This window comes from Lagenorhynchus albirostris, chromosome 15 (assembly GCF_949774975.1).
Source record: "Lagenorhynchus albirostris chromosome 15, mLagAlb1.1, whole genome shotgun sequence".
Taxonomy (NCBI): domain Eukaryota; kingdom Metazoa; phylum Chordata; class Mammalia; order Artiodactyla; family Delphinidae; genus Lagenorhynchus; species Lagenorhynchus albirostris.
In genome coordinates this window covers 28,584,062-28,655,359 of record NC_083109.1, presented here as the reverse complement: position 1 = coordinate 28,655,359, position 71,298 = coordinate 28,584,062, and the positions used below count along the sequence as shown (strand labels likewise).

The window sequence follows — 71,298 nt, the reverse complement described above, 5'->3', positions numbered from 1 at the left end:
TTCATTGCTGCGCGCAGGCTTTCTGTAGTTGCAGTGAGTGGGGGCTACTCTTCGTTGTGGTGCATGGGCTTCTCACTGCGGTGGCTTCTTTTGTTGCGGAGCATGGGCTCTAGGCACGTGAGCTTCAGTAGTTGTAGCATGCGGCCTCAGTAATTGTGGCTTGTATGTTCTAGAGAGCAGGCTCAGTAGTTGCGGCATGTGGGCTTAGTCGCTCTGCGGCATGTGGGATCTTCCCGGACCAGGGATTGAATCTGTGTCCCCTGCATTGGCAGGAGGATTCTTAACCACTGCGCCACCAGGGAACCCCCCTATAATCTTTAAAAGTGGTTCTTTGCTGGCTTCAGGTAGTTTCTACACATGCATGTTATGATGGTTAATTTTATGTGTCAACTTGACTGACTAAGGGATGCCCAGAAAATTGGTAAAACATTATTTCTGTGTGTGTCTGTGAGGGTGTTTTTGGAAGAAATTAACATTTGAATCAGTAGATAGACTGAGTAAAGAAGAGCACTCTCACCAATGTGGGTGGGCATCATCCAACTCCTTGAGGGGCTGAATAGACCAAAAGGCAGAGGAAGGGCACATTTTCTCTTTGCTTTAGCTGAGAGCATCTTCTCCTGCCCTCAGAAATTGGTGTTCCTGTTTCTCAGGCCTTTGGACTCAGACTGAATTACCTCACCAGCTTTCCTATTTCTCTAGCTTGTTGACAAGAGTGTGGGACTACTTGGCCTCCATAATTTCATGAGCCAATTCTTATAATAGATCTCACAAATATATCTATATATTCTACTGGTTCTGTTTCTCTGGAAAACCCTGACTAATACAGATTTTGGTACCAAGAGTGGTTCTAGAGGAACAGAATTTTAAGGACCAGTTTTCTGAATTGGTCCTGAGGTTTCTGGAATTGATTCTCTAATATGATTAGATTTATATATACTAATGACTCTATCTCATAGTAAAGAGAGCACTGATGGTCCATGGTGTGACCTGCATATAGAGATACGCAAAGTATCTACACTGGATACTCCTAATCAACCACTTACAAGAAGCAAAAAGCTGGGTGACTCTCAATATGATACTTTCAAATGTTTTTGTAAAACTAAGAATATAATAACGCTGATTGGTTGCTTCTAATGTTACTGGTCAAGGTGGTGAAGGAAAAGGATGAGCTCAGGGATTCAAATTCTCACCTCAAGCATTGCATAAAGGACCTAAGAGCATCTATGTGTGCCCTGAAGGAGAGCCTTATCTCCTGTAGCCAATGGACTGAAATTCCTGAAAATCAAATGCAGAACATCGTCCTATGGTTGGATGAATTACAATGCAAGTTGAACTAAGCCTCATCTGGTAACTGCTATTAATATAAGGGCATTGATTGGGAAAGAATGGGATCCTATAACTTGGGTTGGGGAGTGTGGGAAGACCCTGATGAAAGGGGGGACATTAAACCCCTAAATTCTAATGAGTTTTCTTTGCCAGTGGAAGTGGCCTCCCCACCACCCCCTTGGTATAGGCCTTTCCACCTTTGGCTGAGGGGATTAACCTCGTACTGCCTAAGAAAACTATAATGGCCTCCCCGGAGGCAGTTTTCATGTAAGACGATGCTGATTCTCCTCAGGACCCACGCCCAGCACCCCTCTTTGCTTCCAGACCTATAACTAGAGTCCAGTTCAAGCAGGCCCCCAAAGGTGAGGTACAAAGTGCGACCCACTGAGGAGCTGAGCCACACTCCAAAAGAGCTAGTTGAATTCTCCAATTTATACAGACAAAAGTCCTGGGAACATGTGTAGGAATGGGATAATGGTGGAAGGAATGTAAAGTTCGATCAGGCCAAATCTACTGACATGGGCTCACTTAGCAGAGATTCTGCACTTAACATTGCAGTTTGGGGAGGTAGGAAGAGCTCTAACAAGTTGCTTGTTTGGTCCATGAAACATGGACCAAAAGGTGGTGGGTAAATTGGAAATGCCAGACCGTTTTTGATTTAATGTAGAGGGAGGGGTTCAGAGGCCTAGGGAAATTGGAATGTTAGAGTGGATTTGTCATTAATACCCACTCTCTCACACTGGGAGAGTCCAGGAGACATACCTTTCACCAATACTTTGAGAAATAAATTTGTAAGAGGAGTCCCAGCATCCTTGAAGAGTTTCATGATCACTCTCCTCTGTAGGCTAGACCTTATGGTGGGAACTGAAGCCAACCAATTGGAAAACCTAGATGCAATGGAAACAATTGGATCCTGGAGTGGCAGGGCCCAAGTGGTGATACTCGACCTCCAAAGACAAGGTGGGCGTGGTTACCACAGTGGACCGCAGAATCAAAGAATCAGAATAGTGTGACTCGAGTAGACCTAGCCAATACCAGGCTAGTTAATGGTGGTGTTCCTGGAAGTGAAATAGGTAGGGAACCTACTAAATTCTTGCTCTATCTGTATAAACAGAAGAGTTCTAGGTCAAGTGAACAAAATTCAAACATGAATCATAAAAACGGAGTGGTGGCCCCTCAGTTAATACCCAGATTTGAGTCAGTTTACAGACCCAGTATCCCTCGAATGAAGAGGAGGCCGGGCACCTTGAGGAAGGATCCCAGTACACTACTGAAAATTTTTACTGTTAATCTTTCTTCCTGCCTTCCCCAAAGAGGCCTACAGCATTTTACCAGGGTAACTGTTTATTAGGGAAAAGGAAATAATTAGGCCTTTTGGGGACTACTGGACACTGGCTCTAAAAAGACAACAATTCCAGGAGACCCAAAATATTACAGCAGTCCACCAGTCAGAGTAGGGGGTTTATGAAGTTCAGATGATCCATGGAGTTTTAGATCAGAGCCATCTCTTGGCGGGTCCCCGAAGCCGTCTTGTGTTTACTTCCCCAGTGCTAGAATGCAGAATTGGAACTGACATACTTAGGAGCTTGGAGAACCCCCACATGGGTTCCCTGACCTGTGGAGTGAGGGCTGTTATGGTGGGAAAGGCCAAGTGGAAGCCACTGGAACTGCCTCTACTTAGGAAAATAGTGAATCAAAAGCAATACCACCTCCCTGGAGGGATTGCAGAGATTAGTACCACCATCAAGGACTTGAAGGATGCAGGGGTGGTGACTCCCACCGTGCCCTCCTTCAACTCTCCTATTCGGCTTGTGCAGAAGAGAGATGCTTCTTGGAGCATGACAGTGGATTATCATCAGCTTAACCAAGTGGTGACTCCAATTGCAGCTGCTGTACCAGATGTGGTTTCACTTCTTGAGCAAATTAACACACCCCCTGGTGCCTGGCAGCCAGCTATTGATTTGGCAAAGGTTTTTCTTCATACGTGCCTAGAAGGTCCACTAGAAGCAGTTTGTTTTCGGCTAGCACGGCTTGCAATACAACTTCACTGTCCTGCCGCAGGGGTACATTAACTCTTCAGCCCTATGTCATAGTTTAGTTTGCAGGGATCTTGATTGCCTTTCTCTTCCACAAGATATCACACTGATCCATTACACTGATGACATTATACCAACAGGGCCTAGTGAGCCGGAAGTAGCAACTACTCTAGATTTAATGGTAAGACATCTGTGTGTCAGAGGGTAGGAAGTAAATTTGACAAAAATTTAGGGCCTTCGACCTCAGTGAAATTTCTAGGGGTCCAGTGGTGTGGGGCATGTCAAGTTATCTCTTCTAAGGTGAAGGATAAGTTGCTGCATCTGGCTCCTCTTACTGCCAAGAAAGAGGCACAATGCCTACCTGGCCTCTTTGGATTTTGGTGGCAACATATTTCTCTTTGGGGGCTGTTAACTCCATCTCATTTACTGAGTGACCTGAAAAGCTGCTAGTTTTGAATGAGGCCGAGAACAAGAGAACACTCTGCTACGGGTCCAGGCTGTCGTGCAACCTGCCCTGCCATTCGGGCCATGTGGTCCAGTAGATTCAGTTACAGAAATGAGGACTCCACTTGTCATATTTCCTCCCTATTTTATTAAGAATATGTTTGTGTGTATATGTACATGTATTAAGCAAATACCTTTTTTTCTCTTTTCTTATTACCTGATCATTTGACGTAAGATGTATTGACTTTACATAGTATTTAAGTATTGTCAGTTTTATATCACAGTAATATTTAAGTTATGGGATATCAGGAGAAGAGTAAAAATCACACAAGAACTTTATTTCCTCTTCTGCGGAAGGGATTAATGCATTTTTGGTTCTATACAGGGTGATTTTATGTTGGACAGAATTACACCTTTTATTGTCTTTATTTGGGGATTAACTGTATGTGTGCCAAATTGACAAGGGGTTAACCTATGATGGTCACAACCTCAGGTAGTTTCCACACATGCATGTTGTGATGGTTAATTTTTTGTATAAACTTGACTTGGCTGAGGGATGCCCAGAGAGCTGTTAAAACATTATTTTTTGGTGTGTCTGTTTCTGGAAGAGGTTAACATTTGAATTGATGAACTAAGTAAAGAAGACGGCCCTCACAATGCAGGTGGGCCACATCCAATCCCCTAAGGACTCGACTAGGACAAAAGAGTGAAAGACGGGTGAATTTGCTCTTTGCTTAAGCCGAGATTCCCTCATCTTCTGCCCTCAGACATCAGACATTAGCGCCCCTGGTTTTCTTCTTGGCTTTTTTTTTTCCCTAGCTTTTGGACTTGGGTTGAGATTTGCACTATCAGCTCCCCTGCTTCTCAGGTATTCAGACTGACTGAATCACTCCTTGGCTCTCCTGGTTCCATAGCTCATAGACAGCAGATCGTGAGACTTCTCGGCCTCCATAACCACATGAAACAATTGATATACAGATCTCCTCTCATCTTACGTATACAGTTGACCTTTGAACAACACAATAGTTAGGGGTGCCAATCCTTCACACAGTTGAAAATTTGTGTATAAGTGGAACTGTGCATTTCAAACCCATGTTGTTCAGGGGTCAACTGTATCTCTCTCTATATATATCCTATTGTTTCTGTTTCTCCGGAAAACCCTGGCCAATACAAATGTGCTCATCGGTTCTCAGAAGACTTGAGGGCTCCTCTGCAGATCTCCAGAGCTGGCTCTTTCTCTTCCTTTCTTTCCTCTCAGTCCTTCCCACTTCCTCTTTCTCTTTCTGTACAGCCCTTTCCTCAGTGACACTCTGCCCTGTGAACTGTAGCCGCCTTGGCCTCCTAGCTTCATCTTCTCCCTCAAGGAGACCACCGGGCTCCACCTAGATCCGCTTTCCTTCATGGTGGTCTGAAAGCTCTCTCCAGATAGTAGGCTGGGGGCTCCCCTCTTTTGTTTTCTATCCCTCAGTGATCACTGCCTTTGTTGTCTGATGTCCAAGGTCTTGAAAACTGTTGTTTCTTATATTTTGCCCAGGTTTTGGTTTCAGGTGAGAGGACAAACTCCACTCCTTACTCCATCTTGGCCAGAAAGAAAGTCAATGAATGAGCCCAGATCACTTCTCAAGGAATCAGTATAGCTCCAAGTGTTTCTACTGGGCAAGTAAGATGGAGAAATTCTTTAAATTTAAAAAACAACAACAACAACAAAGCAATGGATAGAGCAAACAACACATTCCACAGGCTAAATTTGACCCCTGGGCGCCATTTTGAGACTCATAACCTAGTTGTTTCTAGGTTTTTTACTTCTTCTTTTAACTAATTTAAGCCTCAAAATAGTCTTCACGTTTTACAGATGTAAGAAATTAAGACTCAGAGAGGTTAGGCCACCTGCCCAACGTGAGGAGTTGGAAGAAGCAGCATTTGAACCCAGGTCCTCTCTGACTTCAAAGCCAGTGCCATTTCTTATGTGAAATTCCTACCCTTTTGTCCCTTTCTGCACTATTACATTTTGCGGTGTTTTCTGTGTATTTCCCGTATGCTTCTTCCCTTCCCCCTCCGACTTTGAAACTCCTGTACTTTCATCCCTACCCCTTCGTGTTCAGCAGAGGGCCTGACCTATGGGAGATGATGAGGAAATTTTTGTGGAACAAATGACTTTTCTCCTTCTGTTTGCTTTCTTAATGTTTCATGTCTTCTCTAGTCCACATCTGTCTATTCAGTGAGAGGTATGTTACCAGCAGCTCAGGTGGGATTCAAATCAGGCGGCTGTTAACCGTGAGATGAGGCCTCCGCTACCACAGGGGTGAGGAGCGTGGAGTGATGCCAAGATGGAGTCGGTTCATTAGAGGGGAAAAGGGCTGGTTGATGTCATGTAAACACAATCTTTGAGGGATTAAAAAAAATTTTCAAGTCCTAGAATATTGGAGGGGGGCTATTCAAGTTCAATAGTCATCAAAAAAAATTCAAATTAGGGCTTCCCTGGTGGCGCAGTGGTTGAGAGTCCACCTGCCGATGCAGGGGACACGGGTTCGTGCCCCGGTCCGAGAAGATCCCACATGCTGCTGAGCGGCTGGGCCCGTGAGCCATGGCCGCTGAGCCTGCGCGTCCGGGGCCTGTGCTCCGCAACGGGAGAGGCCACAGCAGTGACAGGCCCACGTACCGCACACACACACAAAAATTCAAATTAACAAAGAAAATATTAGCATAATTAAAAAAACAACACAGGTACTGATGAAAGTATAAGGAAAAGATGCTCTCATACGCTGCTGCTGACATTATAACTCAGGATTATTTTTCAGGAAGGCCATTTAGCAAAGTTTATCAGAAGTCTTAAATATGTTCATCCCATTTGACTAAGCAATTTCACAACTAGAACATTCTATCCTAAGGAGATAATCGGACAGGTGCACCATGATTTATCCAGGAGAATGCTCATTGCAGCACTATTTATATTATAAAGTTGAAAACTGGGGACTTGATATATGCATCCATTCAAACAACAACCCCACAACCTTTAAAAACAAATACGCAGAAGAATGACTTTAAAACGTTTATGAACAATTTCTGAGTTAAGAAAACTCAATTATGAAAGTATACACATATTAATCATAATTAATTCTTCCCATGTGCTTTACTTATTTATTTAACCCGTTTAGTCCTTACAATAATCTTCTGAGGCAGGTGCTGTCCTTGTGGATGGTAGAAGCTGGAGCATGGAGAGGCTGACTGACTTCCCCTCAGGCTGGCGGCCAGTGAAGGTGTCCAACCCCTGACACCAGATCTCAGAGTCAATTCCCAAAATGTGATCCTTGCGCCAGGAGCTTCGTATCACCTGGAACTTGTTAGGAACGCTAATTCCCAGGCCTTCTGATTAGAAGTTCTGGGGGTGGGGCCCAGAAATGTGTGTCTGAGCAAAGCCTTTCAGGTTCTACCCTATTCCACTTTTCCTTGCAGTTTGGATTTTAAAAATGTATGTGTATGGATAAAAAAATGATGAATTAGTCCCTAAAATATCAACAACGTCATATCTAGATGGTGGCATTCTGGGTGATCTGATTTTCTTCTTTGTGGGTTTTTTGTTGTTGTTGTTATTTCCAGAAGTTTCACAATGAACATTTGTGACCAGGCAAAAGACGTGTTCTTTTTTTTTTTTAGCGCTACGCGGGCCTTTCACTGCTGTGGCCTCTTCCGTTGCGGAGCACAGGCTCCGGACGCGCAGGCTCAGCGGCCATGGCTCACGGGCCCAGCCGCTCTGCGGCATGTGGGGATCTTCCCAGACCGGGGCACGAACCCGTGTCCCCTGCATCGGCAGGCGGACTCTCAACTACTGCACCACCAGGGAAGCCCAAAAGACGTGTTCTTATAAAAAAGAAAAAATGTCCCCAGGGAGAAGGAACTCTTCTTTAAAGCTCAGTGAGTGGGTATATATTTGCAGGGTAGGGGGAGATACAGAAGGAAATAGTTTTCCAAAATCATGTAGAAATTCAAGCAGTGCATCCTGAGTACGTATGAATCACCAGGGGGTCTTGTTAAAATGCAGACTCTGATTCAGCAGATCAAGGTGGCTGAAGTTCTGGATTTCCAAACAGCTCCCAGATGGTGCAGATCCAGGGACCACAATTTGAGAAACTTTGAGATGTAAGCTCTCAACTCCTAGAATTCAAGCTCCGGAAGCCTTTTCTGGGTCGATGATATATTCCCAGTGTTCTGAGAACAGAAAAAAGAATAGTTACCAAATAAATGCATAGAGAAATCGCAAGCCCAAGCGTCCTGCTGGGGACCCAGGAAACTGGGTTTTGACCATGGTTCTGTACCTGCTGCCGGCACCCTCCTGGGCAAGTGGTGGCCTCCTAGTGTTCAGTGGTCAGGGCGACAGCCCTGGGCTTCCTTCTCTATGACCTGATGTGTAAATCCCACTCAGCCTGGCCCAGGGCTGCCTGAGATTTCAGCCGCACTCAAAACAGACAGTCCCAGGAACTTAGCTACTCACGGCCAGGAGTAGTTCTGAGAAACCAAGGAAAGCAGTTAGAAATGAAGAAATCTTTAAGCTGAAGTTTCCTTAGAAACATTAACTCATCCACAGAGGCTGTGTGCTGCATTTGGATTACAGGTTAGGCTCATAAGCCTGAGATAAATTACATACTCTTTGTATTATTCAACACTGTACTGTATAATAATAAATTACACAGTTATAGGCCTTAGCCTAAGCTATAACAAATTATACCACAGCATATAATTACCCTGCACTGCACCATATAATAATAGACAGCTACGAACCTAAGTTGTGATTCCAGAAAGAGATATGAGAATGAACGGGGCCTGTTGATCCATTCCTCTGATCAAAGCCTGTCAGACAAGCCTGGGGCTGAAGGAGAAAGGGGTCGATCTTTTCTTCCCTCTCTCCTTCCCTCCCTTCCTCCCTTCCTTCCCTCTTTCTTTCCACATATGTGGATGCCTCCTTGATTCTGAGTACACACTTGACCTTGGAAACCTGGGCTAATTGGAACTAATGCTTGTCCCCAAAGTTTCCCAGGTTGTCAGGGGTGGTGGTGGGGGGAGGTGAGGAACCACGTGTAAACTGAAAATGCAACCCCGTGTGATAACAGCCATTTACTACTCATAGTAAAATAACAAAGCAGCAAGGTATTTAATGTATTAGCCTAGGTGTTGACTCCTCACAGCCCTGCAAGGTGGGCATCAGCATCTATTGAGAGGTGAAATGAACAAGGCTGATGTGACTTGTTCAAGGTTACACACCTGGGAATGGCAGAATGAGGTTTCTAGCCCAGGGCTATCCACTGGTTATACTCTGAGGGTGCTCTTCAGTGGAGTCAGCTTAGAAAGCAAAGATCAAGCATCATAAACATGACACTTGACATGTCCTTAGGAGACAACAGATTGGAGCCCAACACATCATCCCCCACTGGGTCCAGCATGGTCGGGTTATTCCCACAGCCCCAGAGAGGGTGCTCTTCCTTCCCAGGAGTTCACGGGCCTGGTGTAATGTGAGGTTGTAATGCTGTGAGCACATCATATGTGGTAAACTTGTTTTATTCTCTCAACCACCTTATGAAGTTGGTGCTCTTCTTACACTCATTTTATAGATGAGGAGCCTGAGGCACAGAGGGGTCAGCAAGTTGCTCAAGGTTAGTAAGTGGCAGAGCTGGAGTCTGAGTTTAGGCAAGTCTGGTCTGCCAGATTCCTCATTCTATACTGCTAGTTTAAAAAGAAACAAAATACACTTATCTTTAAAGTCTAAAACTTATCCTCAGATAGTTGTAGGATGGGAGACTCTGGGAGACTAAGGCCCAGAGAGCAGTTTCCTGTTTGTATCTCCCATCCACTCGGGACATACATGAGCCCACTGAGCCACTGGTGCCTTACTTAATTATTCATCTTTTCTTTTGTCTTAAGACCATATTAAACACAAATGAGCAGTGATTCCATTGGAATCAAGGTGTGAAAGAAGCCAAAAGGGACAGAGAACTGAAGTGCTGTTGTCAGGGAAGCTTCTGGGAGGAGGCGGTAAAGGGCCAATAGGAGTTTAAATGGCGTTCAAGGGAGGGAGAGGCATTCGAGGCAGGGAGAAGAGTAGAGGTAAAGAATGACAGGTGAGAAGAGATCGTCTTTGGGGAATATCAGATCCTAGGTGGTTGTGTAAGCTGGGCAGGAGGTGAGGTGGGGTGAGAGCCTAGGCCCTTGGATACACAATTAAGGTACCAGGACTTTATCCTGTAGGTGGCGATGATCAGTGTATGGACTTGAGGTTCTGTGGGGACATCCCAGCTTCGCACTGTAGCCTAAGAGGGGGAAACTGAGCCCTGCCAGGACTAACCTCGGCCTGCCCCACTCCATCCTCCAGGACTCTCACATGCTGATAGAGTGCTTAAAAGGAACGTTCTTCTTGTCGTGTCAGGCAAGTGGAAGAGACTCAGTTATGTGGGTCTCCCTGGAAAAGCATCTACTGGGGGATGAAGATAGGATGGCCAGATAAAATACAGGATGCCCACGCCCTGTATTTAAATTTAAATTTCAGATAAACAACAAATAAGTTTTTAGTAAAAGTGTGTGCCTAAATTGGTTCAAGATGGCGGAGTAGAAAAACATGCTCTCACTCCCTCTTTTGAGAACACCAGAATCACAACTAACTGCTGAACAACCATCAACAGGAAGACACTGGAACTCACCAAAAATGATACCCCACTTGCAAAGACAAAGGAGAAGCCACAATGAGTCAGTAGGAGGGGCACAATCACAGTAAAATCAAATCCCATAACTGCTGGGTGGGTAACTCACAAGCTGGAGAACACTTATACCACAGAAGGCCACCCACTGGAGTGAAGGTTCTGAGCCACACCTCAGGCTTCCCAGCCTGGGGGCCTGGCAACGGGAGGAGGAATTCCTAGTGACTCAGACTTTGAAGGCTAGTGGGATTTGATTGCAGGACTTCAGCAGGACTGGGGGAAACAGAGACTCCACTATTGGAGGGCACACACAAAGTAGTGTGTGCATCGGGACCCAGGGGAAGGAGCAGTGATCCCATAGGAGACTGAACCAGGCCTACCTGCTAGTGTTGGAGGGTCTCCTGCAGAGGCGGGGGGCAGCTCTGGCTCACCACGGGGACAGAGACATTGGCAGCAGAAGTTTTGGGAAGTACTCCTTGGCCTGAGCCGTCCCAGAGGCTGCCATTAGCCCCACCAAAGAGCCCGGGTAGGCTCCAGCATTGGATCACCTCAGGGCAAATAACCAACAGGGAGGGAACCCAGCCCCACCCATCAACAGACAAGCAGATTAAAGTTTCTTTGAGATCTGCCCAACAGAGCAACAGCCAGCTCTACCCACCACCAGTCCCTCCCATCAGGAAACTTGCATAAGCCTCTTAGATAGCCTCATCCACCAGAGGGCAGGCAGCAGAAGCAAGAAGAGCTACAATCCTGCAGCCTGTGAAATAAAAACCACATTCACAGAAAGATAGACAAGATGAAAAGGCAGATGGCTATGTACCAGAAGGAACAAGATAAAACCCCAGAAAAACAACAAAATGAAATGGAGATAGGCAATCTTCCAGAAAAAGAATTCAGAATAATGATAGTGAAGATGATCCAGGACCTCAGAAAAAGAATGGAGGCAAAGATCGAGAAGATGCAAGAAATGTTTAACAAAGATCTAGAAGAATTAAAGAACAAACAAAGAGAGATGAACAATACAATAACTGAAATGAAAACTACACTAGAAGGAATCAATAGCAGAATAACTGAGGCAGAAGAACTGATAAGTGACCTGGAAGACAGAATGGTGGAATTCACTGCTGTGGAACAGAATAAAGAAAAAAGAATGAAAAGAAATGAAGCCTAAGAGACCTTTGGGACAACATTAAGTGCAAAAACATTTGCATTATAAAGGAGAAGAGAGAGAGAAAGGACCCAAGAAAATATTTGAAGAGATTTTAGTTGAAAACTTCCCTAACATGGGAAAGGAAATAGCCACCCAAGTCCAGGAAGCACAGAGAATCCCAGGCAAGATAAAGCCAAGGAGAAACACATTGAGACACATAGTGGTCAAATTGACAAAAATTAAAGGCAAAGAAAAATTATGAAAACAACAAGGGAAAAACAGCAAGTAACATACAAGGGAACCCTCATAAGATTAACAGCTGATTTCTCAGCAGAAACTCTACAAGCCAGAAGGGAGTGGTGTGATATACTTAAAGTGATGAAAAGGAAGAACCTATAAACAAGATGACTCTACCCAGCAAGGGTTTCATTCAGATTCGATGGAGACATCAAAAAAGCTTCACAGACAAGCAAAGCTAAGAGAATTCAGCACCAGCACACCAGCTCTATAACAAATGCTAAAGGAACTTCTCTAAGTGGGAAACACAAGAGAAGAAAAGGACCTACAAAAACAAATACAAAACCGCTAAGAAAATGGTAATAGGAACATACATATCGATAATTACCTTAAATGTGCATGCATTAAATGCTCCAACCAAAAGACACAGGCATGCTGAATGGATACCAAAACAAGACCCATATAAATGCTGTCTAAAAGTTACCCACTTCAGACCTAGGTACACATACAGACTGAAAGTGAGGGGATGGGAAAAGATAGTCCATGCGAATGGAAATCAAAAGAAAGCTGGAGTAGCAATACTCATATCAGATAAAATAGACTGTAAAATAAAGAATGTTACAAGAGACAAGGAAGGACACTGCATAATGATCAAGGGATCAATCCAAGAAGAAGGTGTAACAATTATAAATATATATGCATCCAACATAGGAGCACATCAATACATAAGGCAAATGCTAACAGCTCTAAAAGAGGAAATTGACAGTAACACAATAATAGTGGGGGACTTTAAAACCTCACTTACACCAATGGACAGATCATCCAGACAGAAAATTAATAAGGAAACACAAGGTTTAAATGACACAATAGACCAGATAGATTTAATTGATATTTAGACATTCCACCCAAAACCAGCAGATTACACTTTCTTCTCAAGTGCACATGGAACATTCTCCAGGATAGATCACATCCTGGGTCACAAATCAAGCCTTGGTAAATTTCAGAAAAATGAAATTCTATCAAGCATCTTTTCCGACCACAATGCTATGAGATTAGAAATAAATTACAAGGAAGAAAACGTAAAACACACAAACATGGAGGCTAAACAATACGTTACTAAATAACCAAGAGATCACTGAAGAAATCAAAGAGGGAGGAAATCAAAAAATACCTAGAGACAAATGACAATGAAAACATGACAATCTAAAACCTATAGGATGCAGTAAAAGCAGTTCTAAGAGGGAAGTTTATAGCAATACAATCCTACCTCAAGAAATAAAAAGAGGGGCTTGCCTGGTGGCACAGTGCTTAAGAATCTGCCTGCCAATGCAGAGGACATGGGTTCAAGCCCTGGCCTGGGAAGATTCCACATGCCGTGGAGCAACTAAGCCCATGTGCCACAACTACTGAGCCTGGGCTCCAGAGCCCGCATGCCACAACTACTGAAGACTGTGTGCCTAGAGCCCATGCTCTGCAACAAGAGAAGCCACCACAATGAGAAGCCCATACACCACAAAGAAGAGTAGCCGCCGCTCGCTGAAACTAGAGAAAAGCCCACGCACAGTGACAAAGACCCAATGCAGCCAAAAATAAATAAATTTATATAAAAAAAAGGAAACAAGAGAAATCTCAAATAAACAACCTAACCTTACACCTAACGTAACTAGAGAAAGAAGAACAAACAAAGCCCAAAGTTAGTAGAAGGAAAGAAATCATAAAGATCAGAGCAGAAATAAATGAAAGAGAAACAAAGAAAATGACAGCAAAGATCAATAAAACTAAAAGCTGGTTCTTGCAGAAGATAAACAAAATTGATAAATCTTTTAGCTGTCAAGAAAAAGAGGGAGAGGATTCAAATCAATAAAATTAGAAATGAAAAAGGAGAAGTTATAACGGACACTGGAGAAATACAAAGCATCCTAAGAGACTACTACAAGCAACTCTATGTCAATAAAATGGACAACCTGGAAGAAATGGACAAATTCTTAGAAAAGCATAGCCTTCCAAGACTGAACCAGGAAGAAATAGAAAATATGAACAGACCAATCCAAAGTAATGAAATTGAAACTGTGATTAAAAATCTTCCAACAAACAGATGTCCAGGACCAGATGGTTTCACAGGTGAATTCTACCAAACATTTAGGGAGGAGCTAACACCCATCCTTTTCAAAGTCTTCCAAAAAACTTCAGAGGAAGGAACACTTTCAAACTCATTCTATGAGACCACCATCACCCTGATACCAAAACCAGACAAAGATACTGCAAAAAAAAGAAAATTACAGACCAATATCATCATTGATGAATATAGATGCAAACATCCTCAACAAAATACTAGCAAACAGAATCCAAGAGCACATTAAAAGGATCATATACCACGATCAAGTGGGATTTATCCCAGGGATGCAAGGATTCTTCAATATGCACATATCAATCAATGTGATACACCATATTAACAAATTGAAGAAGAAAAACCATATGATCATCTCAATAGATGCAGAAAAAGCTTTTGACAAAATTCAACACCCACTTATGATAAAAACTCTCCAGAGAGTGAGCATAGAGGGAACCTACCTCAACATAATAAAGGCCATATACACAAACCCACAGCAAACATCATTCTCAATGGTGAAAAACTGAAAGCATTTCCTCTAAGATCAGGAAAAAGACAAGGATGTCCACTCTTGCCACTGTTATTCAACATAGTTTTGGGAGTCCTAGCCACAGCAATCAGAGAAGAAAAAGAAATAAAAGGAATACAAATTGGAAAAGAAGTAAAACTGTCACTGTTTGCAGATGACATGATACTATACATAGAGAATTCTAAAGATGCCACCAGAAAACTACTAGAGCTAATCAATGAATTTGGTAAAGTTGCAGGATACAAAATTAATGCACAGAAATCTCTTGCATTCCTATACACTAACAATGAAAAATCAGAAAGAGAAATTAAGGGAACAATCCCATTCTCCATTACAAGAAACAGAATAAAAAACCTAGGAATAAACCTACCTAAGGAGGTAAAAGCCCTGTATGCAGAAAACTATAAGACACTGATGAAAGAAATCAAAGATGACACAAACAGTTGGAGAGATATACCATGTTTTTGGACTGAAAGAATCAATATTGTGAAAATGACTATACTACCCAAAGCAATCTACAGGTTCAATGCAATCTCTTACAAATTACCAATGGCAATTTTCACAGAACTAGAACAAAAAATCTTAAAATTTGTATGGAGACACAAAAGACCCCGAATAGCCAAAGCAATCCTGAGGGAAAAAAATGGAGCAGGAGGAATCAGACTCCCTAAATTCAGACTATACAATAAAGCTACAGTAATTAAGACAGTATGATATTTTCAGAAAAACAGAAATATAGATCAATGGAACAGGATAGGAAGCCCAGAGATAAACCCACGCACCTATGCTCAGCTATCCAACTATAATTAGTTGTATATTCTTGCCAAAGAGGGCAAAGATATGCAATGGAGAAAAGACAGCCCCTTCAGTAAGTGGTGCTGGGAAAACTGGACAGCTACATGTAAAAGAATGAAATTAGAACACTCCCTAACAGCATAAACAAAAATAAACTCAAAATGGATTAGAGACCTAAATGTAAGACCAGACACTATAAAACTCTTAGAGGAAAATATAGGAGGAACACTCTTTGACATAAATCACAGCAAGATCTATTTTGACCCACCTCCTAGAGTAATGGAAATATAAACAAATGGGACCTAATGAAACTTAAAAGCTTTTGCACAGCAAAGGAAACTATAAACAAGATGAAAAGGCAACCCTCAGAATGGGAGAAAACATTTGCAAACGAATCAGTGGACAAAGGATTAACCTCCAAGATATATAAACAGCTCATGCAGCTTAATATTAAAAAAAATCCAGAAATGGGCAGAAGACCTAAATAGACATTTCTCCAAAGAAGACATACAGATGGCCAAGAGGCACGTGAAAAGATGCTCAACATCACTAATTATTAAAGAAATGCAAATCAAAGCTACAATGGGGTATCACCTCACATCCGTCAGAATGGTCATCATCAAAAAATCTACAAACAATAAATGCTGGAGAGGGTGTGGAGGAAACAGAACCATCTTGCCCTGTTGGTGGGAATGTAAATTGATACAGCCACTATGGAGAACAGTATGGAGGTTCCTTAAAAAAAACTAAAAATAGAACTACCATATGACCCAGCAATCCCACTACTGGGCATATACCCTGAGAAAACCATAATTCAAGAAAGGACATGTACCACAGTGTTCACTGCAGCACTATTTACAATAGCCAGGACATGGAAGCAACCTAAGTGTCTGTTGACAGATGAATGTATAAAGAAGATGTGGTACATATATACAATGGAATGTTACTCAGCCATAAAAAGAAATGAAATTTAGTTATTTGTAGTGAGGTGGATGGATCTAGAGTCTGCCATACAGAGTGAAGTAAGTCAGAAAGAGAAAAACATTGATTCCTTAAAAAAAAAGAGAGAGAGAAACAAATACCGTATGGTAACACATATATATGGAATCTAAAAAAAAAAACCAAGAAAATGGTTCTGATGAACCTAGTTGCAGGACAGGAATAAAGACACAGACCTAGAGAATGGACTTGAGGTTACAGGGAGGGGGTAGGGTAAGCTGGGAAGAAGTGAGAGAGTGAGGGCTTCCCTGGTGGTTCAGTGGTTAAGAATCCGCCTGCCAGTGTAGGGGATATGGGTTCGAGCCCCGGTCCAGGAAGATCCCACATGCCACAGAGCAACTAAGCCCATGCACCACAACTACTGAGCCTGCACTCTAGAGCCTGCAAGCCACAACTACTGAGTCTGTATGCCACAACTACTGAAGCCTGTGCGCCTAGAGCCCGTGCTCTGCAACAAGAGAAGCCACCACAATGAGAAGCCTGTGCACCACAATGAAGAGTAGCACCTGCTTGCTGCAACTAAGGAAAGCCTGCATACAGCAACGAAGACCCAACGCAGCCAAAAATGAATAAATAAGTAAAATAATTAAAAAAAAAAAAAAGAAGTGAGAGAGTGGCATGGACATATATACACTACCAAATGTAAAATAGTTAAGTAGTGGGAAGGAGCTGCATAGCACAGGGAGATCAGCTCGGTGCTTTGTGACCACCTAGAGGGGTGTGATAAGGGAGGGTGGGAGGGAGATGCAAGAGGGAGGGGTTATGGAGATATATGTATATATATAGCTGATTCGCTTTGTTATGCAGCAGAAGCTAACACAACATTGTAAAGCAATTACACTCCAATAAAGATGTTAAAAAAAATAGACACATGCACCCCAATGTTCATTGCAGCACTATTTACAATAGCCAGGTCATGGAAGCAACCTAAATGCTCATCAACAGATGAATGGATAAAGAAGATGTGGTACGTATATTCAAAGGAATATTACTTAGCCATAAAAAGGAATGAAATTGGGTCATTTATAGAGACATATATGGACCTAGAGATTTTCATACAGAGTGAAGTAAGTCAGAAAGAGAAAAACAAATATCGTACATTAACGCATATACGTGGAATCTAGAAAAATGGTACAGATGAACCAGTTTGCAGGGCAGAAATAGAGACACAGATGTAGAGAACAAACATATGGGCACCAAGGGGGAAAAGTGGGGTGGGGGTTTGGTGGTGGTGGTATGAATTAGGAGATTGGGATTGACATGTATTCACTAATACGTATAAAAGAACCTGCTGTTTAAAAAATAAATAAAATTCAAAAAAAAATAAAAAGAACACTATGAAGTTTTACAATAAGGAAGTATATCTCTATGTGTTACCTGGAAAGGTGCCTGCCCCAAGTGTGTAAAGTAGCTGGAGATGAACCCATTTATGTAAAAAAAAAAAAAATAGCCTATACAATAAGAATAGCTCCCAGTTTTTGAGGGCTAATGATCATCTGGGCCCATTATAACCACTTTTTTTTTTTTTTTTTGCGGTACACGGGCCTCTCACTGCTGTGGCCTCTCCCGTTGCGGAGCACAGGCCCCAGATGCGCAGGCTCAGCAGCCACGGCTCACGGGTCCAGCCGCTCAGCAGCATGTGGGATCTTCTCGGACCGGGGCACGAACCCACGTCCCCTTCATCGGCAGGCGGACTCTCAACCACCACGCAACCAGGGAAGCCCTGTCATAACCACTTTTACATTGTCTTGTCTCATTTGATCATCACAGCAACCCTTTGGGGTAGGCACAGTTTTAAGCGCCTTTCTATAGAGGAGGAAACTTTCACAGAGAGGTTAGGAAACTTGCCTAAGATCACACAGCTGGAAAGTCGAGAGCCAGAAAATGAATCCAGAGTCTGACTTCCAAAAATATATTCACTAAATGGGTGTAGAGTGATTATTTCAGGGGGCGGAGAGGGGTGAGTTGAGGTTCAGGAGACCCTGGGATGTCAGGCAAAGGGCCCAGATGTCAATGCTTTTCTTGGGGCACTGTGTGATCTCAGGCAAGTCAGCTCCCTTCTCGGTGCTCACCTGGGAACCCAGGGTGGTGGGCCAGAGCTACTGAGAAGAATCAATTGGATAATGTCGCCAGAGTGCCCAGCTCGGGGCCTCAAGACACGGTAGCTCACAGCAAATGTTATGAATGTTTGGGGAGGCAGACCTGACCTTGGCTGCCTGAAAGCCTTGTTCCGTTTCCTGCATCCAAGGCCACACAGGGTCTCCCCAGGGCCTGGGTACTTGGTTCAAGGCCACTGTCCACATGGGGCTCCAGGGCTCCCAGCTGTCGCCCATCGAGCTGCTCCCACTGTGCTGGAATGTGACTCCCTGGGTGGCCCAGCCAGGGGAATGCGCAGGGGTCATTCTTGACATAGCTGAGCTCTGGGCACAAGGTGCTAAGAGCGGGGCAGTCAATTTCAAAGGGCCTTTGCTGCATCTCTTGAAAGATGTGACTCTAAAACTTGTCCTGCCTCAGCGGAATACACAGCTTGAAAGGGAAGTCGAGTTAGGAGCAGGTGGCTCAGGCCTTTGGTGCCTGCCGGGCAGAGCTGCTTCTGCACAAACGGCTGAGGGAGTGCTCGTGGGCAGCTCCCAGTCTGGACTGTGCATCTGGTTTCCTGCACCTTCCCTCTGAGCGGCAAATTCACGTCTATTTTTGTAATTATTTGGTGATTCCCTCATGCCTCCCCCCACCCCCCGCCATTTCCCACAAAGGCCTGGGACCTTGTCAGCTGCTCTCTCTGTGTACACAGTATGACTTGCAGTAGGTGCTGAGTAAATATTTCTCAAATAAATGTATTGCCCCCTTCCGCCAGTTTTGTCATGTTGGAAAGGCCCTGGGATTTATTTATTTATTTATTTTTAACAGATTTATTGAAGTCTAATTGATATACAAAGAAATGCACATATTTAATGTGGGCAATTTGATGAGTTTGGACATGTGCAAACACCCATGATACCATCACCACAATCAACATAACAGACATGCAACACCTTCCAAAGTTCCCTTGTGTCCTCTTGTTTTCGTTTTTTGGAGTGCACAATACCATACAGTTGGCACTACGTTGTACAGCACATCTTTAAAACTTATTCACCTAGCATAACTGAACTTTATAAAAGATAGTTATTTTTAATTCCTTAAATTACAATACAGAGTTTAATTTTTCCTTTCACTTTCCAAAAATGCATATACAACATAATACCTAAAAAAATGTTGTCATCAATAGATAAATTTTCGGGAGGTCTTTACATGTTTTGGCATCTGTCAAGAATAAAGAAAGGTCTTTCTGATACAGTGACATTTGGACACAGACTGGGAGGAAATAATGAACGTTCCAGACAGAAGGAACACTAAGGGCAACGACCCTGAGGTAGAAGCACGTGTGGCAAATTCAGGGAAGACCAAGGACACCAGTATGGTTGGTGCAAGTGCTCAAGCTGAAGGCCCTGGGATTTAATCCTGCTTCTAGGACTAGTTGGGTAACTTTGAACTTCGCTTTCAAGGCGATAAGGCTCCAGAGACGGCCTGTCTGGGTTTGAACCCAGGCTCTGCCTCTTCTTACTAGTCACATCAACTGAGGAAAGTTTCTGAACGTCTCTGCCTCGGTTTCCTCATCTGGGAAATGGGGCCCTCGCTGTGCCTACATCACAGATCAGCGTGAAGGATAAATGGCTCAGCACGTGGCAAGCACTTACAATAAGGCAAGGCACAGGGTAAGGTCTAGATAAATATTAACTCGTATTATTTTATTATTAAATCAACTTTATTAAGGTGTAACTTACAAACAATAACAGGCATTCATCTTAAGAATACGATTTGATGAGTTTTGATGGATATATATACACCTATGTAAGCACAATCTCAATCAGAGGACAATCCCACCTCCGCAAGTGTTCCCTCTGCCCATTCGGTCAACCCCCTCTCCCCTGGCCCCCACTTGTCTGCTCTCTGTCTCCATAGCTCAGTTTTGATGGTTCTGGAACTTTATATAAACGGAGTCTTACAGTGTGTGCTCCAGCCTCTGGCTCCTTTTTCTCAATGTGTTTTCATCCATGCTGTTGTGTATATCGGTAGTTTGTTCCTTTTTATTGCTGTAACTCATGTTATTACCAGTGATATTCTCAGTCTCAGTTTCCTCTTCTGTGAAATGAGGTTAATAATTTCCACCTCATAGAATGCGGTGAAGGAGAAACAGGACCCTGAGTAGTGTGGCCGCATCACCGATCCCCGCACAGAGGACCCTGCATCCTGCACTCAAGCCATGCTCTCCCACCACCTCCCCCTGGTCCCCAGAGAGGGGCCCTTCCAACGTCACCAGGAGCCTGGAGCCCAGAGGGTCAAGGGCTTTGCGGGGTCAACTGGGGAGGGCCCTCTGAATAGATGCACAGCCGTGAGATGATGGCTGTGTTTATAAAGCAGACTGTTATTTTTTAATTCTTCTCCTTGTGTCCTTTCCCCTACTTCTCTCTTTCAAGGATAATTAAAATGCAAGCTGGCACTCCCTGCAAGGAGACAGCTGAAGATTTAATTGCCCCAAGAAAAATTTTCCAGTGAAAGGTCTTGCAGTAATGGCAGCTCCCGGCCTGGCTGCCCAAGAGGCTTTGCATCTCGCACATAATATTAGCTGTAATGCCTTCATCTGCATGTGCATGGGTTCCATTTACTGGCACGGAAGGAGTCAGGGCAGAACGGAGCCGACAGCCTCAGTCGGGCCATCGCCTTCTCACCATTAAACTCTCACCCGGCCTCACTCTGGAGACAGGTCTGTGGCCCAGATCCATGCGGCCGGCTGCCACACCAGCTGACCCTGCCCCGAGCGGGCCTGCGGGGGTAGGAGGCCCAGGCGCCTGGGAACAGCCCCTTCCACCACGAAGGTTTGGCCTGTCGTCCTTGAAGTGGGGCCAGGAGGACACGTCTGCTGAGCGGCCAAGCCCCACCAGCTCTCCACGTCGGGCCAGTTGCCAGCTGTGCTTGGGTTGCCCAATTTCAGGGCAGAGAAAGATCCTGCAATCTCTCATTCTGTTTTCCAAGTGTGGTACCAGTTTCCCCAGATGAGGCATCAAAGGCTCAGACAAGGGTCCCTGGCTCCTTGCCTGTTGGGGAGCGTGCATCAATTTTTTAAAAAGTGATCGCTCTGAACCCTGGATCATGATGAGAGGCAGAGTGATTCATTGGGAAAGTCAGACGGACTGGGGTTTGAGTCCTAGTTCCAAACCTGCCAGCTGGGGCACTTTTAGTTCTCCTAAGATGCCGTGCAGTCTCCAATTTCGGGACCTTTGTGCATGCTCTTCTTTCCACACCTTTCTTCCCTCCCTCCATCCCTTCCTTCCATCCTTCTTTCCTTCCTATCCAGACATCCATCCTCCCATGCATCTATCCATCTATCTATTCATCTTCCCTCCCTCCTCCCATCCTTCCATCCCTCCTCCCATCCATCCAACAAATACTTATTGGACACAGCCTGTGAGCTGAGCACAGGAGTTACATTAGTAAGCAAAGCTGGCACCCCCTTGCCCTGAGGCAGCTCCCAGGGCAGTGGAGGAGAGGGGTGTTAAGTCACCACGAGGTCAATGTATACTTACAAATTGTGACCAGGGCTGCAACGGAGAAGTTCTGGACAGGTTGTTACTGTGGTGTTCAACAAAGGAACTCAGCCCATCTTTGATTTGGAAGACAAGCCAGAAAGACGTAGCAAGTGTTCCAGGCAGGGGGAACAGCATGTGCAAAGGCCCTGTGGTTCCTGCCAGGAAGTGTCGGGAGGCTGGAGTTGCCAGTGGAGGGAGTGATGGGGAGAGTAACACAGGGCCAACCCCCACGGGGAAGGCAGAGCCTGCACCGGTGCCTCCACACCCTCTTTCTCTGGCTCATTCTTACTCATCCTTTAGGGCTCAGCTCAGGAATTACCCCTCCAGGAAGCCTCTCTGCCCTATGCAGGTTGAGTGAGGCCTGTGTACTTTCTCCTAATAGGAAAAAGTGTCCAAAACTCAGAAATAAGGCAAAGAAGGTGGCACTTCCTTTCATTGCCATACTGGGGCATTGTTTAAAAGGCCCACTAAAGGATCAGTTAGTTTTCTGGGATATATACCCGAGTTTGACTTTGCTATTCTGTACTTGTCATGTTTTATCATTTCCTGAAATGTCAAGTTGACACCCCCTTGTTCTAGTGGTGCTCATGCAGTGTTAGGATTATTACTAGGAGCTCTGGCTCCCTCACCCTTCGTGGGCTCACAAGGGTATGGTCATCTTTTGTCAACATCGTATCCTCAGAATTTTGCACAGGGCCAGGTTCACAGCCTGAGAAATAATTATTGGCCGAATGAGTGATCTTGACCTTATCTCTTCACTTCTCTGAGCCTCAATTTTCTTATCTGTGAAATGGACATCATAGCACCCATCTGCAAAGGAAGTAAAGTTTCAGTGAAATACAGAATTCAGTTCCCTGTAATCCTGTGGGCTTCAGTCCCCCTTCTCCCAGGGGCTGGATCCCAAAGGTAGGAAATGAAGATCTGGTGTGGGGAGCTCATGGTCTGGTTGGGGGTGGTACTTAGTCACTGGAGGAAGGGAAGGTGACTCTCTGTGGCGCCAGGGCAGCCAGAGGCAGATCCATCTGGTATTTGTTGGGACAGGGAGACCAGCCTGGCTGGGGAAGAGCAGGAAGTAGCCTTAAATAGACCAGGTAGGGTGTAAGGAAGAGACCCTGGAAACCAGGCTGGGGTGTTGGATTCCCCAAAGTTGGTAAGAGGGAGCCATCCTAGGCTAATGAGGGAGGGAGGGACTCGATGAAATCATTTCAGCCAGGAGAGGAGAGCCACCATTGCTGAGCTCCTCTGAGAACCTGGCCTTGGGGTGTGTGTGTGTGTGTGTGTGTGTGAGAGAGAGAGAGAGAGATTGTGTGTATAAATGTGTGTGAATCTGTGTGGGGGGCATGTGAGAGTGGGGGTGTGAATGTGGGTGTGGGTGTGTGTGAAGGTATATGTGTGTGAGTGGGCGTGTGTGAATATGCGTGCGTGTTGACTGCCATCTGCACCACACTGTTGCAAAGGGCTGATCTATTCTCTATCTAACCTTCACTGGAGCCCCCTGAGCTGAAGACTACTACTCCCCCATCTCACAGGGGACCAAATGGAGGCTCAGAGGCGAAGCCATTTGCCCAAGGTCACAGGGTGAGGACTGCGCAGCTGTCTTGACACCCCTGGGTGGAGAGAGGAGGGCTTTGGGCGCAGGGTGAGGAGGGAAGGAGGGGTGTAATTAAGGGAGCCTCAGTAGACAAAGTGATGACAGATAAATGGTTCCTCACTGTTTCTCGTGCTGTTGAGGTCACCTGGATGTTATCTTTCAAAGGAATTCAGCAATGCTCCCTAATATCTCACCTGGGCCAGGCCCTGGGCTGAGCTCCTGGACAAAAGATAAGGCATGGGCTCCATCTTAAGAAAGTGTCAGGTTGGGGCAGGCATCAAAGTTGGGGGTGGGGTTGAATCCCCAGGGAACCAGGGCACCAGTCTTCTTAAAACGCTGAGGTATATCTTGTATGCAGAGAAATGCAGATATTGAGTATGTACTTGATGGATTTTTATATCTGCAAGTCCCCACATAACCACCACTCGGGTGGGGAAACAGCATCCCATCACCCCTAGAGGGCCCCCAGAGGGCCCCTAGGCCTTCTCCCCTTCACTACGTCCTCCAAGGATAGCCCCCCCTCTGACCTTTGTCACCAAGCTCTTGCCTGGTTTTGAACATCTGGGGCCCATGTCTCTTTGGAAAGCATTTTAAATTTCATAATCCTGTATTCAGAAAACAGACCCAGATTCCAGTCAAACACAGTGCCATGGTTAAGAGGGGGACAGAGGGGACCACAGTGGTGGCAGGCTGAACCCCGGGGAGGCCCAAGGGTACATTGGCTGGCTGGTGACCGGATAAGGGAGCGAGACCACCCTGAGACCGCATGATGTTTCCTGGCTCCCAATAGAGTCCAGTGCACCCCAACCCTGTATGTGGCCACTGCTGTCTCTCCAGCAACCCCCTGTCCCCATCGTGCCCGTCCGGTGCCCACCCATACCCACAGTGGCACCACTGTCCAGAGGGACAGTGGCTCCTGAACAAAATTCATAACCTCTCTGCGCTTCAGTTTCTCTGTTAAACCGGGGATAATCTTAGGACCTACCTTACAGGTGTGTTAAGAGGCTGGAGTGAACTGATATTAAATAAGTTAATATTTGTACAGAGTTTAGGAGACTTTCTGATACGTGTAAGGGCTTATGTTAAAACTAAATAAAATAAACTAACGTGGATCCAATCTTGGCTGGTGCGAATACGCTAGAAGACGCAGTCGCTTTTACAGCTGGGCATTAGAACCTTGAGAAGGGGCAGAGATTTTCGTGATTATAATGTAAAGTGGGCAGGGGCTGCAGAAGGGAGAGCACGGGTCCTCAGGGATGGGGGCAGGTTGCGGCGGTCCCATCGCTCTCCTTTGCACAAGGAACACCCAGGAAGTGCCTGATAAATGCCGAATGCTTAACTTATTTCCCGGCAGGAGGGAGAGGGTCACTTGGGTCCCATGAACTTAGATTTCGCCTGACAACCTCAGCCCTAGAGATACGGGCTGTGGAGAAGTGAGGCCCAGGTGCTGCGTGAATTACATCCCCCGGTCTCCTCGCCTGGATGTGCAGTTGGCACCCCCGCTCTCGCCTTCCCAGAGAACGAAGGCATTTCCCCACCTGCTCAGCCTGTATTCATGCCTGGAACACCTCATCCTGCAAGCAGCACATGTATTTCACAAGCTGGGGCCAAGGGAGGAGAGCTGAGTTCTCTGTCACAGCCAAGGTCCTGGAGGGTGAGGCAGGTGACCTCCCTGAGCCCAGCAGGAAGCTCCTTGCCTTCTGTGTGGTCACATGGACCAGGCCAAGGGCTCAGGGCTGATCCCGGGTGGGCTTGTGGATCCAAGTGCAAGTCCCAGCTTGACTAAAGATTCATTGTGTGAGATTGGCCAGGTCATGTGCACTTCTGAGCCTCAAATTTCTGTCTCTCTCTGCAAAATGGGCACAGCCACCACCACTACTGGACAGTTAGGAGAATTAAACATGATGGAGAGACTTCCCTGGCGGTCCAGTGGTAAAGAATCTGCTTTACAATGCAGGGGATGTGAGTTCGATCCCTGGTCAGGGAGCTAGGATCCCACATGCTGCGGGGCAACTAAGCCCGCGAGCCACAACTCTTGAGTTCGCGCACCTCAACAAGAGAGCCCATGTACCACAAACTGCAGAGCCCATGCGCCCTGGAGCCTGTGCGCCACAACTAGAGAGAAGCCTGTACGCCACAACGAAAGATCCTGCATGCCTCAACGAAGATCCCGCGTGCCACAACTAAAGACCTGATGCAGCCAAAGAAAAAAGAAAAAAGAGAAAGAAAGAAGAGGCAGACTACTTGGGCTCTGCCATGGGGCATTAGGGAAATGACTTAGCTTCTCTGTGCCTCGGTTTACTCATCTGTAAAACAGGGATAATAGGAGTTCCTACCTCACATAGTGGTTGGGGGATTAAATGAGTTAATAACTGTAAAGCATTTGGCATATTACTCACCACAGCAGGCATTAGCTATTATTACTGCTAATAATTTTGCAGAGTCAGTGCCCATATGTAATGTGTTGATATTAACTCAGTGGCTAGAAGTTGGGCTCTGAAGCTGGCAGCTAGAGTTTGAGTCTCAGCAACATCACTCATTAGTTGTGTGACCCCATAAAAGTTACACCACCTCTCTGTGCCTTGTCTATAAACAAGTTCAGTACTATTATTTACCTGGCGTTGTGAGGTATAAAGGGGTTAATCAGTGCAAAGCGCCGACACACAGTAAGCACTAACTATGAATGTCATGTTGCCATCATTATATAACTGTCATTAATATTATTAATATTCTTATGGAGGGGACATAAAGAAACTAACATTTATTGAGCACCTACTATATACTAGCACGAGACATGAATCATCTGGCAGTGTTATTCTAGGACAAGCATTAGCTTCCACATTTGGTAGAGGAGGAAAGTGGGGCCCCGAGAGGGTGACCTGCTTGTCCAAGATCCCACAGGTGGTGAGGGGTGACCAGACCCCACTGTGCAATGTTTAGGGCAGGAAGACCCAACGCTTAGTGAAGGCCTGCCATGTGCCGAGCACCCTAGCCCCTTTAATCCCCACGCTAAACCTAGAGGGGGTATTATTGTCCCCATTGTACCAATGACCAGCCTGAGTCTCAGAGAGGTGAGTGGTTTGTTCCCGCAGCTACAAAGTGGCAGAGCCGGGATTCAAACTTGGTTTTCTGTTGGAATTCTGCTCAAGCAGGTGTTTGGGTGGCCTTACCCTGACTCCCTCTGAGCCAGGGGAAACAAAGTCTTTGTGTCTATAAAACACAAGAGAGGATCAAACGCTGACGTCACTTCCAAGCCCTGGGGCCCACATGATCTTCTCCCAGGCTCGTGGGCGCAGGGACAAACTCACAGAGACAAGGACACTCAACACCCAGAGGGGCCGTTGTTACCCAGAAATCTTTATTACAAAAATATTTTGCAAGCCAAAAAGTTTAAGTTGCAACTATATACAAAATAGGGCCTGTTTCCTTCCCCGCAGTTTGAAAATAAACTCCAGAAACCATGCTCCTTCCATACTGTTGTTTCGACTGCTTCCTTTTCCCGGGGTTCGGTTCACAAGGTATGGGAATCTCCAGGCTGCCGGGCTGAAGCTAAACTACGTGACTTTCTTGGCCTCCTTCCTTACTCCCCTTCCAAAATTCAAAATAAAATAAAATGAAAATGGCACCAAGAAAACATTTTTTTAAAATTCTGTGTGTGTGCGTGTGTGTGCTCACATGCGTGTGCTGTCTCTGGGCAGAAGAGAGGGAGATCAAGGTTTACAAGCCAAGCTTTTGGAATCTGGAAATAGCTCGAGCCAGGTGGCTGGGCCACTGTGCTCCTAGATGCCACAGAGAAGCTCTGGCTTGTGGGGCCAGAGCTGCCCACATGGCCTGTTGGCTCAGCCAGTTCCTGCATGCCATCATGTAAAACAGATCACTGTCCCCCAGAGAGCTGGGTCTGCACTCGGCTCCCCGAGTTCCACCTGGAGGACCTGCTGATGGGCAGGATGGCTCAGCTTCTGCCTCTGACAGCGTGAGCCAGGAATCCCTCGGGCATCAAATGGCTGGACCCAGGGGGCAGTGAAGATTGGCATCTCAGCTCTGAGAGCTGATCAGTTACACGTGAAGACCGAATAAACAGGGCTTGCAATATCTTCTTGCCCTGGGCCCAGCCAGGCCCCCACACTGAAATGGAGGGGTGCGGGGTCCGAGGATAACAGGGTCACGGCCTCTGCCCAACCTCTTGACAGAGGGACAGAAGGTAGGTCATTCCTGGCGTCACAGCTACCCAGTCCTCCTGGCTGTCTTTGATTTGTTCCAGTTTGATTTCGACAGGGTTTGGGAGCAGAAATGGAAGATTCCACCTTCAGAGATGAGCTCAGAGAGCTGGAATGGGGAAAACATCCAGGCACAGCTTCCTACCCTGCATGGCCCTAAAGTGCTTGTGAGCGATGGAGGGGAGGGGTGGCATCTTTCCTCTCCCCTCTTTACAGGTGAGCAGACTGAGGCATTGGGTCTTGGCCAGACGGAGAAGGAGGCAGCCTGGAGAAGCATGGGCAGGTTCAGACTTAGCACACTGGGGGCTCGGAAGGCAGAAGTACCAGCCTCGTGGAGAGAGGGCTAAGTGTCTCCATGAAGCAGCCAACCTGGAACCTTCTTCCCCACCCTCAAGCCTCTGGGACTGGGAGGAACTCAGTTTCCACTGTAAGAGCATCCCTCCAAGGACAACCGACCGTTCAACCTTAGACTGCACAAGACCCAACCACACACTTCAACACATGACAAAGAGCCAGGATAACACTGCTGTTGTTTTAAGAAAAATACAGAACAAAACACCACAGATCAAATTTTCTAACACCTCAGTTTCAAGATTGCACATTTCACATTTCTCAATAATTTACAGGCGTCCACAGCGAGAGGTTGTGAGTTAGTGCTTGCTGAAGGAAGCGAGCTCAGGTATGGAAGGGAGAGGTGGGGCCACGTGGAGTATCACCGTCGGAGGTCCTCCAGGTCTCGAGGGCCGTGAGGAGGAGGGGCGTTTTGTCTCAGTCCTTGGTGGCGGAGGAGTTCCTCAGACGGTCCTCTCCTCCCCGGGGCTTGTGGCTGGTCAGTGCAGGGAGGGGAGACCGGGACTGCTGGCAGCCACGGCACCAAGTCTCGGGATGCGCGTCCAGCTTCTTCGCCATGGATGGGCAGTTCGATCTAAAGGGAAAACTTTCCCCAAAGCCCCAGGTGGGTGGTGCTGGGAGGAGGAGGTGGGTTTTCTCCCTCCTCACTCTGGAAGATCGGGCTGCAGAGTGTCAAGGAGGCAGTCAGTGGTCTCCAAGACCATGACAAAGACCCACAGTTGATGGACAGAGGCGTGAGAGTTCTTGCACCCCTGATGGCTCTGGCCAGCTCCCAGGTCGGTTCCCTGCCTAGTCTGGCAACACTAGCCTCCATGTGTGGCCACATAGAGGGGCCATGGCTCCCGTGGAAATGCTGGAGAGCCAGCTGGGCTGGGGAGACAAGAGCTACCCTCACTGTTGGGTCCTGTCCCACCCTGGCCCTCCAGGAACTGGGCTGGCTGTCCTCATCAAGGTTGCCCGCAACGGGACAGGAAGGCTCATGGGGACAGACCCTAGAGATGACCACGGCCCTGCTCACTTCCTCTGGACCTGGACACTGGCATACTCTGAGTAGGATGGCTCAGGCTTGGGGGCTGGCTGCTTAGGGTTCCGGTTGAGGTGGACCATGTCCAGGTCGGCGTAGGTGAGGGTGTCCTCGGACACAGGTGGTGGGCAGGCCTGAATGCTGGCATACTCCGTGTGGTTGTTGGGTTCGTCGGCCTTGGGGGTGGACTTCTTCCCCTTGGGCAGGTTCAGGTCTGCATATGTGATGTCGTTGTTGTCCTGGATCTAAGTGAGATGGAGAGAAGGTCATTCTGGAGCCCCCAGCCACTCACTCACCCTCGGTACCAAGTCTGGTTGCTTCTGTCTCTTCTTGGCCTCCACCGGCTCAGCCCTAGTTCATGCCCCCTCTTCTCCGGCCAAGGTCACCTGTCTCCAGCCTTGCCCTTCCAATCAGCCTCTTCCTCACACGGCCTGAAGGGTCTTCCTAACCGTCAGTGTAGTGGCCTCACGTCCCTGCTTCAACGTCACCCCCTCCTGCAGTTCTCGCCTGCCTTTCCTGATGCTCTTTCCTCTGCCTACAGTGTCCGGCCCTCCTTCTTCTTGTAATGAAACCCAATCCACCCTGTCAATTTCATCCTAAGACCCTCCTCTCAGCTGGGTCCAGAGCTCTGTCTCTGTGCTTCCTCAGTCTGTGCTTCTGCAACACAGCACCCACCACCTAGGGCTGTCTGTGCCTGTTTGGAGGTCTGAGAAGATGCTGACCCCCCAGTGGAAGCAGACATTCACTTATTCACTCATTTATTCAACAAAAATTCACTAGGCATCTGTTATGATGCAGAAACCAAGGCTGGCACAGAAGAGGTCCCATGGATATTAAATGAACGAATGAACGAGTGGTGGATGGATAAATGGATGGCAACAGTTTCAGCCCTGCTTCTGGTGAAGCTGGGGACTGGGGGACAGAAGACAGGGGTGTGTGAGAATGAGGCCAGCAGTGAACAGGAGGTAAATGTTCTGTAGGCAGAAGTCGGAGTATGAATCCTGGTTCTGCTCTCTCTGGCTGAGGGACTGGGCAGTTCACTTAGCCTCTCTGGGCCTTGGTTTCCCTATCTGTAAAGTGGGTCTAATAATAGTATCTATTGCCAGGGTCACTGGGAGGATCCGATGAGATGGTCCAGGTAAAGCTCTTAGGACGGAGCCTGGCTCATGCCAAGTGCACATATGTTCAGCACGTGTCAGCTGTCATCTGCCACCTGGCAAACCTGAACCTCTCCCACATGCTCATCTTATTACCCACAACTGCCGCCTTGAAATTACCCATCATGAATGACATACTTTGCTCCTTCTGTGCCTGGCACCTGCGCTGTAGACGTGGAGGGGAGCTACCAACGCCCATGATCCTACCTGATGCACAAAAACAACCTCAGTCCCCAACAGCTGACAGGCGCCCTGCTCACACGTGGATCACCCGATTTAGGTCCTAACACAACCTGCTTGGTAGGAGTTATTTACTCTATTTTACGGTGAAGCATCTGAGAGCCAGAGAAGTTAAATTCGGTCAAAGTCACACAGCCAGAAAAGAGCCAAGGTCTGCTGGCCTCTGAGGCTGTGCTCCGACGGCCCACAGCACTGGGAGTCCTAGTCACGGGGCTGCAAGCTCCACAAGAGCCTTGCTCACTGCCCAGGGCCTGGCACATAGTAGGTGCTCAGGAAGTCCCAACTGACTGAATTCTGTGTAGGCTTCAGTGCTCTTTTCACCATCATTCTTTCCCTGCAAAGTTCCAGAAAGAACTTTGACTTTGAAAGGCCCAGAAAGTAAAATGACGGGGGAGAAGGCCTTCCTGTCCCATGACTGGAAATGGTCTTGGATTTCTAATCACCACCTGAGCTCATGCCCAGGACCCGCTGGAGGCAGGAAGGGTGGGGTGGGGCTGTGCTGGGTCAGGAGAGTTTTGGCCTCGAAGCACCGTGCCTCTCACCAGCCCTGACTCTCTTCAACAGACTACAGATACGACGATGACAACTGCCAGGAAAATGTCAAGGACAGCTGCCATGTTCTCATTCCAGGTTCAGGGTAGGGCCTGTCTCCTTACAAGGCTCAGAGGAGCCCTCTGCCTCCAAGGTCTGACAGCGTCAGCTGGTGCAGACAGGGCCAGAGTTCTTGGAGACAAGCCAGCCATGGTGCCTTGAAATCCCCTCAGTGATGCTGGGGCGAAAGCGCCAGCTCAAGGGAGTGTGCCCTTGCATGAGGTCATTAACGGCATGGGGTCTTCCCACCAGCACAGGCAGCGCAGTGCTGTGCGTTACCCCGTGTGAGCGGCACAGGGCTGCAAGGGTGCTCCTGGTGGAAGGACTGGCTGGGCACGTGCACGGAGGCTGGATGGCGTGATGAACACTAAGCCCGACTCCAGGGCACCGTTTAGACAGAACACATGGTGGACGGTGCCCTTCCAAGCTGTGCAGTGTTTGGCACTGAGTCAGACAGGCAGGGACAGACTCTCGGTGGTATGATTTCCTTGCATCAACAGGAGTTGCAGATCCTGTTCTAAATTAAGACTCCTTCGCCAGGGTGGGCGGGTGCCAGGGGTGGAGGATCCTTGCTTTCCTGAGTCCCCCCCTCCCTCTGCTCCAGCTGGGAGAGTCTGTCCCAGCCTGTTCCTGTTTCCCAGGAAGGGCATCTCACCAAGCACCGTACCTGGGTTGTTTCTCTAGTGTTCTTCTCGGGCTCATGCAACCTAAAAAGGAAAGAGACGCACAGATAAAAATACCCTCACTATCTCCAGTGCTCATGCAAATGGGTAAGAATAACATTTAGGTTCCACTTCCTATATGGGTGGGGGACGTGGATGAGCGATTCCCAACAGAAACACAACTGCTTATCACATGTTTGGACCAAAGGGCTTTTCAGCATGTACTACCTTTTTTTAATTTAACCTACTTTATCATCAAGGATCTTTAAAAATTATAATACTCGGTGCTGGGGAAGGTGCAGTGAAACTGGCAGGTTCACACACTGCTGGTGGGAGGGGCCGACCGACACAACGTTTTCTGGAAGCCGCTTGGCAAAGTCAAGAGCTTGGAAGTTGTCCTTATCTTTTGACTCATAATCGCACACTTGGCCGGGTGAGGGGGGGGATTCAAAATATAGAAAAAACTTTATGCACAGAGGCATTTACCACAGAACGAGATGGGGGAGGAAGGTTTACACCTCACAGCTCCACCAACTGGGACTGGTTAAGGAAATTAGGATAGATTTGTAGATAAAGACTTAAAAGGTTTATGAGGAAGTTTTTTTTTTTAATTACAAATCACATTAAAATGATAAGTATAAAAGCAAAATTCTCTGTGGAATGATTTCAATTATGAAAAATGTGTGGATAACACTGGAAGGAAACATAGTAAAATGTTAACAGCAGGGGTCCTTGGGTGGTATTTTTTCTTCTTTTTAGTTTCCCATGTTTTCCCAATGTTCTATATTATACACATCTAAGTCACCATTAAGAAAGGAAAAGAGAAGGACCAAGTGTTCTGGTTAATCAAAGAAGCTCTTCAAGCACTTGATTCTGTAATTGGAGGCCGTGGCTTGGCTCACTGCAGGGTCACAGTCAAGGTGGTGAGCAAACCAGAGCCACTGGCTCTGCAGGAGTTGTGTAAATTCTCAAGCTGGCCACTCTGGGGATGTTAGCCTGGATCATGTCAGAAATGAGCAATGGGGCTTGGCAGTGGGGTTATGAATGGATTTGGCATGAGCACTTGGCTCAGAAAGCAGTTCTGGGGCAGGACGGGCCCCACGTGGCCAAGCAACGGCCCTCCAGGAGCAGGGACACCGTCTGGAGGGGACCATCACTCACTCAGTCTCCATCCATACCCCTCCTGCTTCCGACGGGTCTGGCTTCCCACTGCCTTTGGTTCAAGTCCAATGCCTCGCCCTGCTCGTAAGCCCTGTGCAGTCTGTCCCTGGCTGACCTCCCTAGGGGTCATTCACTCCCTCGGCCTCATTCACCCACTTATTCACTCACCCAATATTTCTCAAGGGCTACTTGATGTGGCCCACTTTACATGTCAACAACAGCCTTGAAGAACCCCCTCAACCACTTTTCCTCTTGGTTAACCTTTGCTCATCCTTCAAGACTCAACTATGTTGTCACTTCCTTGGGAAGGCTCTGACAGTGCTGGGCTGGCTGGGCTGCCCCTCCATGACAATTTCAAACTTCTTGCATATTTTCCCATCTGGTTTGTGTGTCTGGCTGTCTGCCATGCTTCTTCACCACATAGGTATGGGTGCTCAAAACTGACTCGGAATGAATGACAATCAGGCTGCCCCAGGGCCTTTGCACACTCATTCCTCCTTGCCTCTTCATCTGATTCACTCCTCCTCTTCCCTCAGAGCTGTTTCAAATAGTTCTTTCTCAGGGAAACCGTCACTGAATCCCAAACTCCATTCTCAGGACACTGGGCTCCTCTCTCAGAGCAATTATTACAGAACAGAAGCAGTTTTCCATTTTTCATGTCTGTCTCTCCTCCGGTCCCTCCTGTCTCAGTGAACGGCATTGCTGTTACTCATCCCTGTGCTCGGCTAAGGAAGTGGGAATCACCCCTGATTCTCCTCCCTCCTCCTTTAAAACCTGTGTCTAATCCACTGCAAGGTTTGTCGACTCTGCCTCCAAAGTACATATCGAACCCCTCCAGTCCGTCATCACCACCATCCAGGTTTTAAATTTCTGAGGAGCCTCTGGCGTCTCTGCTCTAGTCCTGCCCTGCCTGCACTCCACTCCCCACATGTAAAATGCATCTGCGATGTCATATCATCTTTCTGCTTAAAACCCTCAACTCCTTCCCATCACGCAGTGAAATCCATCTCCGAGTCCTGACTGCCTGGCCTGCGTGACGTGCCCTCACCCAATGCTCTAGTCCTGTCTCCGCCCTCGATCACTCAGCTCTGGCCCCCTTGCCTCCTCCATGGTCTGTGAACACGTCCAGCTGCTCCTGCCTCGGGGTCTTGGCACTGGCCATTCCCTCTGCCTGGTCCACTCTTGTCCCCCGATATTCCCATGGCTAGAGCATTCTCGCCCCTCAGCTGTCTCCTAAATGTCCCCTCCTTAGATGGTCTTCCCTGACCGCCCACCGCACACCCACCCCCTGCCCCCCCAACCTCTGCTCTGAGCCTGACTTTGTGTTATTTAGTCAGTGCCTGCAGCACATCGTGTATTAACCTCCTAGCTTGTTTGGTAACTTGCCTCCCTGTGGACCACTAGCTCCATGTGGGCAGGGACTAGGCCTGTGTCATTCACCACCGGAGCCCTGACACCTAGTAATGGGCCGGTGCGCCATTAGCATGCCATAGATGTTTGCTGAATGAATGAACATCTCTCCCATGGGATCAAAAGTGCCACGAGACCAGGGCTAGTGTCCTTTTTGCTACTCTTTGCAATCCCCCGGCTTAAGGCCTGGCGCTCAATCCAGATGAATAAATGAAAAGAGTCAGGGAAGCCTTAAATATTCCAAGAATAAATTCAGTGAATGTCTGACAAGTGAACAAATGGCCGACCGAATGAACCCCAGTGCCCAATTAAGGGAGCAGAGCCACATTTTTCTCTCATCTGAGCTGAGGAAGATTACAACGTTCTCTTGTACGGTCCTAACCTAGGGAGTTAGAAATAGCCAGTCCCCCCACTGGCCCTGCAATCTGATGGGCCCTTTGAGCTCAAAGTGGTGGCATTGCCCCCTCCCCTGCTCCGCCCCCTCCCGGGGTGCTGGGTTGTTACCCATGCCAATGTCCTCTGGAAAGCGTCTGATCCCAGTCAGCCTAGCTGAAGCTGGCGGCTGCACGGGAAAGCACCATTACCGCTCACTAGCTAACGCTTTGGCTTAGAGAGATGAAAGGGAGCAAGTGATCTCACGGCTCCCTCGGTACGCTCATGCTGGAAAAATAAAAAACAGGCAGAAAACGGTTGGCTTCTCTGGGGAAGAAGAAACAGGCAGCAAGAGGCACTAGATCAGTGATGAACAGCCTCAGCTTCAGCGTCAGAGAAATCTGGGTTGACTCGAGGTTCAGCACTTACTAACTGTGGGACCTTGGGAAGGTCTCACGACTTCTCTGAGCCTCAGTTTCCTCAACCACAACATGGGGACAATAGTAAGCTTCCAGAGCAGGGGTTCTCAAAGTCCAGCTCGGAAGCAGCAGCATCAGTGCCACCTGAGAACTTGTTAGGAATACAAATTCCGCATCAGAAACTCAGGGGGTGGCGCCAGTAATCTGCATTTTAACAAGCCCTCCAGGGAATTCTGCTACACACTCAAGTTCCAGAACCTCTGCTCAATTAAACTGGGACAAGAGTAAATCATAGGATTTTTGCAATAATTAAATCACCAATGGGCTAATATAGGTAAAATCATAGATCTGTGCCTGGAACACAGTGAATGCCCGATAAATGTTAGCCGCTGATGTTGTTGTCATTATTATTATCGACACACCCCTTTTCTTCCAGAAATGTACTGTCTAATTGAGGAGATGACATGTAAAAAAATAGTGACAACAATAAAAACAAAACAAAAAAGAGAGATCCTTCCACATTTGGGGCTGTGAAGCCACTGACAGGGAGAGTTTTAGGGATTCAGGAAGTTAGAGATCGGGGATTGCTGTGGTGGTTTGGGACGGCATTTGTTCGTTCATTTATTCAACAAACCTTTACTGAGCACCCATTCCATTCCGGGCATGGTGCCAAGTTCAGCAGCAATTAGCCGTGAACGTGAGGGAAGTAACCCCTGCCTTCGAGAGGGGTGGGTTATACTATGGGGACGAGTGCAGAGACAACTTGGACACACTGGGGTGTCCATCCAGGGGTATCAGGAGAGCTCCCAGGAGGAGCCTCTGTCCCTGGAGGAGGTAACACCCTTGCTGAGCCCAGAAGGAAGAGCAAGAGGTAACCAGGTAAAAGGAGGGGCGCCTACACTAGCTTCCATGTGGCACAACTCCAGGGGGCGCTGTTCAGAGCCGGCCGTGACTGCCGCCCCCTGGAGCTGTGCAGACCCTGGGTGGCTCAGGAGCAGGGGTGGGGAGCACATCTCAGGGAGAGGCCCAGCGCGCAGGGCGAGGAGAGCGAGGATGCAGCGTGAGGGAGGAGGTGAAGGGGGGCAGTGTTGGCTGAGGCACGGAATGTGAGCTCCAGGAGTGGCTGGGAGTAGAACTGTCCAGCGCAGCAGGGCTGGACCACGAGGTGCTTGAGGGCCTCAGGAGGGCATCTGGACTACCTCGAGGGCCACAGGGAGCCCCTGAGGGGTTTTAGGCAAAGGACGGAAGCTGAGCCTTGCCCTTGAGAAAGAGTGTACTTCAGTGGGAAGTGTGACAGTTGAAGGCCCGGCAACAGGAAGCACATTTCCCTGGGGGCAGCGAGGAGCCTGGTTTTGCTGGAGTGGTGGCTCTGCTTGTTCAGGGATGGGGAAGCTGGGAGGCTGGCCAGGGCTCAGAGCAGGAAGCCACCTGCGGAGGTCAGAGCAGAAAGAAAGGCTCTCTCCCAAGGGCACCACAGACTCCCGCTGTGGGGCAGGAGGGACACACAGTGCTTCCTAGGGCCCTTCAGACAGGTCAGATGCTCTTGCTGTGTGCAACCGCAGTGCCTAGTATTTCCCCACTGCATCTGTGGTCCCCAACACAGGACACAGCACCCCATGCCCCCAACCTTGGTATTGTCCTTGACCCTACAATCCATCGGCAAGTTCTCTTGGCTCTACCTGTGAAATATATCCAGAATCTGACCATTTCTAAGCCCATCCCATCACCCTGGTCTAGGCCACCACCATCTGCTTGGACAACTGCAGCAGCCTCTTCTCTGGCCTCTCTGCCTCCACCCTCACCTCCTTTACCTTGGTCCACACACAGTGGTCAGGGTGATGGCTTTTAAAACGAAGTCAGATCATCTCCCTCCTAAGCCTCCTCATCCAACCAGGAGTAAAACCCTGAGTCCTAACAGCTACAGGCCCTAGACCCCTGGCTTCCCCTCCAGATCCTCAGTTCTGCTTTGCAATTCTGAAATCCACAAAGCTCTAAAAATATCAAAAGATTTTCAAAACCCATTTGCTGGCAAAACCTGTCCCGAACCAACATGAAGCTATTTATAGTTTGTATTTATCGTCCTTGGTGTGGACGTTCATGTTTCCATGCAGGTACATTCACGTGGTAGATGATGGGGCGCTGCCTCTACTCTGCTGGGGTGAATGTCGGGGGCCTTCCCTAAAGCTGCAAAGTCTGGATTAGTCACCCATCTGCTGCATGGGCCACAGCTAAGGTACGTGGGCCTGCACCTCCTGATCTCATCCCTTCCTGTCCCTTCACTCCTTCTGCTCCAACGGCTGGCCTCCCGTATCCTCCCGGTACTGCCCACCTTGGGCCTTTGCCTCGCCTGCTCTCTCGCCCAGCAGGTGTCCCCTCACAGGTCCCCAGCTCCAGGTCCCTGCTCATATGTCCTCTTCAGAGGAGGCCCTGCCCCTGCCTTCCCTGCCCCGCAGTCTCCATCCCCTTGCTGTGTTTGATTCGTCACCACCTGACGGGGCATTATACTGTTTTGCCTCCAGGCTTACTGCCTGCTTCTCTCACTGGCATCTGAGCCTCGTGAAGGCCCAGACTGACTCCTGTTCACTGCTGTATCCTGAGTGCTCAGAACAGAGCAAAAATCACCGATCATGTGAATCAACAAACTAATGCACCATCTGTGATGTCATGTCATCGGCTTAGCTTCTGACCAGGTCACGGGCTTCAGGAGGGCACAGATGCTTCTATGCTACTCATGCCGGCATTGCCAGGGCCGTCTGTGCCAAAGCACTCAATGAATATTTAGTGAACGAAGGAAAGAGCAGAGTATACAATTTGGATTCGGGAGCAGAATGTGCAGGAGTTTTCTGCCACAGTCCAAATGGGATTTGATCAGGGTCTCACTGTCTGTGGACAGCAAGCAAGAAATCAGTGCCTCTGTGTGCATAAATCCCCTCAAATCCCCTCACTTGAGATAGTAATTAAAGATGGACCTGGTGAGAAGAGCTTATAAAGGAAAGAAATAGTTGACTGGCGCAGTGGGTGTGCATTACGCTTTGCAGTTTTGGAGGCAAACAACAAAATAACTACAAAAGCACCCGAGCCCAGTGATGCACTTACCTTGTAGAGGAAGTGGAGCCCTTGGCTGAAAGAGAGAAGAAACAAAAGCCAGTTATTTAACCTAGAAACACACTTTGCTCACGTAACTTTGTGTGTGTGTGTGTGTGTGTGTGTGTGTGTGTAGGGGCGGAGGCAGAGGTTTACCTCCAAGGATGTTGGGAGGAATTATTGAAATCACCTCTAAACCACAGGAAACCCCATGTCCACCCCACTGGGGTGGGCGGCCCATTATCTTCCATGGAGGAAGACCAGTGAGCTGGGCCTTCCTGCTTTCCCATCTCTGGGAATTGCCAGAGGTCAGATCCCAAAGCAGCCTTCAGCCTGGGAGGGGTCAACTGCCCTGCCTCTGTCTGAGCCTCACTTCCATCCATCACACACCTTACCAGAGACCCTACAGCAAGCCTGGGTCCCCATCAGGGCCCTTCACTGCTGGAGAACAGGTTTTAGCAGGTCTGCTAGGTAGGGGAGTAAATGGGAATCCCACTTCTGCCACTGACTCGCTTGCTGTGTGACCCTCTGGGGGTCATTTTCCCTCTCTGAGCTTGGATTTCAGTGCTTTAACTCACAGGGTTGGGCTGGACATCCATTTTCATCTCACCACTTTCCAAAAAAGGATCTTGGGAGGAAAGAAAGGGTCCATCTGGCTCAGAGATTTTAAGCCTGTGATATGGGGCATCCCACAGAGAAGCCCTGGGGATCAGCCACCAGTTGACTCTCATTTTGCTGTAAAACTGTAATTAAAAAGCAACGTGCACAGGCAAATGTGCTCTGCACCACATTGTAACAGGCTGGGGGCTGCCACAATGCAAGAATTCTCACTGCCACATTAACGCTTGGTGCCTGGGCAGGTACTGGATTTTTAGGTGAGTGACACCAGTTAGATGCTGCAGCTCAGCATCTAACATTTGAATGGAAGATGATGGGTTGCCAAGTGCTGGGTCATGAGTCATCTCAGGGAGTCCAGTGATGGGACCAATCATCTCCATTTTATACCAAGGACACTGGATGACTCCCTAAGGTCACACAACTGGTAAGTGATAGAGTTGAAATTAGGATATTTCACTGTGAGTATGAGGTAGAGGATGGCAGATACCTCCAGGGACCAATGAGGGAGAAGGGGTGTCTCATTAGGATGGAGGTGAAGTGCAGAGTGGTCTCAAACAAAGTCCCTGGAGACCCACTGTCCAGGTGTGAATCCTGGCCTCAGCACTCACCAGTTGCGAGACCCTGAGCAAGTTTTATAACTTTCCCATGCCTCAGTTTCCTCATCTGTAAAGTGGGGTTAGGTCTGTGAACAGTGCCTGGCACATCAGAAGATCTGACTGAGGGCCAGTTGTCACTGTCTCTAGAGCCTATGTGTGAGAGCTGGGCTCTGCACACAAGCAGACGCACCACTCAGGGCTGGGTGGCCTTCACCAGCATCTGCAGTTCTCCAACCCCCCTCCCCCTCCGGAACACTGGGTCACTGATGCCCAGGCCCATGGTAATGAGCTCACATGTGCCGGAGCCTGACGTGGAGGCCAGGGATGAGGCTCCAAAGGGGACTGGGACACTAGTGGACACCGTGAACGCTCCATCCAAGGGCTGGCTTGTCACTCTTGGTGGGCAACAGGCCCTGCTTCCCCACCTGAGGAGGAGTCCTTCCTGTGCGGGGGCGCCAGGAATGTTAGGGAAACCACCCTGTAGATCATCTGGCATCATTCTGGATTCCAGAGATGCGGGCCCTGACACCAGCCCTCCTGGACGGGAGCTGGAGGCTCAGGCAGTGTCTCAGAGCTGAGTCCCTCCAGCCAGCCCAGCGGGGAGGGAAACTTGGGGACCAGAGGAAAGGGGGTGCAGGAGGGGTGCGTGGCTGATGCACAACACGCCCGTTGAGCTCTGCCTGGAGGTCTGGGTGCAGAAGCACAGCTCGGGACCACACTTTGCACTTTATAAGCTGCGGCACGTGGTGGGTCAAAACCAGCATTTTTAGAAGAATATAGTACAAAATATGACAAAAAGGAAAATATCAGAGTTCCAATTTTATAGATGGGGTGTGTGTGCATTGGGTTGAGACATGAAATGTATTTCTATCACTTGTAGCCAAAAAAGTTTCAGAAACACTGGCTTAAAATAGTCTCCTTCAAGAGTGGGAAAGAGAACATGTATCCTTTTAGGTCTGAGAATGTGTCAGAGCTGCTGTTTCACATGAGCTTATTTGTTTCATAACTAGCCTCCAAGGCAGGCACTGCCACACCCATTTTACAGGTGAGGAAATGGAGGCCAAATTGTTTAGAGCGTAAAACAAGGGTCTGGAACCCTAGTTTTTCTGACTCTAGAGTCAGAGGTCTGGCTACAGCAACAACTACACACACACACACACACACACACACACACACACACACACACACACACACACGTGCTTGCCCACGCACATGCATGAGCATGCAAACAAGGGGACGATGTCCTGGATTTGAACTTATACCTCCTGCTGCAGTCCAAGGCCACACACCTTGCCACAGTGAAGGGAGCTTTCCAGGGAGGTGGCTCACGTTTCCAGCTCATGTACAATACTGACGACAGGAGTTAACATTTATTGAGCACTTGCTGTGTGCTGGGCATCTTACTAACATTGTACCCACAGTCAGCCATTTAATCCTCCCAACGGCCTCAGAAGTAAGTTGTGGTATTATCCCCACTCCCTTCTAGCCTCCTGCCAGGGTGCCGGGCATGTAACCTGGACAGGTAAGGGGAAAGCAGAAGTCTGCCCGGGGCTCCTGGGAAACACTGTTTCCTCCCTGAGGCCCTCTTGCCACCCTGGCATCTCCCTGCTTGCCACCTTGGTAGTGGTCCCATGAGGATGTGAGGCCTGGAGCAGTGATGGCTGCCGGGGTGCTGACCCCCCCAGATTCCAGCCTGGTGAAGGGCCCACACAGCCATGGCATTGTTACCTTTGGAGTAACTGGACATCTTTATGGCTTAAACTGCATGAGGTCTCCCCCTCTGGGAAGGACAGCCCAGGGGCAAACTCATGAGGAGGAACTGAGAGATGCACCCACCTTTCTTCTGTCTGATTCGGAGGAGGTAGAGGGCGGCGATCATCAGGGCCACCAGCAGGGCACACACTACGCCCACCACGATGAAGATACTGTTCCAGCTGTCAGCCTTGTCTAGGACCACACAAAATAGAGGCTTCTTGTAGGAAAATTTAAAACAAAAAAAAAGGAAAACCCACTGTCCCTATTCACCATGAGGCAGGCTTCATTAACGGAAAACATCTGGCTCAGACATTTCAGGCCACATGGGCACGTCCATGGGTCTGCACACACCTCTCCTCATGGGTTACCCACCGGCAGTGCAAAAACCGTGCTGAGGTAACAGGGGGGAAACGCTGCCGTCAGCCTCGGAGAGGCCCAGCTGCAGGGCATGGGCGGGAATCTCCCTCCCGAGGAACAGACATATGTTCCTCCTCATCTAAGTGAGCCGTGGGGCGGCCACACAGGGAGCTCCTAATCATAGCTGGGGCATCACACAGCGCAGGGGGCAGGGGTGGCGAGGAGTGCTGGACGTGCGTCTAGACATGCAGAGCCCCGAGACTGTGCCCTGGTCCGTGCCCAGGGCCTGGGCCTAGGAGTGCTGAGCCCAGGACATGGGACACGGAGACAGGGCAGGGGTGGCGTCGGGCACAGGCAGGGGACCCCACATGAGGGCACAGTGGGAGGCCAGGAGCAGGTCTCAGACACGTGGGTTCAAATCATTGCCCTCTGTGGTGTGACCTTGAGCAGGTCATTTAAGCCCCCCTCACACACTGGCTTATGTTACTGAGGCCAATAGTAATCTCTACCTCATTGGATAGCTCTGAGGATTACCTCACTAACTAAACCAGCTCGCACATCAACCAGCTAATTCACTCTTTCATCCTTTCTAAAAGTATTTCTTGAGTGTCTACTGCATACCCAGCACTGAAGCTATAATGCTGCGACAGCTATGGTCCTAGCAGCTGAGACTCAAAGCTGGGCTATCACCAGGGTCACCTCCCTCAACATTGCCAGAAGCAGGCAGAGCAGCCCAGAGACGGGCACTGGCTTGTCCAAGCTCCCCAGCAAGACTGTGACAGGCGGAGTGGATCCACACAACCTGTCTCCAGGGGCAGGGCTCATCCTGTGAAAACCAGCCACTGGTGGCACCAAAGGGCACCGTGACAGACCCAAGGCTTCTTTAGAGCTGTTTCCTTCAAGGATGCACGAAGGAAGGAAATGGACTCTATTCTAATCCATTCAAAGGGTCGCTACATACAGCGTACAGGTGATGGAACATTCCACAGTGGTACCAAAACGCCAACTAGGTGCTGCCGTTTTGAAGAAAGAAGGGAGACACATCGACAACAGGTTGGATGGGGGCTGACACCTTTCACTCTCCCAGAAGGGTGGCAGCATCACCATCACCTTAAATGGGCCTAGAAATGTTCCCTGGGAATCGTCCCACAGAAATAGCTGTGCATGTAACAGACTGTGTACAAGGACATTTAGTGCAGCACTGATTTTACTTGCGATAAGCCACAGACACCCTGAAGCCCCCATCCCTACTCCCAGTGGGGCACCCTTGCGATGGCAGCCAGGGAGACAAGGCCCAGGTAAGAAAGAGCAAGCCGGAGGGAGGAGGGCAGACATGGAATGGTGAAAACAATTATTGTTAGTGAAAGAAAGCAAGAGGTAGGACGCTATGGACTGGACGATCTCTCTCCTTCCCTACTTTCTTTCTTTCATGGATATTTATGTCAAAAGATCTGTAAAGAATATACCAAACTCTAACAAGTGGTCACTCTTGGGGGTGTGGGGTTTGGGGGTGGGAACTCACTCTAAAGTTCTACTTTACATCTATTCACTTCTAGATTGTTCTATAAAAAGCATGAATTACTACCTTTTATATTAAATAAAAAAGGTAAAGAACTGGGTCAGTTGGAGTGGAGGCCTCACCAATACGTTCATCTGCATCCTGGTTCTTCTGGGGAGCAGAGGCCTCCAGGGTGTGGTTTTTGGTGATCGCCGGCTGTCCGTCATGCTCCACCTGGCAGGTGAGCAGCACAGCCTCCCTGTGGGCAGATGAGTTCACCAGGAGCGAGCTCGTCCGGTTAAAGGTCCCGTCCTTGTTCTCTATGAGGGTCGAGGCCATGTCCATTCGGGACACATTTCCGTTCTCCAACCAGGTCAGCTGTAGGCGCTGGGGGTAGAACTTGTTCACCTGGCAGGTGACATTCACCTGGTTCCCCACCCTGGGGTGTTGGGTAATCGTCAAGGTAGGCGGAACTGAAACAGCATAGGCAGAAGCTCTGACCTTATGGAACCAACAGGTCACAGGAGAGGGGCTGGATAACAGCTTCCAGCACAGCAAGGGAGTCACTAGAGGACAGAGCCAGGCATGCAGCAGGCGCTCAGACACCGGGGGTGTCTTTGCATAGAAATGAAATCATAAGCACACTGCAGGGCGCACAGTAGGTGCTCGAGGACTGGGCTCCTAGTAGGTTAATGATGTGTGTCATCTAAAAGCACAGCCCCTGGCATGCAGTTGGAATATAATAACTGCAGCAAAATATACGAAATCGCCAAGCACATAGGGGCCTGGCTTATCGTAGGTGCTCACTAGTTGGAGAAACTATTGATAAAGTAAAGGAAACTACTCAGCACAGTGCTCGGCACATGATGGGTGTCCACCTGGCAGCTGCCGTTAAAACGGTAGTTAGTGACCAGCTCATCTAGGAGCCTGGTGATGGGGCAGGACTGTCAGGAAGTAGACTCCAGGCAATTTGAGGCCTGGAGCAAAAAGCAGGGAGGAGGAAGGGACTGGGGCCTTGAGAGCAGGTGCGGGCTTAGGCTGGCATGAGGGGCTTCTACCTCGGATGGTCTCAGACAAGTTGGCTGTCCCACGAAGAGGAGGGTCTCCCTGCAGGGTGATGTGGGTCACCTCGCAGATGACCTGGGAGCGAACATCCCCCGGGGCCAGCACCACCTTGGTTGTGCTGGAGATGCTGTAGGAAACGTTGTTTCCCTCTGGTTCCACGTCGGTCTGGGAGGCTGAGAGCTCATTGCCATTTTTGAACCATTTCAGGGAGATGTTTCTGGGGGAGAACCCGTGGGATTTGCAGGTGAAGCTCACTGTCTGCTCAGGTGTGACCCTCACTGTGGGGCCTGATACCACAGGAGGAGAGGGTTTGGCTACAAAAGGAACATTTATAAATGATGAACATGATTGTAATTATCATCACTAATGATAAAAATGTGACGCAGTTAAGAACCACCACACATATTATTTTTTAAATTCCTCAAATAGTTCTGGGAGGGCAGTGTCATCATCCTCATCTGACAGAGGAGACACACAGGTTCCCAGAGGTGACTCTGAGTCAGGGGCAGGGCTGACATCGAATTCCAGGCCTGAGTTCAAAGTCCACCTTCTTACATCTGCCAGGTGATTTCCCACCAGTTTGGGCAAAGGAACAAAAGTACCGATTGGTCTCACTCTCCTATTAACTGTTCCTAGCTGGGCTCCCCCTGGAAAACTTAGGTAAGTTCGGAGAAGTGTTCACAGAAGTAAATGCAGGGGAAGCGGGGTCATAGCGGGACCACATGGAAGCTGAGCCAGGCTGGCCGTCCAACGAGAGCTGTGGCCATGGCACCTCCCAGCTCCTCATCTGTGAAAGGGGACAGCAGGCATTACCCTTCCCGCGCTGCAGTGAGGGTTAAATCAGGCAGTGGGAGCATTTTTGCTATGAGTAAAACACAAGATGATTCTCAAAATTAAACAAACACAGATCCCTCTTTAACCCAGACTATATTTATATCCCTTCAGGTATCTATGAATTTACTGCATAGTTTTCATTCTTTCCACAAATGTTCCAGTAGGACTAATGTGCCAATCTTTGAATTTGAAAGGAAGGGAGCAAAGGGATGTTTTTCGAATCTGGGTTCCTCTCCTGGGTCAGTTTTAGGTTGAAACAAAGATCATTGAGTGCTAAGAAACCAAAGGCGGTTAATTTCTTAATTGTTATTAAATCAGAAGAGACATAGACACAGGCCTATGAAGCAGCAGAAGCACCTCTTGTGTCCTGAAAATGTACACAAATCAGCAAATCAAAAGTGAGGGCAGGGGCTTCCCTAGTGGCGTAGTGGTTAAGAATCCGCCTGCCAATGCAGGGAACACGGGTTCGAGCCCTGGGCCGGGAAGATCCCACATGCCGCGGAGCAACTAGGCCCGTGAGCCACAACTACTGAGCTTGCGCGTCTGGAGCCTGTGCTCCGCAACGAGAGAGGCCGCGATAGTGAGAGGCCTGCACACCGCGATGAACAGTGGCCCCTGCTCGCCGCAACTAGAGAAAGCCCTCGCACAGAAACGAAGACCCAGCACAGCCATAAATAAATAAATAAATTTATATATAAAAAAAAAAGTGAGGGCAGTTTCTCCCTGTAGAAGGGTCCTCTAGGGTGTCTCCAAATTGTTCGTTATTACGTAACACCTCCTGTAAAAGTTGGCAGACAGCAACTATTATAAATATTTGCATTTGTAAATATTTAACTTGCTTCCTAAAACTCATCAGACATTTTGAGGACATAGTAAGGAGGTGTTACTTGAATAAATCAAGTCATAGAAACACCAGCATCCTGGACGTAAGTAAAGGGAGCAGACACTGTGATCAGTTAGCACTTACAGAGAGTTTTGGGGAGCCTGGTGCTGGGCTGATTCCTCTAGGAACCTCAGCTCTCTCATTCCCCACATCAGTCCTGAGAGGGAAGCTCGAGAGTGGCCCCATTTATGGGATGAGGCTCAGGGAGGACGCAGCTGGCCAAGGGCACCCAGCGAGGAAAGGTCAGAGCTCATCTCACTGCACACAGGACTGACTGATTTTAGGGTCTCTGATCTTTACTTAAGCCTCAGTGTCTGATTCTAGACAAAGTGGATAAAGCACCACTTGGTAAGATGAGTGAGGATGTATGTAAAACACAGAGCCTCGCATATAGTTGCTTAATTAATAATACAATAACATCTTAATCTTAAGATCTGGTCATTCCTAGGTCTGAAACTATCTATTTATTCTCTAAGTAAGAAGGCAAAACAAAAGTATTATGGAAAAAACAAGAAAAGTCTCAAATCTTGTTCCCTGCAGCTGCCATGAAAAATCCACATGAATAAAGGAGCAGGAAACCAAGTTATGATTCTCTCCCCCTTTTTAAAAATAATCCCCTCAGGGAAAAATTTGGGGGAACCGGCTTTCAAAACACACAAGGGATCATAGGCATTTTCCTGCAGGTCAGCCCTTTACAGAAGCTGGAAGCATTCTGAAAGGAGGGAACACGTTAGACTTGGTCAGTGTCACTGCGGTGTACTGAGGCAGGAGGGCTCTGGGCTGAGCAGAGAGGGTCTACAGGGATTCTAGCACCTGTTTACACACACACACACACGTGTTTAAAATATGGGAAAGTTTCCCCAGAGATGAAGCTCGGGTCTGAACAGGGTGGTCTGAGTGCACAGGAAGCCCCTCTCAGCCCAGATGTCTGGGGAGATGTCCCTGCCTCTCCACTCAGGCTGACTTCTTGGGGCCTCCAAAAAGCTGTCACTGTCCTGGACTATTCTGAAGCACCCACACCCGGAAGAAGTGTTCTTACAACTCAGGCACCACGGGGGACCCACCTTTGTCAGGGAAAAACCACAGCCTTCCCTCTGTGACCTCAGAGAACATGTAGATCAGGGCTCCTCTGTCCTGGCTGGGCACCAGCATCCTCTGCAGGAGTTAAAACACTCACCTGCCCAGGCCCACATCTGGCCTATTAAATCAGAATTTCTAGGGTGGGGATAGGGTCACGGGAGCTCTTCCCTGTCTCCCAGGTGATTCAAATGAGCAGCTGAGGTTGAAAGGCACCCAGCCCCACCCCAACTCCAGTTGTACTTAGTCCTGGAGGGAAAGTGACCCATCCGAGGTCCTCTGGCTTCAGCACATCAGAGCTCACGTTGGTGGAACACGTTCCGGGTGCCAGGCTCTGCTCTAAGCTCTTGACATGTATCCTTCATTCAGTCCCTGCAGCAGCTCTGTAAGGGCGGTGCTGTCACTGATGGACGAGGACACTGAGCCCCAGTGTGGGGAGGGACTTGTCAGAGGTCCCAGAGCCGGGACGGGGCAGAGCTGGGATGGAGGCCCAGGCAGGGGGGCTCGGCTCAGGCTCTCAACTGCTGTGCACTGAGCTCAGTGACACCCAACCCACTCCATCCAGGGCTTCCTAGATCCTCTTCAGTCATCACAGACCCCTGAAAGGCAGCGTGATTACCACCATTGCACAGATGGGGAAACTGAGGACTAGAGGGAACTGAGATATGCCCAAGATCACACAGCCTGGCAGGCCAGCACCATCGCTCCCTGAGGGGCTGTCCTGTCACCAGGTCGTTGTACCTTCAGGACATAATGCAAAGGCTGTGTGATTATCCTCTGTCTACAGGTGAGGAAATGGGGCCCAGTACAGGGAACTGGGTCACAGCCTTGAAAAAACACCTCGACTGGGGGGCCCCTACTCTGTGCTGGTGATTTAGACAGAGCACCTCAAATCCTTCCAATTCTACTGAAAGGAGACCATGATGATCACCATTTTACAGATGAGAAAACTGAGGCTGAGAGAAATGAAGGGACTGTCTCCTCACCCGCCCACTGTGTCCCAGAAGTGTTTCCTGTCACATCCAAGCTTTCATGGCCATCAGCAGAGCAAGCGCCCCACCTTCACAAGCCCCACACTGACCACCACCCTCCCCTTTTCCCTCTGAGATTCTTGACTTCAAGCAAGTACCGGGAGGAGTGGCTTCTGAGTGCCCAGGCCTGGGGACCCTGTAGCAACAAGGGAAGACATGGGCCCCTGACACCTGAGTCTAGAATATGAACTCTTGCTCACGCGGGGCCCCCAGCGCCCTCTAGGGAGCACCTCCCCCTCCTCATCCTCGGCCTGCAGAGCCAGGAATGGGCGTGCATGGTGCTGCTGGGACTGCACCGGCCCCTCTCTGTGCTGTCCACACTGCAGTTCCCGGAGCTGCTCCCCCATGAGGCCTAGTGAAGAAGCAAGATCGCAACAACAGAGGGAAAAACTCCTGGTGCTTTTAAGTGTGTCTTTTAGGAACATGTTCAGGACATCACAAGACACTGTAGTATCTGTCTGACCTGGTTGTAAAGGTAGTCCTGCCTCTCACACGGGACTTTTTCTCATAGTTATTACTGAAGAACAGAACAATACAGGATTTTATAGGAGAGGGTTGAAGCTTTCTCTACACTTTGACAAGCACAGTGGGGGTACAGAGAGCAGGGTGTGAGTCAGGACGCTGGGGGTTCAGTCTTGGCTCCCCTACCTGCTCACCAGCCACATCCCTTTCTGAGCCTCAGTGTCCTTATCTGTAGAAGGGAAAACAGACAGCCCTTCCTTCTGAGCACTGGTTATAGGGAGAAAAGGCCATGAGGAAGATTCAGCGTCTGTCAGGCTGCTGTTCCCTCGTCCCCTCCCCTCGCTCCCTTCTCATCCAGGGAATCCTCTGGGCAGGCGGCCTGGGGACGAGGACGAGCAGCCTCCTGGGAGGCAGCAGATCTGAGTGGCAGTGGAGCCACTTACTAGCTGTGATTGGCTGAGCAAGGGAACCACCAGCTGGGAAGTTTAGTAATAGCTGCAAAGTCAGGATAAAGGCGCCTTCCCTACGTCCAGGGGTAGTGGTGAGATTCGATTGCTACCACATCTAGGAGGGAAATTTGGCAATATCCACACGAATTAAAATACACATAGTCCATGATCTAGCAATGCCACCTCCAGCGGGCATCTCCCACTTGAGTACAGTGATGCAGGACAAGATTATCCACTGCAGTGCTGTTCTAATATCCTAAGTTTGGGAACAACTTGATATTTGTCAACAAAAGACTGACAGACGCTGTCTCCATATGCTGAGTGCTTTGCAGCTGTTGAAACACTGGGCAGCTCCAGGTGCTGATATGGAATGAGAGAATTGTGGCTAAAAATAGGGAGAGGTTCCCAGTCACCTTGGGCCTCAGGGCCTGAATGTGAGGGGCATTCTGAACCTTGGGGAAACCTATGTAAAGGCTCCCTGTTCAATGGTTAATTCAAGGACCTTCAACCTTGTCCCCTCTATGTGCCAGGCTCTTCCATGAAACCAGTTCCAATGGTGGTGCAGGAAGGAGTCTGGCCTGGAAACAGATTGGGTTCTGAAAGGATTCCCTCACTGACCATGTGACTGCGGTCTAGGTCCCTGTCACGTCTTGGCCTCAGGCTCCCCATGTGTACGTTGTGGGTTGCACTGGATGGTGTATAAGGTCCTCCCTGTGTCACAGTCCAGGATTCAGGAGTTAGGAAGAGGATCCAGGGTTCTTGCGAGAAAACTCTAAATGAGCACCTTTGCTACCTCAATGGGGCAGCCCCGAAGTCACCCACATGGGGAACCTCTTCCCTGGGGAGGGACATTCTGAGATGACCCAGCTCTGCTGGGAGCCTTCAGTGATTCTGTGAGTCGGTCCCTGAATCACAGGAGGGTTTTCCCAACAGACCCCCAGGAAACACTCAACCTCTGGGCATCTCCTCTAGCCCGGGCCGTCAGAGTAAACACTGAACCTATGCCTCTAGGAATTTCTTCTCAGTGTGATGTTTCTGAAGAGGAAATAAAGAAACCCTGCCCTGGATAGACTTCTCTTTGGAAGGGGAGAGAACATAAGTTCCACGGGAGAAGAGCCTTGTCTGCTTTGTTCACTGCTGCTTCCACAACATCTGGAGCAGGGCCTGGCACACAGCAGGTGCTCGATAGGTGCTGAATAAAGAGAAGACTCAGCCACACTGAGGGGGGCACTCTCTGGAGGCAGGAGGTGATACCTGGGCTGTGACGGGGCAAGTCGCTCAGACCTTCAGTTCCCTCAGCCCTGGAACCAAAGGGCTAGACGGGATGGAAAAGGCAAGGGCTGTGGAGCCAGGCAGACTGGGGTTCCAGACTTTTCCCAGCTTTCCCAGTTGTGGGGCCTTTAGCAAGTAGCATGACCTCTGCAGGCCTCAGTCTCCCTGATCTGTAGAAGGGAGTGAAATCAGATCATGATATAAACACCCACTGCTGCACTTGATTCTTCTTTTTTTTCTTTTTTCTCAAAGGGTGGAGGGCATTCTTGTTGACTTGTTGTCACAGACCAGGGGGACAAAAGAGACCCAGGCCATACTCACCACTCACAGTGAGATGAGTGCCTGGTCCAGACTTAACCTCCACGTCAGGGCTTGCTTTCTTGAACTTCACACAGTAGTACATACCGGTGTCTGCTGGCGTGATGTTACTGATGCGGATGGAAAAGTCCATGTTGTTTCTCCTTGTAGTATCTGCAACAGTTGTTACTCGAGGGAAGGGGGCTCCTTTGAGACTGTAGATTAACTCCCGGCCTGGCCCTGTGCCCCTGAACCACTTGACGGGCCCCACGGGGAGCAGGGAGGTCACGTCGCAGCGCAGAGTGGCCGTCTCTCCTGCTGCAACTGAAACTGACCCGCCAGGCTGAATCACCTGCAGCTCGTCCTCACCTGCCACTCCTGGAGGGAAACACAATCCAGTTACTTATTCATCCTTAGGTGATCCTGTAGGTTTCCTCAAGTGTTTATCAACAACAGTTTTCATTGACAGTGCAGCATGAGCCACACCTGAACTCAGCACCTTGCACGTGTATCACATGCAACCTGCACAACGAGCCTGTAACGTGAGACCCTAATACAAGAGAGGAAAGGGAGGCACAGAGAGCTTAAATGATGTGGCAGAGAGTAGGTTTGAGTACTTGAGCCAGCTCTGGAAGTCAGAACTGGGCTCTCAATTCAAATCTGAATTTACCAGGAATAAAGAAAGGGGCACAGTGTTCCTGAGAGGGGGAGCAGCCTGGGCAAAGGCTCAGAGGTAGGCGGCAGCATGGTGTGCGGGGGGGCTCTATAAGGAGTTTAGATTCTGTTTTGGGTCTGGCTCAGGAAGCAGGCCCTGGAAAAGTACTCAGCAGTTGGGGCTTGTCCGGGCCGTGGACTTGTGAAGTACAAGGACTTGGGTGTGAGTCCCGGCTCAAGGCTTATTGCTGTGTGACCTTGGCTATCACTCAGGCGACCGTGAAGATCCCATAGGGAGGCCTGTGAGTACGCTCGACAACTGCACACTTGACATTGCTTGATACCTTTAGTTTGGGCGGGTCCCTTTACTGCCCTCTGAGCCTCAGTCTCCTTATCTGTCAGTTACTATGGGCCCATCTCCATGGATCTCTAGTAGGAACAAACAACATGCCACGGCCAGGACAGTGTCAAAAAGAAGGGTCTGGTCTTTGGAGCCATCTGAACTGGTTTGAGACCTGGCTCACTTTTTATTCACCCATGACCTGATTATGCATTGCTTTAGTATCAGTTTCCTCATCTACAAGATGGGTAGACCACCCCCAGGCCTCTGCGTGTTCTGAAAAGAAAATGAGATCACACGCAGAAGTCACTTAGCACCAAGCTGGGCACAGGGGAAGCTACTGTCATCACACAATGAATAAATGAGGAGGGTCAGCTGCTCAAACTTCACTCCCACCAGATCTCGCTGATGCTCCTTCAGGCCAGGCCCAGGCTGGGTGCTGGGACACACAGGGGCTGGACCCAGGTCGGGCCTCCAGGGCTCCCAGGGTGGACAGCTGGAAGGGGTCCTAGAGGCTGGCGGTGGGGAGGGACCCGAGCCCCAAATTGGAGAGGACTGGGGCACATGAACAGGGACTCCCAGTAGAGGAGGTTGGGAGGGAGGGGGACACAGGAGGAAGATGGACAGGCCTGGTGAAGATGCTGTGAGAGGTGCTGCAGATGCTCGGAGTGAGGTGCAGCCAGGGCCTTGATTCTGAACAAGGTGTGGGGTGGGCAGAAAGGACAGATCATGAAGACCTTGGAGAAACACACACATACACGCACACACAGAGACAGAGAGAGAACCACAGAGACGGGTAGAGGGAGGGGCAGACAGACAGAGATGGAGTGAGAGACTGAGAAGGAGGCGGGGGGAAAGAGAGAATAAGACAGAGACACGGAGTGGCAGCAGCCTGGCAGAGGTGCAGATGGGCCAACTGGTCTCTGCCTGGTTGCTCCACTGCCCCTTGATGTGACCCTGTCCTGTCCTGACCGAGGCCACCTTGCCTTGTACATTGGACAGGGTTGCAGTTGCTGCCCCGAGCAGCCCCTCACCTCCGGCTGAGCTGGAGAGACCTTGTGAATTTACCCAGCCACAGACTCCTTCACTGCAGGTAAGCCCAGGGCCTCGGGACAGGCCTCTCATCCCCTTCCTGTGGTCCCAGCCCTGACTCCCATGCCAGGGATTGCCCGTTTCTCATCGCCAGTGAGTGGAAATGCAGAGTGGCAGCCTGAGGACAGCCTGACCCTCATGGTGTAGGGAAGAAACCGCTGTCTGCAGAGGACAGGGGCTTGGGGTAGAACTGTTGACCAGGTGTGTGAGAGGCACACGGAGGAGGCCCACAGGGGCAGGCAGGGACCTCAGGAGATCCCGGGCAGCATCAAGAGCTGCCATGAGCACCCAGCAGGACCATCCCCGAAGGGCTGCGTCTACACTGGAGACTGGACTAGAAACGCCACCGGCAGGAAGCACGGGCGCTGCGGCCAGCAGGCTTGCGTGAGAGCACGGTCCACCCTCAGCCAGTTCAGCACCCGCCCTCCCTGGGCCTCCACTCCGTCACCCCCAAAGTGGGGTACTGGCACCCACACCCCCGAGACAGTCATGAGGACACAGCTGGACATAAATGCCTGCAGCACAGGTGCTGGTTAAACTCTAGTTTCTGTTCCCGTTATTACCACAGATACATTATCATATACTTGATTTTCTCTGGACCGTCATGTTCCCCCCAAGCAGGACGAAGGATCCACAAGGAAGTGTTTCCAGCCCCCTACCTAGAACACTGCCTGGCGCACACCGGGCCCTTGATAAATACACGTTGAATGAACGCGTTAATGAAGGAAGGAGGGATTTCACTTGCTCCTGGGCAAATCCTCTCCCTGAGGCTCTTTCTTCATCTGTTAAAGGGGCTGTCACAGGCAGGTCTGGGAGATGGCGAGCCTGGAGCCCGGGACTGTGCCTGGCCCATAGACACGCCGTCAATGGTGGTTATTATTATCCTTACCAATACCACCGCACAGGGCAGTGAGTCAGCAGCTGGCGAGGGAGGCGGGAGCAGAAGAGGAGGTGCGGAGCCAGGCCTGCGGCTGGGGCAGGGCTATTCTTGTGCAGCCGGAGGCCTGCAGTCACAGCCAGGAGGCCACAATAAAATCTGGAGTTGTGTGGGGCCGCCCCCCCCGCCCCGCCTTTTTTAGCTCCTCTCAAGCTCTCTCTACCAACTGCAGCCAGATTTAGGAGGCTTAATTAATTAGCTAGTGTTTATAAAGCGTTTGAAGAATTTTAAAAGTGCGACAGAAGTGCCAAATATTATTTTAATCTGCTTGTGTGTGTGTGTTTCCAGCAGAGTCGTTCCCTCGCTTGCTTGCTTTTCTTTTTCTCGGCAGGTTCTGTTCTGGGAATCGGCCTTGTTAAAAATCACTCCCGCGGTTCTGGGCCTGGGGTCATCGCGCTGGCATCACTGACAAACCCATTTCCCGCTCTCTCCTGCCCTCCTGGCAGAGAAAGCGATGGTTTAGCAGCCTGAACTGTCTCTGGGAGAGGAGGGCAGCTGGGCATCGTCACATGATGCTGGTGGGAGTGGAGAGTGGCGCATCCTTTTGGGAAAGCAGTGTGGCAGGAGGTACCACAGGTGTGAATCCTGTTCTCCAGCCCTTGCTGGGCTGTTCCATGAGGACATGACCCCGGATATGGAGTGGGGTTCCCATGTAATGATCTTGAAAAAGTTGGGAAAAAACCCAAGTGGCCAATGACAGAGGAAGGTTAAGTGAACAGTAGCCTGTCCACTAGATGGAATTACAGGCAGCCATAAAAAACCATCACTGTGAAACTGTAGCAGTCTGGAAATTTTTGCATGGCATAATTTTAAATGATACTGTGGTTAGCAAATAAAATCTGTTTATTGCAAAGCATTTAGAGAAAACAAAAAAGTATAAAAGGAAAATAATAATCTCATAGAATACCATCAAAGATAACTGTGATCAACGTTTTGATGTTGTTAAAATATGAGTGAATAAATATGTAGAATCATACTCAGGTTACTAAGGATATGTGCAAACATTTTGCTTCATTCATTCAGGTGTTGTTATAAAAATAAAAAATTGGAAATATTCTAATTTCCAAGAAAAGGAGGCTGCTGATCCCCTGATGATGAACTCACATGATGACCAAGCCTACATGTAAGGATTATAATTATGGACACAGAAATAGACTACAAGATCAGAGTCAGTTCCTGAGTGATGTTTTCAGTGTGATCCCAAACTTCTAGTTTTGAAAAAAATGTATATCTGATATTAAAGATTAGTAGTAATTAACTGTGAGTAGTAGACTTCCAAGGGATTTTGCTTTTACGTCTTCTGTTTGTGTTACTTGTGCAATAAAAAAGCAGGAAAACTGCTTTCAGTATGATCATGACATTGTAAACTAAAACTACGTATAAATAAACAACTGCAAGGTACTATACAAAGCTATAAAACACAACCCACTTTGGATCATGAATCTCTTTGGATCATGAATCTAATGGGTTTTTCCTTTTTTTCCTTCTATTTTGGGTATTTTCAGATTTTCTAAACTGGATGCTTATTAAAGAATATTTACAGTATCCCATTTGGTAATAAGAAAATACAGTGCTTGGCGCAGAACAGATGCTCAATAAACATCTGCAGACTGACTGATCTAATTGTCTAGAGAAAAGGCCTAGAATGATTAACATCACGATGTTGAGGTAAGTTATGACTGGGAAATGGGACCAGCGTGGACCAGGGTGGACACAGGGATAGGCATATTTTCTATTTTATAGCAAATAATATATTGAAGTCTCTCTCTCTTTTTTGTAGTGAACATTTGTTGCTTTTGGAAGAATATTAAGCAATGAAATAAAACACGTAAGTTATCTAATGGAAGAAGTCAGCACAGTGGGTGGAACTGCCCCGTGTACTTGTTGTACGAGGAACTCTGTCCACGGGATGCAGGGAGCTCACAGCATGGCTGGACAGTGATGAATTACCAGGATCTGCTGTGAGCCAGGCCCTCAGCTCAGGGCTGCAGAACGGCTGTGTCCTGGCCTCATGGGGCTTGCACACGAGCAGACAAGATAGACTTTAAAGAAACAACTCCAACGCTACATTTGGACTGAGCCTCAACCCTTTAGACAGAGACTCCTGCTGGCACCTCTGACCCCATCTCCTGCCCCCTCCCCATGACCTGCTTTCCCCCACCGCGCCCACTTTGTCCTCCACGAATAGGCCAAGGAGGGTGCGAGAGATGAAATAAGATGGGGACTGAAACCTGACCATTGGACTTGGAAAAATATTTGATTTTTTTTTTGTACAACAATCATGTGTAGTTTTTGAGATTAAGAAAAGATGAAGACAATTTCATCAGAAGTGAAAAAATAAGCATGGGTGCTTTTCTAATGGAACAAATCAACTTAGAACTGAAACTTGCCGGGAGGGAAACAGGGCCACTGTGATCTCTGGGTGTGATTCCTCCTGCTTCATGAAGATGCAGAGGCAAAGCTGAAATGCACATTTCCCAAGAGCCAGCCTTTCCCTGATGGGTGCTCACTGCCACTTGCATGGGAGCCTGCCTGCTCCTGGAAGCAGTGGGTCACCAGGGCAGGGGTCTTGGGGACAGGCTGGAGGTTACCCCTCAGATTTCCACAAACTCAAGGAGCCCGGGGCTTGGGAGGCTATGGCCGGAGGTCTGGCAGTGCCCAGGGCTCAGCATCCCAAGATGGCATCCACCGCGGCCCCCACAGCTGGGACAGCTCAGCATCCCCCTTTCCTGACCTCGATCGTTTTCGGCCATCCTCAGGGGGCTGCTGGTTTATCCCCCCAACACAGCAGCACCTCATCAGGTGCTGCCTTTGGTATCTCTGATGTCTCTGTACGAGAGTGTGTAGTGCAGGAGTATGGATGGGAGTATGCACACAGGAGTGAAAGAGGGCAGATGCAGGAGTGGGTACACGAGTGCACAAGTGCGCCAAGAACAAGTGTTCACACACATGTGCATGGGTGGGCATGTGCACAAGATGCTCGTATGTGCAGGAACGTGCTCTGGTGCAGCTCAGAAGTGTGTCAGAAGAGGACCAGGGACCAGGGGCAGGAGGGGGGCATGAACTGTGCCCAGGAGGGTATCTGAATGTGGGTGTGAACCTGTTGGTGGCATGAGAGGGTCTGTCTGCACCTAAGGTGTGAACGGACAGATATCGGGGAGGGGTGTGAGCATGTGGGTGCATAGAATATGTGTGTGGGTAGGGGAGGATAGGAGCGGGATGTGCGCACAAGTGTGTGTGTGTGTGCGCGCGCAGGGAGGGCACGTGTGCGATGGAAATGGTGTATACATGAGTGTGAATGTGAGGGTGTGTGTGCTTTAAGTGCTGGGGAGCAGGGGCCCAGCATGTGTGGAGACCACTGTCTGTGTACACCGTGTGTCCATGCACCCAAGTGTGTGAGTGTACCCAGTGGTGAACATGCCTGGCACATACAGGGTGGTGAGAGAGGAAGGAGGGCAGGGGAGATGCTTCCCTCAAATCTGGCTCCTGGTGGGAAAGTGCTGCATGGCCCCTGGCACAGGGTCCTGCCCTTGACCAGAGACTCAAACCTTTACTGAGCACCTACTGACTGGGTGCTAGCCGTAGGGCACAGTGGTAAAGAAGCCAGCCTGGAAATGCCCTGCTGAAGCTCATGACCCTGGGTGGGGCAGACGGTCCCCAGGATGCATTCAGGAGGGGGCTGCATGGGTGATGGCTGTGTAGACTCTGCAGTTCCCATTTGGGGAGCTTGGGGCACTGATGTTCCTCTGGAGTCAGAACGATTCATTCATGCCCTTTCAAACCTCACTCTATGGCTAGGCCCTGTCCTAGATGCCACAGGACACAGAGCCAAGTAAGATGGATCCCCACCACTGTGGGGCAGAGTCCCGGACACAGGCAACGATCATGTGCAGGGTGATCAGTGAGCAAGAAGAGGCTTGGGGATAGGGTATTGGAAGAGGGGTGAGATCTGAGAAGACATCCTGGAGGCGGTGGTCCCTGAGCTGCATCTTGAAAGCTGACAGAGGCTGGGGAGAAGGGAAGGCATTCAAGAAGGTGGAACTTTTCTTCCTCTGCACAAAGGTGAGGAGGAGAGAAAAGGGCTTGGCACAATTCAGGGACCAGGGCACAGTCTTTGGGACATGCTCAATGGCTGTGAGCAAGCTGGGGAAGGGCTAGGGACTGGGCTAACCTACCACTTGAAAGGATGGCTTCAGTTACCATCTGAACAGCAGGTCATCACTGGGAGCAGTCTACTGGTACCCATTGGGCGGAGATGTCCCAGGTTCTGCGGTGGAAACTAGCACCTGCCTTGGAACTAGCACAAAAGAGGATACACATGGCCTTGTGAATAAAGTGGGGGAGGGCCCAGTGGGCCCAGGGTACTTTCTCCTTCACCCCCACTCCAGGCAACTCAGAGAACTGGGTACTGTCCATACCCTTGCAGGGAAAGGGCAGACACTAGTAGCCCCTTCCATGCAGCAGGTAAACTCCTAAGGTGCCAGGACAGTCCATAGCTTGGGCTCTGGGGCCAGAAGACCTTTATATGTCAGCCCTAGTGGAGTGACTTGGTAGAGTCACTTTTCTTTAAGCCTCCACTTTCTCACCTGTAAACAAGGGGGTACCATCGTCTCTCTCCCCAAGGCCAAATGTTCAGTGGTTGGAAGAGCTGGCCTGAGATCTGTACGTTTCCTCGACTCCCATCTTTCTCCTGACCCACAGCCAGCTATTAGCAGAGCTTGCTGCCTCAGCTTCCAAGATCTGGCCAGGCTCTGACCTCTCCCTACCACCTCTACTGCACCACCGTCCCTCACCTAGATCCTCATCTCAGCTTCCAAACTGGCTTCCCTGCTCCACCTCACCTCTGTGTAACATGTATCCTCCCTGTAGCCAGAGGAGCCTCTAAAACCTAAGGTAACATCATTCCTTTGTGCAAAACCCTCCTGCACCCTTCACTGTACTCAGAGTGAGGCCCAGGATCCTTGCGGTGGCCCCCAGGGCCCTGCAGTCTTGCTCTCAACCATGCCAGATTCTCTACACACCTCAGGGCCTTTGCACTTGCCATTCTCTCTGCCTGGCACTCTCATCCCATAGATATCTGCATGTTGGGTGCCTCACCTCCTTCTGGCCTAAGAGGCCTTCCTTGGCGTGGTATATAAAACACTACCCCCCTCGATGTCCCTTGCTCTGCTTTATCTTTCTACAACACATATCACCCTGTATCTACAATACATATCACCCGACATATGACAAGCATTTGTCAATTTCATCAGCATCTATCTCCCTACCCTAGATTTACTTATAAGCCCTCTGAGAGGGATTTAGTTTTGTTCCCTGCAGTTTCCTTCAGGTTTATACCAGTGCCTGGCATTCGTTGAATGCATGTTCTGGTTTGGATTCTAACTCTGCCACTCATGAGACCGCAGGAAGTGTCTTAACCCCTTTGGACTTCTGGTTTCTCATCTGTAGAATGAGAATGATGATGATGATAATAATAATAATAACACTAGGGCTCTTCTAGGATGAAACAGGCTAATGTGTGTAAAGAGCTCAGTGCTGCTCCTGGCACAGAGGAAGCACTCGTGCAGGGCCGTGTCACCATGCAGTGGATATTTAAGGATGAAGAGGATGACAGAGGATCCCAGCCTTAAGCCTGAGAAGCTAAGGATTCTCTCTGAGGCAGAACTAGCTCTGCCCCAATGTCTGCACAAGACCCCTTGGAGCTGGACCTGTGGGCAGGCTATATGCGCTGTTGGCGGGAGGCTGGGGGGGCGGGGAGGGTCAGAGCCCTGGTGAGCATTTGCTAGGTTTGGACGGGATCTGGAGGCAATGAAGAAATGCTCGCAGCACAGCCCTCTTTGCAAAGCAGCAGGGAAAGAACTATGGATACGTGTGTGCTGTAAGCACCCTTCATATTCGCCAGGCCTGGTGGGGGCCAGGTGAGGCTGGGAGAGCATGCAGGGGCACTAACACCCACCATCCACTTCCTTGACAACCTAAGGACCTCCTTCCCACCTCCCCATTTTGCAGAGGGAGAAGCTGAGGACCGGAAGTGAGGCTTGGAGAGGCTGAGCACCCAGGGTGTCCTTCCAACCTCCAGGCCCAGATGTTACTCTAGGACAGGCCCTGGTGCTGCCCGGCCACGGCCTCATGGGTACAACGTGTGGATGAGGTCACATAACAGGGAGCCCTCATTTATTTAACTGTCATGACGGCCTAGTGAAGCAAGTGCTGTTGTCACCAGCCCCTTCCTACAGGTAAGGAAGCTGAGACCCTGAGAGGCAGGACTCAAAACACTGAGGTCAGTCACGTGCGATCTCTTCCCCCTGTGACTGGGTCCCCTCTGGCTCAGGATTCTGGATTCTCAGGCTATCAAGGACGTACACACGTTTTCCCAGCTGAGATAACGGCCCCCTTAAAAGGAACGCACATTTATTAAATGACATTTGCCAAGGTTTCAGCACACTCTGCTGCCCACAGCAGACAGTCTCCGGACAAGATTTTTCCCCAAGCTGACACTATCCGCTGATGCCTTTTATAGTGCTTTTTGCAGTTCACAAAAGCACTTTCCACAGCTCTTAATTCCCTTAACCCTCAACAGTCCCTGTGCAGGAGGAAAGAGTGGTAGCATTTCCGTTTTACAGATGAGGAAACTGAGGCTCAGAGCAGGGCAAGACACCTGCTCCAGAGCACACAGCCAAGAAGTAGCACATGCTGGATTCACTCAGGAATGTGCCCCAAAGTGGGTACCTCTCCACTGCCTCCCCTGCTAGAGAGGGGGTCTGGGGTACCATCAAGATGAAGGGTGAGAGAGGCATCCTGGCTGGAGCATCTGAGCTGGAAGGGACCAGCAGGAGAGCAGCCAAGCTGAGCCTCCACTTCACAGAAGGGGAAACTGAGGCCCAGAGGGGCAGTGTAGTGAGTTCCAAGTCCTGGCTGGTAAGTGATGGAGCAGGACCTCCACCTGCTCTGTAGAGCTCCAACCATAAAATGGTGACCACACAGAGATAAGAGTAATAGTAATGATGGTTAATGAGCATTGAGCACGGGTATTATCAGGAGCACGACAGGCTTCACCAGCCTCCGCAGTGACCCGGCAACACAGGCTGTCATCACCCCCACTTCACAGAGGGCAAGACTGAGGCTCAGAGAGGTACAGCCACTTGGCCAAGGTCACAGGGCTGCGGAGCAGTCTGACTCCACCCACAACTTCACCCACTGCACCACACAGCCTTGTGCAATGAAGGACCCACTGGGGGAGGCTGGCACTGAGTCAGGCCCTCCAAACCAAATCAAGGCCAAAAGGACGTAGCACGAACTGTGTCATGTTTCATGGTTTGCCTGCTCGTTCACCAGGGTGTCTACACTGGGGCAAGCTGTTCTATATAGCCAGAGTTTAAGTACCAATCCCAGGGTTTCTGGGCCCCTACCTCCATCCCAGCTGGCACTGATATTTTGTGCTTCCTGATATTTTAGGGATCCCTATTTCAGCATGATAGGCAGGGATTTGCAGTGTGGTCATGGCCCCCGTTAGAGGTAGGACTGTGTAATGGTTAGAGCACAGGTTTGCTTTCCAACCAGGGTTACTGCCTGTGTGACCTCATGGCTCTGAGCTCCCTTTTTAAAATGAGTGTCTTTCTTCATTCAACCAATATGTATTAATCTGCCTACTGTTACCAGGCCCTGTGTAAGGTCCCAGGAGGCCCAGCAGTGAATAAGACATAGTTCCTACTCTCATGTAGCTTATATTCTAGTGGGAGAGACAGGGCTGAAATAATTAAACAAATATAGAAATGGTTAGGAGTGCAAACGAATTTGGTGCCACGATAGAGAATAACAAGCAGAACCACTTTTAGAATGGGGCAGTTGTAAAAGGCATCTCCGAGGAGGTGAGATTGCAACTGAAACCTGAAGAATGCAAAGACCAAGGAAGGTGTTCCAATAGGAGAGAACAGCAAGTGCAAAAGCCCTGGGGTAGGAAAGCAGCTGGTGCATATGAAGGCCAGAAAGAAGACTGCTGTGGCTGAAGCCCATGGAGGAAGGCAAGTGTGGTACTGGTTGGGGCTGGAGAGATGGATGTGGTCCAGAAAATGCCATGTCTCATGGATCATTGTAAGGAGTTTGATTTTATTCTAAGGGCAGAGTGGGAACCACTGAAAAGTTTGGAGAAGGACAAAGAGGATTTGATTCACTCCAGCTGCTATGGGTAAAGAAACTGGAGGGGGTAAGAGTGAAAACAGGAAAGTAGTGATGAGGATACTACAGTGTTTAGTGGTCTGAGCGCAAATCCTACCTCTGCACTTATAAGCTGTGTGACCTTAGGCAAGTCACTTCACCTCTCTGAATCTCTCTTTCTTCATATGTCCAATGGTATAATAACAGTTCCCATCTTACAGAACGGTGTGGTGAGAATTAAATGAGATGATGTACAGAGTAGTGATCATACCACATGACCTCACATGTTCAATGCCAAGTGCTCAGTGAACCAGATCCTACTTGGTCTGGCCCTGACCTCTCCTAACTCCCCTACTGCCTATCTCCCTTAAGTCCAGACTCACTGGCTATTCCTGGAACACAGTTAACCCATCCCAGCCTCAGGGCCTTTGCACTTGCTTCTCCTTCTGTGTGGCCTGCTCTTCCCCTGATATTCTCATGGTTGCTCCCTCAGTTTTATGCAGCCCTCTGCTCCTCAGAGAGGCCCTCCCTCTCTCCCCACTCAACCTCCTATTCCCTCGACCTGCTTTAGTTCCCTTCACGGCACTTGTCTCCACCTGACATAATGTTTACTTGGGTCTGTTTTTCCTTCCTCACTAGTGTCAGTGCCATGAGAGCAGGTATTTTTGTCCGTTTGCAGTTGTATCCCTAGCACCTAGAGCCACCTCTGGCACATAGATGCTCAAAAATATTCGCTGAATGAATATTTGTAATTAAAATGACCATAATAAGGACAGAAAAATGGTTGAGTAAACCGAGCCTTGGATCCAGCTTTATTTAACTCTCACTGGTTATGTGGCCTTGGGAGGAGTCCAACTCAGCTTTGGGGAATCTCAGTTTCCTTACCCATAAAATGGGGATGAAGGATTCTATGCTTTTTGGCTCACTGTAAGGATTAGACAATGGCACACATCCAAGCATTGATGGATGAAATGATGCCTGATGTCTACCATTTGCTTTACAATCCTCCCTCCTCCCCCCACCCCCAGAAAAATGAGGGGCAGGTGAAACATGAATGGCCGATGACTGTTGAAGCTGGGGTTCCTCACACCATTCCTCATCTCGCAAATGTTTGAAATTTTCCAAAATAAGAAGATAAGGAAGAGGCAGCACAGATTCACAGCTCAGCTAGTCCCTAGCACACCATGCACTACTTTTTTCCAGCATGGGCCGCCACTTCTGGAGGACAATGTGGGCTCTGAAGAATGAGGGCACTAGAACCCACCGTGGCATCGTCACCCACACGCTCCGGCTCCGGGCCCCTAGCCTAAAGGCTCATCCCTCACTCCTGGCTTCCAATCTCCCCCTGATCTGGGCACCTGATCTCCCTCAGCTCCTGGCTTACTCTGCAGCCATCTCACACTCTGCGCCCCCAGTCGGACGTGCCAGGAAATCTCACAGACACAAAGAACCAATTCTGTAGAATGGCCAGCTTCCACCTCAGCTGTTCTGCATCTCTCTGGACCGAGGGCCTGGCAGGACACCTGGCAGGGAAAATCCACCTTGCGGAGGGCTCCATCAAAAGACCTGTCCCAGGAACGCCCAAGTTAACAGAAAAGCAGTTTCAGTTGTGAAAACAGATGATTCCTTCTTCAGTATGGGACAGAAACACATCTTGGGAACACCCGCCGCCTCTGCCTCCCAGAAGGATACACTGATTGACAGAAATATGCGAGGAGTGCCAAGAGGGCAGGACGCCAGTACCCCAGGGCCTCAGTGTTTCTACCTGTCAGGGCGAGGTGACGCCTAGTGAGTGTACATCATGGGTGCTATGGTCATCCTGACTCTGCCACTTACTGTGTGGCCTTGAGCAAGTTGCTCTGTTTCTCTGAGCCTAGTTTCCTCACTGGTCAGATGGATTTGATTACAACCATGCACATCACCCAGGGTAACTGTGAGTCCCACTGGGATCATACATGCCCAGTGCTGAGCCCAGTAAGTGGCCAGAAACAATGTTTCCCATTATTATTACTTTGGTATTTTCCAGGGAATTTGGGATCCTGTCAGATTTCTAGCTTTAACGATGGAAACTTCCAGCACAGCTCAGTTTTAAAGAGCCTTGGCCTGGATGACAGGGGGCTTGGCATGCCACCCAGGTCTTGCCAGGGACCTGCTGTGTGAGCCTGGCCGGTCCCTTCCTCCCTCAGGGCTGCAGTTTTCTCAGCTGCACAAAGAGGTGCTGACTGATGGCTCTCTCAGGCCCCCTCCTGCTTTCCTGGTCTAGGAATCGGCAATTCCAGCCCTGTGGATCCGGACAGAGACACCTAGAGGCAGGCTGTGCCCACGGTGGCCGCTCAGTCCCAGTAACTATTCCATCACACCAGCTGGTCGGTCTCTGCGCAACTTGTCCTCCCCAACCGCACAAAAGCCACAGGGAAAAGTGCCAATCTCGTGTTCACTCTCAACAGCTTTTGTTGTTCTGTGAGCACCTACTGTGTGCAAGGAGCTGTGCTGGGTGCTTTCCAACATCAGTCCCACTCCCATAGATGAGAATACCCAGAGAACGAAACAATGACGATTACAACACTGGTTGAACGTAACGTGCAGTAAACTGGTACTGAGCGCTTACTACCTGCCAGGCATGGCTTCAAGTGTTATACATGGGTTGGCTGACTTAGTGTCTGAAATACAGTTGTTGATGTCAACTCCATTTTACAGGTGAGGAAACCGAAACACAGAGCTCAGCAAATTGTCCAGGTAGGGTATGCTGTGTCTGTATGTGGAGAGGCTACAATGCAGAACCACTATGTGAACCAGAGTTAAACATGCACTCATATGTGATAAAGCAAGGGGAAAGTGATAAGTAGCTTTAGATAAATCCTGGGGTGAACGTTCAGAGGAGGAAGAGATCCCACGGAACATGAGGCAGCACAAATGGAAGGCTGAGTAGGATTCCGACATATGAAGATAGGGACGTACAGGGAAGGGCATCTCTGGTGGCAGGAACAGCATAAGTGAAGGCACAGAGATGAGAAAGTTCAGCTGAGGGTGTGGATTTGTACGAAGACATTTACCAAACTGGGTTAGGCCGCGTGTTAATGGGCATTAAACAAACCCAATGCTTCTTGTTCATATGTCTAGGGAACCCTGGAGTAAACAAGGCCTGGCTGGGGCTTCGACAACTGCAGGCCTTCTCAGGGTCTCTTAGATGCCAATGCACTTGAGCTGCCAGGAAAGCTCTGTCTGCAGGGAGGAAGCCTGGTCGTTTAGAAGCATCTCAACAGGTCAGCTCTTTGGAAAACATGTAGCTGAGGAATAGGGCCTGTCAGGGAGGGAGCCCAGGCCTTGTTGTAGGTTTTTTTTTTTTAAAAAAAGAAAACTTGGACCCACTCAACAGTTTTGAGCAGGGGAGTGACATGATTAGAATTGTGTTGACAGACCAGAAATCTGAGCACATTAAAAAGAGGCGGAGCGGGGGGCACCTTCCATCAGTCCAGGACTACAAATAAGAAAATAATCTGTCGCACGGAGCCATTGGAAGCAGCAAGCGAGCGTGTGTGGGATCTGTACAACAGTTTTAGACTGCCTTCCTCTCACACACCCCCTCTCCATCTGTCGCAAAGGGCACCAGGAAGATGCAGGGAGGAAGATTCCAGCTCTGGGGCCTCCACAGAGCTCGGCTGTCCAGATCGGGGGCTCTGATGGGAGCCACACTGCTCCCAGAGCTGTCGTTTATGAGGACCAAGGGGCTGCCAGTGCTTGCATCCTCTGGGCGCTTTCAGAGAAATGACCATGGCTCAGTTAACAACTTCTGCCCCAGAAGGAACCCTTCCACAAACCTCTGTCTGAGCTGGGTGGGGGCCCCTCTGGTTCTCTTCAGCTTGGACTAAGTAACCCTGATTAAGTCATTGAATTTCTTCCCTCAAAGGCTGCCTAGCCATGAGGCCAGGATTCAAAATCCAGGCTCCCTACCACTTACTGCTTGGACAGGTTACTTCCCCAGTTCTGGACTTTATTTTCCTCATCTGCAAAATGGGGATAACAGCCAACTCATGCTTTGCTTCGCTGATTGATGGGATTACGCAGATGAGGCGCTCAGCACACAGCCTGGAATACAGGTAACATTCAAGGAACATTGGTTCTCCTCCTTTCTCTCAACACACGGTTCCCATCAGGACTTCATACGTGCTGGATGAATCACACCACGAGTCTCCACGGGGTTGGTAAAGGAATAATTAATGGCAAGAAAGTACCCAGAGAACACCAAGGCCTTAAAGGACCTTCCACAGACTGAGTTCTTTGGGGCCAAGCACTCCGCCCCCCTTTCTCTTCTTGTGAAACAGGAAGTGAGATGAACTTCACCACTTAGGGAAGTACAGAGGAGTCACCAGCATGCTACCCTCTTCCGACAGGTGAGAGGTTCAGCAGAGGGCCAGCTGTCCCCCGAAGCCTGACCCCCATTTTGGCCTGGCCTTCTCCAAGTCAGAGCGAGGAGTGAATGGGGGTTTATCTGAAGTCTGTTCAGCAGGGGTCCCAGAGGTCGCCAGACCTAGGTGGGGCCAAAGTGAGGAGCCTGCAGGCTCAGTGTCAGGCACCGCTGCTGTGCTGCAGAATCCGGCTGCCCAGCTGTCCCCACCCTGGCCCCTTGCCCTTCTGCCAGCCTCACGATCTCCCTCGGTGAAGCTGTTTGAGGAAACAGGCCTCACGTTGGCTCCAAGAACACAGGTTGGTGACTTTGCCGCCTCTTTTCAGAATTTCCCTTTGGCAGCATCTGTGCTGAGAGCAATCTTTAGAAACTTCTTTCCCTGTCTCCCCCAACCAAGATAATTCCCATGACCAGCCCCCTCCAAACAGTGATCATGTGAAGCCACAGCAGTCATGTGACACTGCCCAGGCTGACAGTCCTGCCAGAGACACTAGTAGTCATTCAATCCAAAGCTGTCTTCCTAAGCCTGACATTTGAGTTTCGCAAACAAATCCATTTTCTTAGAAAATTGGACAACTGCCTCCTTCTACCTTCCTGCCCTTCTGTCCTGCCTCTCTTGTGCTTTGTCATAAAGCCCATGCCTGGAGCCCTGGGAGAAGGGTCTGAAGGCCCATCCTTCAGTCAGACCAGGTGAATTCCATGCCACGGGCGAGGGTGACCAGGACCCCGTAGAACCGAGTGAAGGATGCTGGGATGCTTGAGCTCTGGCGGTGACACCCCCTCCCCACCACCCTCAACCAAGAAGTTTATTCTTACCTCCAAAGATTTATTTATTTCAAAGTTAATCTTTGCCCGTCTGCTGCTCCCACTTTTTCAGGCTATTGATACTGAATGGATTGGAACAGAAGTTTTATGGCCTAAACTTTACCATTTTATAGATTGTTTTTATAGGCAAAACGGGGAGAATTTCCTCCCGAGAAGGGTGTTGGTGTTCCCAGGTAGCCCTGGGAAAGGCAGCTGCCCACTCATTAATCAGCATCACCCCTCATTTGCCAGGGATGGAACCACGGGGTCCTGGTTAGAGAAGGGTCTGGAATAGACATTTAGAAATTAACTTGGACCCAGTTCCCTGCTTCAGGAAAATTAAGCGCTTGAGAGAGACCCTCGTGCACTTCCAGGCCAGGAAGGACGGCAGGGCAGGGCCTCGGACTTTTGCTGGGTGTAAATGGCCGGCTCAGGCAGGAAGGAGTAGATCGGAGATGCCACCGGCTCACCAGAGAGCCATGAAATCTATCAGGACCTCCTCTTGTCCAGCGAGGACCCAACTGTAATTGAAAGACTGGGAGAGGGGAGGTGGGGGGATGGCTGCGTGGGTTCCGGGGATCAGGGGAAACTGTGGGGCAGAGAGAAGCTGCTGTCCACCCCCACTACTCCCTCCACCCACTGTTTGCTAGTTCTCCGTTTCTCACAGCTATCAGATGGTTACCAGTCTCTAGGCAAATGCAGGAGGGGGGAGGTGCATACTGAGCTCATCTTTACCTCCTTCCTCAGGGGAGGGGAGGTGCAGAGACCCCTCTGCTGACAACACGGCTTCAAGGAGTCAAAAAAACAAGATCCCCATTCTCCCTCCAACAACTCCTTTAACGCAGTTTCTCCACCCCCCACCCCCTCCCAGGATACTCAGGGTGCTGCAAAACCCCTTTAAGAAGCAGGGCTCCTGAATGGTGACCTCACCCCTTGGCGAACACACGGTAGACTTCTGAGCCCGCCTGCTGGATACAGCCAGGTGTTTGATGTAGGCCAACAAAAAGACACGCTCAGAGCCACAGGTAACAGCCCCACAGAGCACCTGAGCTGCAGGGAGTTGCCTGGAAGCCTGGGGAAGGGAGGAGGAAGGAGGAGGGGCCGGAGAGCAGCAGGGAGCACGACCATCCAGCAAGAGGCTTTGGCAACCACGGGGACAATCCGCCGTGTTTCCACATCAGGATCTGTGGATTGCAGCAGCTCACCCCAGGGTTACCCTGGCCTCCCTTCCTCTCTCTCCCCCATACTAACACTGTTTTACTCTGCGCACAAGAGGGATAGCTCACTCTTCCCTAATTGCAACCGCCTGCTTCTGTTCCATCCCGTCAGTACTGGAAGGACCTCTGCCCCTTCTCTTAGACCCTGAAGTCAAACATGTGGAAAACATAAGAGCGTCTAGAGAAGCCAGGGGCGCCTTGCTCTGAAAGCTTCTGACAGCCTGCCTCCGCCAACAGATTGGGCAGGGGCTGGTGAACCAACTCATCTGGGTCTGTCCTGGTGCCCAGCATAGTGTCGCACAGTCAGAGTCGAGAGAGACTGTGTTCCATCCTTGGCTGTGTGACCTTGGGCAAGTCGTTGTCCCTCTCTGGGCCTCAGTTTCCTCATCTGTAACCCTGGTTACGGGCACCTCTCCCCCATACTGCTCGACATTAGCCGAGTGGCGGTCTGAGAGGCCTGAACCCGCAATCTGGGGACGGCAGCGGTGGGGGGTGGGGGTGCTTACCTGACCAGGCGCTGGACGCAGCGAGCAGCAGGCAGAGCAGCGGCCTGAGGCGGCCGGGGGCCGGGCGGGCGGGCTCCATGGGCCGCGGCTGCGGAGCGAGGAGGGAGAGCGGCCGTGAGTGCGCGCTCGGGCGGGCGCGGACTGGAGCGGGGAAATGACTAAGGCTCCCCCCTCTCCTCTCCTCGCGGCCGGGTCCCCCCCCCCTCCCCGGTACGGGCGCCTGGAGCGGCTTAGGAGCCGCCGTTAGCGCCGCGATTTTCGGAGAACCCCCCGCCCCCCGGAGAGATCGAGAGGCGGAGAGGGGGAGAGACCCCAAGCACGCGAGAAACGAAGCCAGGGACGGCCCGAAAGAAGCGGCAGGAGAGGGAAACAGACCCAAGGGAGCCAGGCAGAGAGCCAGAGACACAGAGAGGCGAGAGAGGGGGAGAGAGAGAGCGAGCGAGCGAGCGAGCGAGCGAGCTCGGAGTGAGCAAGGCGGCGCGCAGATCGAGACAGCGCGGGAGAGGGAGGACCGACGCGAGGGCAGGGCGAGGGGCAGCGGGCCCGGCCGCCCCCGCCGCTGCCCACCTGCCCCGCCCGGGCTCCTTGCGGCGCCGTGGCTCGCCTCCTCTGGCCCACAGTCCCGGCCACGGCCCCCGCCCTCCTTCCCCTCCCCCTCCTCCCGCCGGCCGCGCGGGAAGCTGCGGGGCTCCAGCCTGGCCGGCACCTCAGCCGAACGCCCGCCGGCTGCGCGCCCCGGGAGGGAGGGCGGCGCGCGCGGCCCCGGCACCCCCGCACACCGGCCCGGGCCCAGGCTGCGGCCCCCGCCGGGGGCGCCCCTCTCGGCTCAGGACTGGACGAGCCCGGGCTCCGACAATATGCCAGTTCAGAAGCCCGCGCGGCGGCCCCGGGCCCCGAACCGCCTCCCCCTCGCCCCCTCCCTCGGCCAGCCGGGCTCGGACCTGCGCCGCCGGGCCGGCGAGGGCTGCGAGACGGTGGAAGAGCCGCCGGAGCTGCCCAGAGCCCGGGCCCCTCGCTCCACTTTGCACAAACTTGTTTTTCTAAGGTCAGCGCCGCGAGCCGGTTACATCGTCCTCTTAAGGTGGACTGGGGAAGTTGCGGCCGGCCTCCCCTCGCCTCCGGACTCCGGCCGCGGGAGGCTGGAGGCGGCGAAGGAGCGGGGGAGTGAATGAAGGGGGAGCCTGCCTTTCGCCCCTCCCCAGTGGCCCTGCTCCTGTGCCCCAAAGCCGAAGGCCCCTCTCGGGGTGGGTGAGGGCCAGAGGGGCCCCGATTCTTTCAGAGCTGGGCCGAGGTGAAGGAAAAGCAGGAAGTAAGTGAAGGTAGGGGGAAGGGGGGAGGAAGGAGAGAGTGATGGTACAAAAATAGCGTGTGTGTAGGAAGGACTTCAGTACCGCCTGGAAAAGCTCGCGGGGAGGAGAGGGAGTAGAAGAGGGGCTGTGGCCAGGAAACCCGAAGGGAAGGGTCCGGGCCTCCCTGGGCAAGTGGGCTCTTTTAGCGAGGTTCCTCTCTGTCAAGGACGGCTGATTCAGGGGTGCGGAAGGCCCAGGCAGGGGTGCGGGGCCAGGGGGAACTTGAAGGCCTGGGCTTCAGGAAGATGGCCGGTGGTGAGGAAGATGAGGGGATGGGAGGAGAGCAGGGGCCAGAGGTCTGGAGACAGGACAGAGCCTGCTGGTGAGAAAAAAGCAACCATTCTCCCTTTCTCAATCTCTCTCTCTGTTTCTCCCCTTCTTTGAGGGAAAGCTGTGTACCCAATAGCAGCCAGGCCAGAGATAGCAGGTGGGAATCCTCTGGTCACCTGGCCAAAGAAGGCTCCAGACTGTGGAAGGGAAGCGAGACCAAGACCCTCTGCTAATTGTAAATAACAGTAGCCGTTTGGCTTCAAAAAGCCATTAGGAAGATATGAAGCAAGGTGGGAGAAAGGCCAGTTCTGTAAACTGTGTGGGGATTGAGGCTCAGAGAGGGAGGGGACTTGCCCAAGGCCACACAGCAAGGCCTGGGTAGAAACCAGATTTGAATTTCTGATTCCCAGGCTAAAGATCTTTGTACAGTGACAGCCCCCACTTCTCCCCCGCCTCCCCGGACCCTACCCCAGCCTCCCTGTCGAGTGCCTGGTCCTGGTATGATGCTAAGACAAGGAGGCAGGCAGGGTGCTGCCTAGGTTCAAATCCTGCCAGCCACCTCTTGTGAGCTGTGTAGACTTGAGAAAATACCTTGTCATTTTTGTGGCTCAGTTTCCTCATCTGAAATGAGGCCAACAGGAGTATCAACCTGAAAAGACTGGTGTGAGGTTTGGATAAATTAATATTTATACAACACTTTAAAAAGTTCCTGGCATGTACCAAGTGCCACATAGCATTTGATAAATAAGTCAAGCATTTGACAGCAGTCCTTGGGAACCCACAGGGACCTGGGCAGTATTTGAAGTGCAAGGGGATTTTCTTTTCTTTGGGTGGGGGAGTACAGCAGTGACCCACGCCATGTCCCTGTCTACAAGGAATTTACATTCTAGTGGGGAGACAGATAGGTAGACAAGCAGAAATAATTAATGAACAACAGAAGGTCGAGCTTACACAGTGAGAAGGGTGCACTCGTTTAGATAAGGGTAAGGCCTCCGGAGAAGCTGGGAGCTGAATCACAAAGAGGGGCAGCAGGGTGAGGATTTGGGGATTTGTTCCAGGAAGAGGAACCAGCACATGTAAAGGCCCAGGGGCCAGCTTGGCTGGAGGGGAACGAGTGAAGGATGGGGGAGAGTGGTCCAGCTGGGTGGCCTTGCAGGCCTTGGT

General features: G+C 49.8%; 1 protein-coding gene across 2 annotated transcripts; it reads right to left on the bottom strand.

Annotated features, from left to right (window-relative positions):
- Positions 1–28,259: 28,259 nt before the first annotated feature.
- SIRPA (signal regulatory protein alpha) lies at positions 28,260–69,692 on the bottom strand. Of its 2 annotated transcripts, XM_060123235.1 has the most exons (9): positions 69,457–69,692; positions 68,516–68,603; positions 50,431–50,784; positions 44,095–44,415; positions 43,180–43,509; positions 41,263–41,373; positions 38,225–38,249; positions 31,772–31,811; positions 28,260–29,361 (listed from the first exon to the last, which is right to left on the bottom strand). In XM_060123235.1, exons 2-9 carry the CDS (start codon positions 68,592–68,594, stop codon positions 29,107–29,109), a joined length of 1,515 nt encoding a protein of 504 aa, XP_059979218.1. In that variant the 5' UTR covers positions 68,595–68,603; positions 69,457–69,692; the 3' UTR covers positions 28,260–29,106. The 2 variants fall into 2 exon arrangements, with proteins under 2 accessions (XP_059979218.1, XP_059979219.1); XM_060123236.1 differs by lacking the exon at positions 69,457–69,692 and having other exon boundaries at positions 50,515–50,784; positions 68,516–68,722.
- Between the last annotated feature and the right edge of the window lie 1,606 nt (positions 69,693–71,298).

Coding starts and splice junctions, on each gene's coding strand:
- SIRPA (XM_060123235.1), bottom strand. CDS start 68,594: ATGGAGCCCGCCCGCCCGGCCCCCGGCCGCCTCAGGCCGCTGCTCTGC. Junction 41,374..43,179: donor GGATGCAGATGAACGTATTG/GTGAGGCCTCCA, acceptor GTGTGGTCCTAG/ACAAGGCTGACAGCTGGAAC. Junction 29,362..31,771: donor ACACTAGAGAAACAACCCAG/GTACGGTGCTTG, acceptor CATCTCACTTAG/ATCCAGGACAACAACGACAT.